A 70,536-nucleotide genomic window follows, 5' to 3' on the forward strand; every position below is an offset into this window, starting at 1 on the left:
TCTTAATCTGGCACAAAATGAGAACGTTTTTGAAGAGCATGGAACAATTAACCAGATTTGCCTACCTCAAATAAAGGTTATGCTTTTATTTTTTTTTTCAGCAATACTATCTTGTGTCACGTTCTTTTGAGGATATCATATCATGACGTACACGATGTCCATTCCTCTCAAAACGCCTGATGTTAGCGTTAATGATATGATTATGGTAGTTGTCCACCAAATTTCTCTATTGCAAACTTATTTATCTTTGTAATTAACATGTAACTTGTGGGGAGTTATTTTGAGACGACCTACTTTCTCCTTTTAGCATTTTTTGATGACTCTTGCCTAAACCAATGTTTTTGAGATACAATTCACACAGTGGACCAACCACTTTAACAGACTCGTTTTCGTGTACTCGCAAGGTTGTGCACCCACGCTCTCCAACCCTGAAGCATCCTGGCGGGATGCGTCTCCCTCCTCTCTGCACGTCCCCCGCCGCCCCCCACTTCACCCCCGCAGCAGGGCCCCCGCCCCGCAGCCGGACGCCTTTCCCTCCCTCCGTGCCCCCGACCCGCGAAGCCCGCCCCTGGGTCCTCCGCCTTCCTCGGACTTGGCGGCTGCATACATCCCCAGACGAATGTTGTCCTTGGGTCTGGCTTCTCTCATTTAGCACGAAGTTTTCAAGGTTCCTGCACACGATAGCTTTAATCAGTACTTCACTCTCGTCATTCGCCTAAAGGGATCATTACCTGGTTCTCCACAAACGACGACGCTCTAACACACGTCGCGTCTATACTCGCCAGGCAACACTACTCTCCCCGCCCCGCGTCAGGAGGAGCGCCAAGAAAACCGCGCCGGCGGACAGCACTCTAATGGACAGGGTTCCCTCGCCCTCCGGTCCCTGCCAGCCTCGGATCAGAAGGCCTCCAAAGGTCGCCTCCCCGGGACGGACACCGCCGGGCCTCACCAGCACCTCAAGCGCCCGGGGCCGCCGGCCACCGCGCAGGCTCCGCCCCTCCGAGGCCCCGCCCCCGCGTCCCAAGGCGGAAGTGACGCATCGGAAGCGCCCCTGGTCCCCTTGCAGTGGGGGGAAGGAATCAAACCCCCAAGATGGCGGCGGCGTCGGAGGAGCGGATGGCTGAGGAAGGAGGCGGCGGCCACAGCGACGGCGGCCCCTCTTCGGCCATCGGCTCTGCCCAGCGACTTCCCCCCCCGCCCCCGCCCCCGGCCCCGCAGCCGGGCTCCCAGGCGCCCCCAGCCCCGGCGCTGGCTCCCGACCAGCTGCCTCAAAACAACACGCTGGTGGCGCTGCCCATCGTAGCCATCGAGAACATCCTCAGCTTTATGTCCTACGACGAAATTAGCCAGCTCCGCCTGGTGAGGCCCCCGCGGGACCCCCGCCGCCCCCTCCGCCGGCCGAGGTCTGGGGAGGGGCGGAGAGGGGAGCGCGTCCCCCGGGGGGGGGAGCCGCAGCCGGCTCCAGGACGCGGAGTCCCGGTGCCGGGCGGCGGGGTCGTCCCCCCTTCCTGCCGCGGGGCTAGGGTCTCGCTGCCCCGGCCCGGAAGCGGGGCGGCGGCGGGAGTTGGGCGTCCCAGCGCAGCCCGGCCTGAGCGCCGGCCCCAAGGCTCCGGCCGCCGCCTTTTGTGCACCAGCGTCCAGCCCCTGGCCGGGCCCAGCCAGGTTTGGTCGGTCCGCAGGAATCACGCACTGTGTCTCCCCCCGCCTTCTCCCCCAACCCCCGACCCAGGTTTCCCGGTTGGAGAAGATGAAGTAGGGTCGGGGAGGCCTCCCCAAACCCGGTGGGGCTCCGAGGGGCGTGAACGCCATTTGGTGGCCCCAGCTCCCCAGGTGACCAGTAAAGTAGAGCCCACCGAGAGCGCGTCCGGCTCGGCCTCGCCCCGACACTTCCCACCCTCGGGGAGCACCTCGCCCCTGGACAGGGTTGGTTTCTCTTGCAGTTCATTTTCTAACTAGTGACTTAACGCCCACCCGCCAGCTTCAAATCACAGTAGTTCAGTGATTTACAGAAAGGAGGCATTTACCTCGCTCCACAGCGTGGACTGAAGGTTTGATGAATGTCTTAGTTCAGTAAGATCTTTTGCTTCCTGTCGGGGGATTTATCTTTAAGTGGGAAGGAAATTGAAGGAAGTGGACATTTTGAAGTGATTGCAAGCCGACTGTGTGTAGGGGCTAATCTGTGTTTGGAATTGTTTATAAGAGGACAAAGACATATTTCTGAATGTAGTGTGGACAGCATTTTCTCGTTCATGTGCCACATTTTAGGTTTACACCTCCGGTTTAAATTTGATTCTAATTACGTTTGGAAAGGAGATCATACTTTTTAAAGAAAGTTTATTAATTTGATTCAAACTGATGACCAGGTTTTTTTTCCTAGTCAGCCCAGCAGGTCTACCACGCCAGCCTGCAGAATGGAAGATTCCTCAGTTGAAAAGTCATATTTCAAAATTGATTGTCCCTGAATTCCCCAAACATGTCATCGTAGAATTCCGTATAGAATCTTAAATATTCCTTCCGATTTTTTAAAGGATGGTGTTTGATCAAGATTCATGCTGTACATAGTTGGGCATAACATTTGATTGAATTGAGCCTCTCAGCCAGACAGTGGCTTTGTAAAGCTTGGAATAGTCACAGTTTTGGTTTGTAAATGTAGGGGAAAACTGGTTTTTTGTTCATCAGTCGTGTACTTTTTTTAAAAATTAAAAACATTTTTTGAGGGGGAAAACTAGCTTCTTAGGACATCCCACAGTTTATTAATAAATGACATCTCTTTCAAGTGAAATATTCAGTTGCATTCTTAATTTTAAAGCAGTCCTCTATTCTAGCTTTTTAAGGGTACAGATTTGTAGTTTCAAACAAAGATTTTTCATAAGGAGCTCCTTACCATCCCCTGCACCACCACCCTCTTCCCCCCCTGCCCCCCAAAAGATTCTGCCGTCAATTTTATGTCTCAAAGATGGGTCTTTTCCCTCTGGTTTAGTAATGTTTCTTATTCTTTTGTTTACTTAAGGTTAATAGATAATTCTTAGATTAAGTGGTTAATCTTTTGTGGGCATCTGGAAGTGTCTTTGGTTTCAGATTGATTGGCTCTGTGTTGTAAGGTACAATTCAATTCAGGTAGCATTATAAAAGAAGATGTTCTTTCTTGCCACTAGATGTCAGCATTAATTTAATTGTGGTCTTTTAATGAAATTGGCAGGGTAGAAACAGTGCCTGGTAGGTGCTTTACTTATACCTAATGGGCTATTTGCCAAAAAATCAAGGAACTTTAGTATGTATGCTGCTATCTGGAGTACACATTACATAGGTCCTTTCATTTTAAGTATTTTTTTTTAGTGGAATTAAGGCTGGATATGCTTTGACGAGAATGATATTAATTAAGAAAAGAATTAGTTTCCATAAAGCTAAATGTCAACTACTCAGTGGTTGATGAACTAGTTTATGTATTGTTTGGATGTTTGGATTTTTTTCTTTCTTCCCACTTTACTTGCCTTATTAGGACCTCAGTTGTAACTGTGGTTAGCACCTAAATTAGAGGACAGGCACACAAGCCATGTACTCATTACTCTGTATTTTCTTTAAAAGATTTTCTCTCGGTTGAAACTGCTAAAATAACATTTTTCAGTTCTTTGTGCAGTTTAGTTGATGATAGTCTTTGCTTCCTGTTGCCATGAATAATTGAAATTCGACTCTCCAGTCCAGTTCTTACCAAGGGATTGTCCAAATGCCTATTGAATTGTTGGTTTGTTTGTTCGTTTTTCCTGCCATTGACTATTGCTCCAAAAATGTACCCAGAGCCTAGAGATACTGGTTACACAGAAATAGCTCTTTAAATATTTAACTCTTCCAATGTATTTAAAATTATTTGGTGGAACACAGCTTTTGAAGTGACAAAACTTGTACTTTGAGTTGTTTTTTCAGTAAGTGAGACAAATTTGTGCTGATGCAGCGTTAGACTGTCACCTAGGCCCTCTTGATGGGGTGAGAATTTTTGAAACAAGTGGCAAAGGTTAAGAAGTGAGGTCCTACCCCCAGTTCGGGAGTGTATCTAAGCCAAGTTTGAGCCTTTGATTTAGACTTGTGAGCATAGTGTTCTCACTCACTGAAAAATGAGTATGGAAGGCTTTTTTAAAAGCTGTTTCAGAGGGATCCTATCAAATTTTTTCCTCTATGATTTGAGTGGGGAGCTCCTATAAATTTAATGGAATCCTGTTAGTGGTTCAGGACATAAATATGACTGAAGGTTAAATTCAGAAGTCTTGCTCATTATCTGGAATGAAGTTTTCTGGTAGGTAACAAAATACATACATACTTTCATCCCGAGCTATTTCTCTAGAGCACTCTAGCTAGTTAAATCTGTTACCCGTTTATAGTTCCTTTTTCATCTTTTGTTCAAATAGGTTAGAAAATTTTATAGAGAAGGTTGATTGGTAGGAAATATGAAGGAAAATGAGAAACCATTACTCTTTTTTTTTTTTTTAATAGGCAAGCGCTTTTCCTTATTATCTCTTGCTCTATGCCAGTAGTTCTCAAATTTTTTTTTACCTCGGGACATCTTTATACTCTTAAAAGTTATTGAGGACCCTAAGAGCTTACCTTAGAAAATTCTAGAAGACACAGGAAGAGACAGTACATACTTAGCGGTCAGAAAAATAATGTTATGTGTCATGTGGCCACTGGAAGAGTCCACTGTATATTATGGAAGAAAGAGTAAAAATGGCAAATAATGTCTTAGTATTATGAAAATACTTTGGCCTTGGGCGCCTGGGTGGCTCAGTTGGTTAAGCGACTGCCTTCAGCTCAGGTCATGATCCCAGGGTCCTGGGATCGAGTCCCACATCGGGCTCCCTGCTCGGCGGGAAGCCTGCTTCTCCCTCTCCCACTCCCCCTGCTTGTGTTCCCTCTCTCGCTGTGTCTCTTTCTGTCAAATAAATAAATAAAATCTTTAAAAAAAAAAAAAAAAAGAAAGAAAATAGTTTGGCCTCACAGACTCTCAAAAGGATCTTGGGAATCCCAGGGGTCCCTAGACCACACTTGGCAAACCATGGCTCTTTGTGGCGGTGTTATGGAGAATATATTCTATGCATTGATGATTTGTGGTTTTTCCCCACCATCTCATCATTGGGTTATTTTTATTAACAGGTACTTAAGTACAGGTTGGAGATTATAATATTTAGGGGACAATTCATTTTTCCTGCAGATTCTAGTCCTAAAGTGAAGGGTTCAACCAGTAACCCTGCCCAGAGTGTCATGAAGACGGAATGGACACACCTTCCTTGAGCACACTTAGAAAGCACCAGAATAACAAATGCAAAGATAAGAAATACAAGACTGTTGAGGTTAATCGGGAGCACTTAATCAGAGGCTTCCTCAAGATAGTGAGTTTTTTATCCAGTTTATCCTTAGTAAAGGTGAGAGAACATTCCCAGCAGAAAAGAAATGACGTACAATGTAGTGAAGTGACTGGAGCAGGGTGACTAATTAGAGCTATGAGGTGATTGTCTGAAGTGTCAGATGTCCTAGATTAGTGCTCAGACTCCCCCCTTTTCCCACCTTTTTTTATTTCTCAGACTGGCCAGATTTAAGAAACTGTTTTGAGAACCTGCGGGGTTGACACCTTTTGCTGGGGGCAGCAAGTAAGAATGTTGAGAAACAACTTCCACCTCTTAACATCATCATCATTTCCTAACAGACCAGAGGCACCTGAACAACCTGGTCAGCAGAGCAGGGAAGATTCAGACGGTATGGGAGAAGGTCCTAGCTTCCAAGGATGGCCTATGTGTAGGATCCAGTCTCGCGATGTTTAGGAACCAAAGATAACCCTTGATCGAGGTTTCTCCCGACCACCTACTTCTAGCGTCTTGGACTTAAGCTCAATTGAAACAGGCATCATCAAGCTGTTGAGTTTCCCAAACATGCTAGGCCTCTCACAGCAGGTGCTGCTTCTGCCTGCAGCCTCTCCTTCATCCCCCCTCCTAGAGAGTATCTGTACCTTCAGAATACACCTTAAGTGTCAGTACCTCAGTACAGCCTCTGTGCCTCTTTTCTGAACCTCACTGGGTAGTACTTCTGAGTTCCCAATGCAACATGGTTGTACTTACAGATTCTATTGGAATTGTCTTTGGAGGGGCCGGTTGGGCACTGAATTTAGGCTCCTCGTACCCTTTCATCAGGAATCCCAATGGCCTTCTGTAGTCTGTGATTCAATATGAGTACTCAGTGTTTGTTGAATTAATGAAGTAGTTCTTAAAAACACTGCACTAGGGACACCTGGGTGGCTCAGTCGTTAAGCGTCTGCCTTCGGCTCAGGTCATGATCCCAGGATCCTGGGATCGAGCCCCGCATCGGGCTCCCTGTTCCGCGGGAAGCCTGCTTCTCCCTCTCCCACTCCCCCTGCTTGTGTTCCCTCTCTCGCTGTCTCTCTCTCTGTCAAATAAATAAATAAAATCTTTAAAAAACAAAACAAAAACTGCGCTACTCCAAGTAAAGGATAGAAAATAAATGTCATTGTGAAATAAATGTTTTCTGGATACACTATGGTAGTGCTAGAAAATGCGCTGCTTCATATTTACCTCCAACAGAGGAGAGGAGAATTTTTTAAATTTAAGACCATTTTAAGAAGCTTGGGTGACTAGAAAAATCTTCATAATAAGGATGAAAATTGATAAGGTGATGTGGCTCGTATGTGATTACTAAGAGTCGCCATTTGTATTAGTGTGTCAGGCTGCATTGTAAGCAACACTCCGTTCCTATATTAATGAGGAGAATGATGGTACAGATCATCAAAACCAGAATAATCAGAAAAGCTGTTCTATTTGGCTTCTAGGCGGTATTATAGAAATCCTGGGAACAGGCTTTTCTTCCTAATTGTTTTGCTCAGGCTAATATTTAAATACATTTTTAGGGGCGCCTGGGTGGCTGAGTCAGTTAAGCGTCTGCCTTCAGCTCAAGTCATGATCTCGGGGTCCTGGGATCAAGCCCTGCATTGGGCTCGCCACTTAGTGGCAAGTCTGCTTCTCCCTCACCTCTGTGATCTCTCTTACTCTCGCTCTCAAATAAATAAAAATCTTTAAAAATAAAATAAATTTATATTTTCTTTCCAAGTGAACATCTAGGGGGGATACCCAGAGAATTTAAGATTTGTTGTAATTTTTTTTTAAATTTTGTGTTTAAATTCAATTTAGCTAACATACACTGTATTATTAGTTTCAGGGGTAGAATTTAGTGATTCATCAGTTTACATATAACACTCAGTGCTCATTACATCAAGTGCCCTCCTTAATGCCCATCACCCGGTTACCCCATCCCCCCACCCAACTCCCCTCCAGCAACCCTGTTTGTTTCCTGTAGTCCAGAGTCTTAAAATTTGTTATAATTCTACCTGCAGATAATTAACTCTGTGTCTCTCTGTATATGGTATTACGTATTAGACAATCCACACCGTGTAGACAGAATTTTTTAAGTGATTCTATCACCCATCATTAACTTTTTGCCACATCTGCTCTATCTCTTTCACTTGTGTGCTCATTCTTTCCCTCTCTAAATGTGTGTGTTATATGTCCGCCACACAGATTATTTCACACACAGATTATTTCATTAAGCCATTTGAAAGTAAAATGCAAATACAATGACATTTTATCCTTTATGTAATCACAGTATTATCACTTCCCAGGGATTTAACATTACATTTTATATTCTAACTTCTCAGTTATCTGCAAAATGTCTTTATAGCTTTTTTTTGGTGGGGGATAAGGCTTTTGAATCTAGTAAAACATTGTCTCTTTAATCCAGAACATTCTCCCTACTTTTTTCATTCTTTAATGCAGTTGGCTTTTTGAAGAATCAGGGCAGATGGCTTATAAAATGTTCTACAATGCAGATTTGTCTCAATTGTTTTCTCATGATTGACTTCTGGTTTTTGAACTTTGAAAGAATTCTAGAAAGATTTTGGTCTAGCGCCATTTTTCTAAACTTTAGCAGTGTGGTGAGAACACCCACTAATGTCCTTAAGATCTCGTATTGCCTCAAGAAGTCCTACTTGAGACTCAGCCAGCAGTGTCTGTAGCAGTGGGTATTAGTCAAGACTGTGGCCAGTTGAGAATAGTTAGGATAAGTGTTTCACTCTGTAGAGCTGCAGATCACTAAATCTAAAAAGATACTAATTAGAAGCCTAAATTCTTAATTTCACTTTTGCCACTAAATAGTTTGATTGACTTTGTACAAATTACATAATTTCTTAAGGCCTCCATGTTCTCTCTCTGTAAAAAGAAAGAAAGGTTCCGGTGTCTTAAGTTCCTTCCAGTTTGGGGGTTATTGATAAGCAGCCTAATCGTTAATAATAACTTCCGGATTAATTGGAGAAAAGCATCAAGTATTCATTTGAGAACTTTAGAGCACTAAATAAGTACATGAAAAATCTGGTTCCATTACAGTATTTCCTCAATTCTAAGATATAATTTCATGTTTTAACATTTTTGAAATCAGAATGTATCTTGATCAACTTATATGTGTATTATTCTAGCAGTGCTTTTTTTTCCCCAGAAGAGCTTTTATTGAATTAAACAAAATCAAAGAAGTCCACCCTTTTATATTTCACAGCATCTAAGCCATCTGAAAAAGAAATGGTGCCAGTTATAATTGTAAGACCATTCTGATGTCAAATGTTAAAATATGAAAAAAATGTGCATCTTAGAATCAACTGAGATTTGATACTAAGATTAGGTGTCACAGGAAAATTGCAGGTTTCACAAATTTATGGCATATGTGTCTTGCGTTGTTAAGAAGGACCATAGGGGCACAAGAAATCAAAAAAGATTTCTAAGTAAAGCAAAGAGAAGAATTTTCATTACTACTTATGTTAGAAAGCGATGGAAAAGGATAAACATGGCATTTTAACTCTTCAAGTAATTAACAAAGAAAACCACATGTCCTAACTAGAGAGGCAGTAACAGAGGACCTAAACTAAATGTCTCTGCTGCAGACCGACATATTCCATAAGCTCCCTGGTATGTTGGTAAGTGTCTATTTTTGCTGATCTCTGAATGCAATGGTAGTTTTTGACATAGTCATCACCATTGTATATTAGACTCCAGAATTTTATTTTACTGTCGTGGGTGAATGACCAAATTGCTAGGATTTTTGTTGTATTTTAATAACCAGGAAACTAAAATTTCTTCCCGTCAGCTTTGGGAAATTCTTAAAATACCCATAGATATAAAGCTACATTGTATTTTTTTTTTAAAGATTTTATTTATTTATTTGACAGAAGGAGAGACAGCGAGAGAGGGAACACAAGCAAGGGGAGTGAGAGAGGGAGAAGCAGGCTTTCCTCTGAGGAGGGAGCCCGATTCGGGGCTCGATCCCAGGACCCTGGGGTCATGACCTGAGCCGAAGGCAGATGCTTAACAACTGAGCCATCCAGGCATCCCTAAAGCTACATTTTAAATGAGATAATTTTGCATTGCAAGTTAGCATACATCATCAGCAGCTATCATTAAACTGCCTACTGTAGGGAAAATTAGGGTACAGTTGACCTTTGTTTTCTGTTTTGTTTGTTTTTTAAAGATTTTATTTATTTGTCAGAGCGAGAGAAAGCACAAGCAGGGGGAGCAGCAGAGGGAGAAGCAGGCTCCTTGAGGGAGCCTGACACGAGACTCGATCCCAGGACCCCGGGATCATGATCTGAGCCGAAGGCAGATGCTTAACTGACTGAATCACCTAGGCGTCCCAACAGTTGACCTTTGAACAATGCAGGGGTTAGGAGCGCCAACCCCTATGCATTTGAAAATCCACATACAACTTCTGACTCCCTAAAAACTCAACTACTAACACTCTACTATTGACCAGAGCATTATCAATAATGTAAATAGTTGACTAACATATTTTGTATATTCTATATGTTAAAAAAGCTGTGTTCTTAAAATAAAGGGAAGCTGGAGAAAAGAGAATCATAAGAAGAGAAGATACGTTTACAGAATTGGACTGTGTTTATAAAAAAAAAAATCCACGTTATAAGTGGACCAGTGCAGTTCAAATTTGTGCTGTTCAGGGGTCAACTACTTCTGTTTTCAAGGGTCACTTTGCTTCTTTCTGAATTCTAAACAAAGGTATGTGATCTATTGTATCTTTGTTTTTGTGCTATTGGTCAATGCTTACTAGACATCCAGGAAAGAAAGAATACCAAATTAAATGCTGCTCTTTTCTACGATATTGATTAATGCTTAAAATATTTTTGACTTCAGCTTTTGTGGTGCTAGTCTCATTTGTCTGCCTTTGTGACCTTCTGTTTTCTCTTTTTACCAGCTTTTAATGATAATGTCAGTTGAGACTCTGTAAGCTTTTATTTTCTTATGTTATACTTGTTCATTTGGGGGTTCATCTACATTGATTTCAGCTATCCCCATGTGAAATTTCTGGAACCAGATCTTTAGTCCTAATATAGTTTCTTACAGAAAATAACCAACTATCCCCATATGAGATCTTTCAAAAAATGGGTGGTCTTTTTAAAGTCATTTCTCATTACCATCTGATTTCCCTGCTCAAAATGTGGGAGATTTTATTCCGCTCAGATTTGCCTGCACATCTGATCTACCCTCAGAAGTAGGTTGCTTGGCAATGGTTTACTCACTCCAGACTCTGCCTTTGCTTGGGCCACACCTCTAACTTAGCAGTCCTTGTCCTCTTTGCGAAGCTAACTCAAATCTTGTATAATGTGAAGTCTTCCTTGGCTGACCTTATCTGCTTATTTATTTACCTGCTGATCACCCACACTAGTACTGGTCAGTACTCAGACACTGAGCCGAGTTTCTGGATTATTAGAAGATGTCTGCGTCCTAGTAGTTAGTAGATTCAGTGCGGCAAAATGCTGGTATAATAATAAAATAATTTAAACAGTACCCAGGAAACTATTACGATAACATTTGACCTTAATTTTTTCTCTGTAAATTTATTGCTGCTAAAAAATTATTTCCATTATTTCATCTCAGAAATTGTCAAAGAGGTTGCAGAGTCCACAACGATGTGTTCCCTACCAGACTGTGTTAGAAGGTGCTTCACCTCAGATAGTTCTGGCAACAACAACAAAAAATGTTTTTATAGCCCTCAATTTTTATCCCCCAGCGGTGCTGCTTTCAAGTCTTTGGGCTGATACTATTTTGATATTATCTGTTGACTTTCTACTGTGAAAGATGAGAATTGAGCCTGCTGTATTCCCCCTCATCACACATACAGATGCTCTCCTCCTTCCCGCAATAACATAAAGTGGTTTTCTTTTTCCCTCACATAAAGTTTCAGTACCGTATCGTGACAATGTATTTATTTAGGAACGGGGCACTGGTTCTTCAAGTTTAGTCTAGGCCTCCCAGAGTGGTTCCCAAGACCCTTTCAGGGAGTCTGTAAGATCTAAAGTACTTCCATTATAGTTCTAAGTTGTTATTTCTGCGTTTAACAAGTGGACAGTGGAGCTTTCCGGGAGCCCTGTGACATGTGATGATGTCAGCACACCGACAGCTCGTGAAATGTGTGCTTGTGTATTATGTTTTCTAGAACTTTCTAAGGTAATACTTCAGTAGATTGAATGCAGAAGCAGATATGGCTATCCATTTCTGTTCTATAAAACTACATATCAAAGAGATTTGCAAAAATGTAACTCTTAAGTATTTTTAGAAGAGTTATTTTTCCTTTAAAAGTTATTTATGTTGGGGCACCTGGCTGGCTCAGGCAGAGGAGTGTGCAACTCTAACTCTTGATTTTGGGGTCGTGGGTTCGAACCCCATGATGGGTGTAGTGATTACTATAAAGCATAAATAAACTTTACGAATTATTGATGTTGATATGTATTGGTTTTGTTATTGTTATTTTTTAACAGACATTGAGCATATGTTGACAACTGGTTTAGTTTAGTTAGAAATAGATCCCACCAAATTCTAAAATATCATTTATTAGGAATTACTCTTAGTTTCATTACTTAAAATTTGTTATGTTTTTATTTATTTTCAACTGGAAAAGAAGTGTTTTCCTTAATATCTTTCATTTGGCATGCTATGATTTAGGAAGTACATAGTATTTAATACTAGAGTATTACAGCCTTCGTTAGCTTCAATCCAGCTTGCCAGAATTTTTGTGTATTCTCAGGAGAAAGCAGACATATCAAGAGTTTCATCAACATTTCAGTTTCAGCAAGTATCTGTCAAGCATTTGTGCTGGGTTGCTATGAGAGATAGAAGCATATGACAGCCCCCACCTAATCGCCTTGGCCTTGATCTAGATTTTTCTCAATGTCTTGCACTTTCAACATCCACACCTGTACAGTGAGAACTAACATTCAAGTTGATTCCTCTGAGTCACTGCAAAATTCTCAGGGATCAAAGAACAAAAGTATTTTGTGCACTGGGTTTCATTAAGATAAAAAAAGACGCTGGCATGTCTCAGAAATAGAGCACCTATGGAACAAAGTGTTCCAGTTAGTACTAAGTTAAACCATTTATTTAACATAATTTTTACAGAGCACTTTAGGGTTTATCAGAGTGATTTTAGTGTGTATTGTTTCATTTAATCCTAATGATATCCCTATGAGTTAGATACTATCCACATTTTACAGAAGGCTGACTCAGTCTTTCAGGTGGCTGACTTGCTCAAGAATGTGTACAAGTTAGGTACAAATTCAGGTGTTCTGACTTATGATTCTGTGCTCTTACTGTATAAAAACCTTAAAGATTCAAAATAGTCGAGATTCTGCTACATATGTTAAAATATTTTATATTATAGAGGATATGATAGTATCTAGTATAGAGTAACTCTCTGTAGTTAACCCTGACTAGTAGAAATAAATAAGAATTCTCATTCTGGTTATAGATCATATAAACTTTATGAGAGGTTGGGCTTAAGTTTGAATGCACATTTTGAGCTAACGGAGAATTTTCTTTATTCAAACCGTTAAAATCCTTTTGAATATGTTGTTTTACTGATCTTCAGGACTACATTTTCTGACCACAGTAGTGGGGATACATTCAGAACATTCAGCCAATACCTAAAATAAAGGTAAAGTATTCCTTGCCTACACATAGTATTAATTTCTTAAGGTAATGCTACAAGAGTTATAAAGCATGAGGGGTTCACCTCATATATATATATATACACATATACTGTATGTACAGATTTAGAGAGACAGCAGACTGGGGAACGGTACTGACACAGAACTTCCCTCTAACAGGAATCTAAGTTAACTGTCTTGTTATTTATTTGGGTTTTACCTATTAAAATTCGTCCTTCTCCTTTTTCCCTGTAGGTTTGTAAAAGAATGGACTTGGTCTGCCAGAGAATGTTGAATCAGGGATTTCTAAAAGTGGAGAGATACCACAATCTATGTCAGAAACAAGTTAAAGCACAACTTCCAAGGTATGTTGTGGCTAGTGGTGGCAGTAATTTACAAATGGGAATTTTCTTTGTTTCTTGGTTGTTGTTGTTGTTGTTTTTAAGTAATGGCTATAGCCAACATGGGGCACCCCTGTTGTTTTGAGTTTTGTTTTTTGATTTGGGTAAGTTTACATATTAAATGGTTTCCAACTTTTTAGAGGGAAGGGTACCCAGATCACAATAAGTGATTTTGACTATGGTTCACCCATTCTCACCATTTCTATTCAGCATTATACTGGAGTTTCTAGCCAGGGCAGTTAGGCAAGAAAATGAAATAAAAGGCTTCCAGATTGGAAAGGAAGAATTTGTGTTCTCTCTTCATAAATGACAAGATCTCATATATATGTGGTCATATACACAAGGAGTCCTCTAATTGTTAGAGCTCATAAATAAGCTCCATAGGGCTACAGGATGCAAGATCAATATACAAAAAGGAGTTGTGTAATTGTATATACTAGCAATAAATGATCCAAAAGCAGGTTAAGACAATTCCAGGATGCAGGGATGGGCAGGGTGGGTAAAGGGGAGTGGGAGATGCAGGCTTACAGGGATAGAATGAAAAAGTCATGGGGATGAAAAGTACAGCATAGGGAATATAGTCCATGGTAGTATAATCACATTGTGTGGTGACAGATGGCAGCTACACTTGGGGTGAGCATGGCATAAGCTAGAGATGGTGACTACGTTGCACACCTGAAACTAATATAGCATTGTGCATCAACTAGACTCCAGAAAGGGGGGGCAGGGGCCTAGCTGGCTCGGCCACAAGAACATGTGATTCTTGATCTCGGGGTCGTGAGTTCAAGCTCCATGTTAGGCATAGAGCTTACTTAGAAAAAAAAAGATCATCCCATTTATAGTACCATCAAGAAGAGTAAGATACTTAGTAGTGACGATAACAGAAGAAGACTTGTCTGCTGAAAACTACAAAACACTGGTAAAAGAAATTTAAGGAGACTTCAGTGGAAAGACATTTCATGGTCATGGATTGAAAGACTTTCTGCTCTGAAGGCGGCAGTTCTCCCCAGGTTGATGTGCACATTCAGTGCAATCCCTGTCAAAATCCTAGCTGTGGTTTTTGTGGAAAACAACAGGCCCATCCTACGATGCCTGTGGAAATACAAGACTCAGAATAATCAAAAGTCTTGAAAAAGAGCAACAAAGTTGGTAGAGAACTACCACTTTCCAATATAAAAACTTACTGCAAGGCTGCTGTAATCAAACCAGCGTGGTGCAGACATAAAGACAGACGTGTAGACCGATGGAATAGAACGGAGAGTGTGGACAAGAAATCCTTACATGTTTAGTCAGTTGATTTTCAACCAGGATGCCAAGACAACTCACTGGGGAAGGAATGATGCTTTCCACAAATGATTCCGGGATAGCCGGGTATCTGTATGCAAAAGAATGAAGTTGGGCTCCTTCCTCATTCCATCTACAAAAATTAACTCAAAGTAGACTATATAGATCAAAGGTGAACGTCAGCGCTATACTGTAAACCCTCACGTAGAAACAGTACTGACCTCCATGAACTTGGATTAGGCAGTGGTTTCTTGGCTATGACACCAAAAGCACACGAGTAACAAAAGAAAAGAGTAGGCAGACTGGACTTCATCGGAATGTGAACTTCTGTGCCGCCAAGACGGCAAAGGACAACACACACAAGGGGAGAAAACAGTTACAGCTCGAATATCTGGTGAGGGACCTGCGTCCAGATTGTGTGAGGAACTGTTAGAACTCAACAATAAAAAGACACACAACCAGGTTGAAGGGTGGGCAAAGACATTTCTCCAAAGAAGAGAAACTGAAGGCCAGCATATACAGGATGCTCAACATCCATGATCCCCGGGGCATTGCAGATCAAAACACTGAGATAGCACTGAACACCCACTAGGATGGCCAAAGTAAAGAAGTCGTCTTGGGAAGGATGTGGGCAAATCGGAACCATCATAAATTACTGGTGGGATTGTAAAGTGGTTCTGCCACTTTAGAAAACACTTTGTTCCTCAAAAGGCTAAACATAGAATTACCAAATGATCCAGCAATTTCACTCCTAGGTGTATAGCAAAAGAAATGGAAATACAGCCACACAAAAAACTTGTACATGAGTGTTCTGTGCAGCATTATTCATGATAGCCAGAAAGTGGAAACAGCCCAAAAGTCATCACCTGATGATCGGATCATCAGAATACTGCTATGTCTATATGACAGAATGTCAATGGGCAGTAGAATGGAATCCTTGACACACGCTCCAACATGGATGAGCCTTGAGAGCTGTGCTCTGTGAAAGAAGACGGACACGAAATGCCACATACCATACGACTCCAGTTACTTGCCGTGTCCAGAAGGGGCAGATCCCTAGAAACAGAAAGTACGCTAGTGGTCGCCAAGTGCTGGGGAATTGGAGTGAATGATAATAGTTAACGGACTTTCATTGCATGGTCGTGAAAATGTTTAGAAATTAAATGGTGGTAGTGGGTGCACAGCTCCATATGTACTAAAAACCATGAAGTTATTTATACACATTAAAAGTGAATGTGAATTATTTCTCAATAAAACTTTAAAAGTTTAAATGAGCTAGGGGTGCCCGGGTGGCTCAGTTTCAGTTAAGCCACTGACTCTTGGTTTCGGCTCAGGTCATGATCTCAGGGTCATGAGATCCAGTCACACGTCGAGCTCCCTGCTCAGTGCAGAGTCTGCTTGAGATCGTCTCTACCTCTCTCTGCCCCCCTCTCTCTCTTTCTCTCTCTAAAATAAATAAATCTTTTTAAAAAAATTTTGTTAAGTAAAACTTTGAGCTGATTTTATGGGTAAAAACATACAGTCCCTTGTCCACATGTCCTTGTGTAATTCTTTCATTTCTCTTTTCTTTTTGATTCATATGGCCATTAGGCTTGATACAGCCAAAAAACAAGAAAAAACTGATTTTTTTTTTCCCCACAATAATTGATTAGTTAGTACTAGTCCTTGGCAGGGATTTCTGGACATAGCGATTCATTGATGGTTACAGTTAAATTATGACCCAATTGTAGGTATCAAATTAACAGGTAAATGTTAAACTGTTAGAAATCCCATTAAGGCATTTTCACTGCTTACCATTTAGTTCACAGTATTTCCTTCATGCTTGCTTTTTTTCTTATTCTAGGAGGGAGTCAGAAAGAAGAAACCACTCGTTAGCTCGTCACGCGGACATCCTTGCTGCTGTGGAAACAAGGCTCTCACTGTTAAACATGACTTTCATGAAATATGTGGATTCCAATCTCTGTTGCTTCATCCCAGGAAAGGTAAAATAGAACTGCTTACCCAAAACAGCTGGATTGTGCTGCTTAAACTTAAATTATTATAAAGCGATTGTTTAAATGTCAGAATCGTACCCGCCTCTGTGGAATGAGTTCCTGTGAATGGATTTGTTTAGCTCCTGTACAGTAACTGATATAAATCCATATCATACTTGATCTTCATGTTTAAAAGTCTCATTATGAAACACACAGTAGAAGCTCTGCTGTTCTATAGAAAAGCTTGTTAGGAATTCATCCTCACCTCCAGTGAACAAACTATTTCCATAAATAGGAAGAAATAACAGAGTTCCTGCTGAAAAACACATTTGTGGGCTTTTACTCTTTGTTTAAGGTCGACAGCAAACGAGATGGGTACTGTCCCTGCCTTCAAGATTGTTCTCATTTGGGGGAGGTGGAGTGGGAGGGACAAGCTGGTTTTTGTTTTGTGTGAGAAGCGTTTCATAAAGACAAATACTTCCAGATTCAGCAAGAATTGACAGTTACTGGGTAGCAGCACAGGAACAGTGCTGTTGAACACAGAAGTCTGTCCTGGCGTATTGACTGTCCCCAAGTTCACAAAGGCGCCGGCACTCCACATGCTACTCAGGATCCTACCTCAGTGCATGTGGTATCTTGCTTCTTGAATTGAGAGTAAATTCAGATGAAATCTGTATCATATTTAGAAGAGGCAGAGATGGATTGAAAGGTCCTTCTGCTGCTTAGTCGATACTAGCAAGATTCCCTTAACATGGTCAGGACTAATCAGTTCTAGAAAAACCAGAATGTTCTCTTTTTGTTATTTCTGTAGATACTTAACACTGGCAATATTTTGTATATACTTCCTCTGTTTTCAGTTTTCTGTGACGTTTATGGGGAGGGGGATCCTGTTTCTTATTTTATTTGAAATATTCTTTAGTATATCTCACTTTCCTCCTATTAGCTACAGATTCTTCTGTGGGGTACTTAACTTTAAAAGGCAGTTCTGATTCTTACTCCAGATTGCATCCAAATCTAATGTACAGGCCTCATCTCTTGTGTTCCTGGGAAGTTCATGGAACTAGTGTAGGTTGTCCCCTACAGCCTCATGGTTTTTGTCGCATATCTCATTGTTAGGAATGTGGATACGTAAGAAACATCTTACAGTTTTCATAACCTCAAAAACACTTCAGCCAGTCGTTACGAACCAGAGTGGAGTAATGTGTGCTCAGTCCACACGGCCCGCAGAGCCTGAGATGCTTACTACCTGGCCTTTACAGAGGGGCTGGTCTTTCTAGGTGATCAGGATCGCATGATTGGAATGCTGGTCTTGACTGTCTGAACAAATCAGTTGAGTCTTGCTGTTTTTTTGCAAGTTTCTGTTGACTTTTCACGTTAATTTTAGGACCAAAATATCAAAACCGAGGTACCATGGAGAAGTCTTAAGTTGTCGAGGCGCAGCAGCCCCCCCCCCCCCGCCGCCACCGGGGCACCAGCTCAGGACAGCTCCTCAGTGCAGCCCTTCCTGTGTTCTCAGCAGCAGAGCCATCGGGAAGGAACTTCGTGCCCAGCCTCACCTGTAACGCACACCTGTACCCATCCCTCTCCCTCGTCACTGCTCTCTTCTTAGATGCGTGAAATACTTCTTCTGATCCTCAGAGCACGTTCACATTCACAGACTCCTTTCCTTTCCACACAGCTGTGGAAGGTCTAGTCCTGTTCCCTTGGTAAGAAAACTGAGGCTCAGCCAGCAGGTGGGTTTGACAGGAGTTTTACACCAGCCTGCTGATTTTTCCTTAATAGTACCCGTGTCTTCACAAAAACTCACCCGAAGTGTTCTTCTGTAAACCTAAAACACAACCCCACAAAAAAAAAAAAAAAAAAGATTTTTGTTTTTATTATCACACTTAATTCATCTTAGATTACTTTGTTTCTTAAAAGTGCCATCTTTATAGCTTATATTTTGCCTAAAACAACAAACACTGTATACTCAGAATATTACTTTTTTTCTTTCTTTCTTTTTTTGTTTTTTTTAATTAAGTAATCTCTGAGCCCAACTCATGACCCCAAGATCAAGAGTCGCCCGCTCTGGGGCGCCTGGCTCAGTTGGTTAAGCGTCTGCCTTCGGCTCAGGTCATGCTCTCAGAGTCCTGGGATCTAGTCCCGCATTGGGCTCCCTGCCCAGTGGGGAGTCTGCTTCTCCCTCTCCCAGTCCCCCTGCTTGTGCTGTCTCTCTCTGACAAATAAATAAGATCTTTAAAAAATAATACTATAATTCTTTCTCAGTGTAACATATAATCTTGATCTGGTATATAATTTCTATATTAGGTTATTCTTGTGTTGTCCCAGTTCCTGCTTCTGGATTTTACTTAAAAGTTCAGGAACTGGGGCGCCTGGGTGGCTCAGTTGGTTAAGCAACTGCCTTCGGCTCAGGTCATGATCCTGGAGTCCCGGGATCGAGTCCCGCATCGGGCTCCCTGCTCGGCAGGGGGTCTGCTTCTCCCTCTGACCCTCTTCCCTCTCGTGCTCTCTGTCTCTCATTCTCTCTCTCAAATAAATAAATAAAATCTTAAAAAAAAAAAAAAAAAGTTCAGGAACTTTCAGGACGCCTGGGTGGCTCAGTTGGTTGGGTGTCTGCCTTCGGCTCAGGTCGTGATCTCAGGGTCCTGGGATCGAGCCCCGCATCGGGCTGCCTGCACAGCGGGAGGCCTGCTTCTCCCTCTCCCACTCCCCCTGGTTGTGTTCCCCCTCTCGCTGTGTCTTTCTCTGTCAAATAAATAAACTCTTTTAAAAAAAAAATTCAGGAATTTTCATACTTCAAAGAAGAACTCATTTTTATAGTTTTGGTAGAATTCATGTCTATAGTAAACATTTCATTCACAGATTACTCTTTCACAGGCTGCTTAAGTGAACCTGGGTAATATCAACATTATAGTTTAAATTAGAAGGCCTGATATATCAGAATTTTGGAATTTTAAACTAATACTTGGGAAAAAAGCATTTTTAAAATTATTCCCTGGGGCGTGTGGGTGGCTTAGTCGCTTAAGCATTCGACTCTTGGTTTTTGCTCAGGTCGTGATCTCAGGGTTGTGTGATCGAGCCCCGCGTCGGGCTCCACGCTCAGCACGGAGCCTGCTTGAGATTCTCTCTCCCTCTTCTCCTCCCCACTCTAAAAATAAAAATAAAATTATTCTCTGAAAGAGTAGTCAAATTTACTCCTAGAATCAAGTGATAGGTTAAATATGGCAGATTAAATACATATTACCTCGATTTCCTCCCAAAGCTTGCTCTTATAGTAAAGAAGCTAATTTTAAAAAGAAAAAAAAAACGGAGACCCCAAGAGTGAAGTCAGGAGAGCAACAGCAACAAATTTCTGGAAGCTGGAAAGTACACGGGCCAGTGGTGGCTGGTTTAGCAATCTGAGGACGTTAAAGCCTGGACGGGCCGCAGGGAAGCTGGGAAGCAGCGTCCTCTGCACAGCCGGCTCCAGAAGGCTTCAAGCACCGCCGAGAGTGGGGCTAACACGGCAGGGTGGGGCACGGCTCTGCATTTAAACCTACAGGTCCCCTCCAACTCCAGACGGCTGGGTCATTGCCCTCCTGCTGAGTGAAAAACTAGGTCTTACTCACCGAAGGGGTTAAAATGGGGTCTCTGGACACAGAAACCATACGATCACAAGGACATTAAAAGAAAATATGTCTGAAGAATTCAGACTTGTCGGCAGTTTGCCACTGTCAGTCCTGGAAAGGGATCAGCAAACTTTTTCTGTAAAGGGCCAGGTAGTATGCATTTCTGGCTCTGCAGGCCACGTGGTCTCTCTCAGCTCCTCGGCTCTGAGAAACAGCCGTGGGCAGCATGTGGGGAACACACATATGTGCGCGTGTTCCAGTAAAACTTTATTGACAGAAACAGCTACAGGTCCAGCAGGGCCCCAGTGGCAACCCTTGACCACTATATTGATATTCCGTCCATCTTCTGTTAGAACTAAAAGGCTGTAGGTGCCCGGTTCACTCTGGACATTTTTTAAGTCATCTGACAGAAGTCACACTTTTTACAGTAAATTCAGGGTCCGTGTTAGCAGTTCACGCATACTGAAGCACACGTAAACAGAGGCCAGCTGACTGTTCTGGGAAATATGATGAAGAAAGACACGGTGAGCCCCTTTTCTTAATTAAGGCATTACCAGTGGGCCCTGATAATGCTTCTGTGCTTATTGAAACCCAGTGATTCCCAAAAGTCAGGATTTTCAGTGTAAGTGATTATGCAAGGTCACGAGGCTAGATTTCCCTGAGCAAACTGAAAATCTGAGAATTAGGTTTTGTTGGTTGGTTTTTAATGTTTTGGCCAGGGAGGCAGCAGGAAGAATGGCGGGATGGCATTTTGTAATCTCTTCTCCTTTTTGGGTAACTTCTTGTCTTGATGCAGTTTCACATTTGCACAAAAATTGCAAGAATAGTACAAGGATCTCCCATATGTCTTTCATCCAGATCCCACAGTTATTTACCTTTTGTCCCGCTTGCTTTTATTCTTCTGTAAGTATGTGTTTTATTTTTTTCTGAACCATTTCAAAATAGTGGAGATACTGTGAACCTTTATTCTTAAATATTCTGATGTATTTCCTGAGAAAGGGCATTCTCTGAGCCACAGCGCAGTTACCAAATCAGGAAATGTAACTTTGGTATGATGGCCTCTCTCACTGACAGCCCACATCAGATTTCACCACTGATCGGTGATACTCGTCCTAGCTGCTCTTTTTCTCAGTCCAGACCCCAGGCCACGGTCACGCTAGACTCTGTAACCTCCTTAATGTGGAATACTTCCTGGGCTTCCTTTGTGTAGCTTGATCTTCACTTTTGAAGAACATGGGTCCCTTATTTTGAGAAATATCCTTTCGAGAATGTTTCCAAAATGTTGTGTTTTTTGTTTCTTTTAAAATTGATTTTCCCGCATCGGGCTCCCTGCTCCGCGGGGAGCCTGCTTCTCCCTCTGCCCCATCTCTCTCTCTGTCTCTCATGAATAGATAAAAAATAAATAAATAAAATCTTTAAAATTGATTTTAATATGAAGACGTTCTTAGAAATCAGTATTATTTGGGAACATTTCTTCTTTTTAGTGTGCTTGCCCCAAAGTAAATATATACGGTCCATGAACCTTTAAAATGAAAGAAGAATAATCAATCTGTTCTTGCTGCTGCCCCCTTTCGCGGTGTCCCCACCCTGCCCCCCTTGTCTCCCCCCTACTTTCCTGGGACACCCCCCCCCGCCCCCACCCCTCTTGCCCTCTTCAGTCGTGTCCATGGTATGTCATGTATTACGACACTGCCGGTTTTAACACGAGGTGCGAGCATGAGAGATGCACCGTATGTGGTCGGTAGCATACTTTGTAAAATACTATCTTAGCACCTCAGGCTCAGGAGGGATTCGGCATGCAGCATATTTGAAAGCTGTAGAAACAGCCATTGAGAGTTTGAGTGACCATGGGCGCCCGGCTGGCTCAGTCAGTGGAGCGAGCGATCTCTGGGCCCTGGGTTTGAGGCCCACGTTGGGTATAGACATTATTAAAAAGAATAAATAAAACTTAAAAAAAAATAAAAAAGATTGCAGGAATGATCTGCTGAGAAGCAGAAAATCACAAGCTATTAAAAAAAAAAAAGTTTAAGTGACCAGCCTAAGGCCTGTGATCTTTCCAGTAGACCTCAAGACTCATCATGCCCTTACATTCTTGCTGCTAAAGTAATTTTCAGAAAGTAATTAAGCCCACTTGGAGGGTGAAATATTTTGAAAATTGGGTCAACACCATGCTTTCCTAACGTGTCATTGCCACCCCGAGTCACTCTGAATGGTAGAAGCAGTGTGGGTCGTCTCTCCTTCATCTTGTCCTTCGAGTATAACTTCGGGACGAGGAAAGAGAATGGTTTTAATTTTATTGAAAACATGGATTATCCCACTTGACTAACATAATCTCTCTATAGTAAAATTTAGAAATGTCACCTTTCTAATGGAAGACCTGAGCAAATGGAGAGAGAGACCTTTCACACCATTACCTCAAAGACCAAAAACAGTAAAGATAAAAATATGGTACAAGTTAGTTTACAGGTGCAATTTATCAGTTGGTTCTAGGGATTAGAGCTGAGGCCCAAAATGCCTAAGGAAGGTCCGGCTACCATTCCAGCAAGAGGATTAGGACCCAGGATGGTCAGAACTTTGTTTCTTCCCCATGTACGTCATGCCTGTGCTTCCCCATTGCGATTACCCTTAAAGTAAAAAGGGGTCTCTCGCTACCCTTTGGTGATAGTGGGAGGGGAGATCCAAGGAGACCTCATCCCAATCCATAGCAGGTTTAAGAGAAACAAAAGCTCCGAGGCCAGAGTGCCTGGTCCCAGAGCAGGAAGTCAGGCTGGGTCCCTGGGGCTTTGGGAAACCGTCAGGCTGGAGTGAAGTGGGTTTGGGTCAGTTTCTGTAGCGGCTTCTACCTCCTTTTTCTATCACCCATTTACATGTGTCGCCCTGTGGTTTCCCTCAGAGCAAAAGCTGTGTTTTATTCATCCTGAGTCCTTAGCCCTAGCACCTGATACAGAAAATTTTAATAAATGTGCGTGTGAGGCCCAGAAGGACTATAACAAGCCCAGAGCCGTGCGGGACAGACGGTATTGTCACCAGGGGCCAGCACCTCAGTCCCGTCACCCCGGAGGTCTTTACCAGGATCGCACAAGAAGTGGTGAGTCATTTTCTTTTAAAAACACAATGGAAAGTGCTAATGAGAACTCCTTGTTTCAGGTGATTGATGAGATTTATCGTGTGTTGAGATACGTCAATTCTACCAGAGCACCTCAACGAGCTCATGAAGTACTTCAAGAGTTAAGGGATATCTCCTCCATGGCAATGGAGTACTTTGACGAGAAGATCGTGCCCATTCTGAAGAGGAAGTTACCAGGATCAGATGTGTCCGGAAGACTCATGGGCTCTCCTCCAGGTACTCTTGTTGGTGTGTTCAGTGTAAAGTAACATTCAGACACAGTTCCCTAACTTGCTCCCTGCCCCCACACTTAATCATACATCGAGCCCTTTTCTGTGTCTGTAAATAGTATCTGCAACATGATTTTTAAGGACACATTGATCACAAACCGTAACTTGTGTCACTAATCCGCTGCTGTTAGGCACATTTGCAGTATTTAAATTACACTGAAGAACAATCCCGTGGCTGTATCTTTGTACATATCCGTAACTATTGACATACAATAAATATATTAGAATTTCTGGGTAAAAAGCCACAAATATGTATGTAGGGTTTTTTTGTTTGTTTGTTTGTTTTTTGATGTTTCTGACTAGTTAATATCCATTTTGCTAAAACAGAATTATAATATACCAGATAAAACCCAAAAAATTCTTCATGGAATATTCACTTAATTATTTCAGCCCCTAGAGGGCCTGGCTGCTGCTTGGAAAAGACAGGGTACGTAAGGCTGTTTTGAACCCTATCACTGCTTCTGTGGTAGCTCTTTTGCAAAAGTATATCCGATCCGAGGGGCACCTGGGTGGCTCAGTCAGTTGGGTGTCTGCATTTCAGCGTGGGTCATGGTCCCAGTGTCCTGGGATTGAGCCCCGCATCAGCGTCCTTGTTCTGCGGGGGAGCCCGCTTCTCCCTCTCCTCCCCACTTGTACTCTCTCACTGTCTCTCCTCTCTCTCTCTCAAATGAATAAATAAAATCTTAAAAAAAAAAAAAAAAGTACATCCAATCTGAGAGATTTGTGCCCAGATTGGTCAAAATATCTTCAACCTTTGCAAATACCTTACATCAGGAAAACCTTTTTTAGTAAGACATTTTGTTCTGTTTGGATGAGTTAGCTCCCTGGGCGTGCTCAGTGGGGTGACCGAGTGGCTGTCTGTAATCGAATCATAAAGCCTATGGCATCTCAGCATTCATACATCAGTAATTTATTGAGCACCTATTATGCGCACAGCACTGTACTGTGTCCTGTGGAGACTAAAAGTAAGTGTAGTACGTGGTGTCCACCCTCAAGGATCTTACTGTGTCAAAAGGTAAGACATACCCAGGCTCAAAGTTAAATTATCGTTGGCAAGAGAAATATTTTAAAGAAGGGTCCATTGAAATGCCAAATGAGTAGCAGAGACAGGACCTTAAGGAAGATAGAACCATTGTTGACTGGTCTAAGAGTTCACAAGAGGTAAGAATTGATCCAAGCCTTGATGTGTTAGTGGAAACGAGATAAAGGTAAGCAGAGAGAGAAGGAACAATGCGTCAGTCCAAGAAAATATTTATATGTATGTACAAGGAGAAAATTGTTACGACGGGTTTAGGGTAGGAATGGATCCATCCAGTCCTTTTAGGAAACCTTTAAGAGATAACATTTTTTAGGGTGCCTGGGTGGCTCAGTCGTTAAGTATCTGCCTTCAGCTCGGGTCATGGTCCCAGGGTCCTGGGATCGAGCCCCGCATCGGGCTCCCTGCTCCGCGGGAAGCCTACTTCTCCCTCTCCCACTCCCCCTGCTTGTGTTCCCTCTCTTGCTGTGTCTCTCCCTGTCAAATAAATAAAATCTTAAAAAAAAAAAAAAAAAGTATTTTAAAAAGGAGAGAGAACATTTTTTAAAAAGGACGTTATTGGTTTATGATAGTGATTTGTATGCCAGTGTTACCTTGTAGTATTCCTAAAACAGAATGATTCCAAAGCCGTCTTTCTGCATCACCTCAGAACTTCTTCATGATCATCATGTGTGATGTAACCCACTTTTTGATGGTATCCATGTTTGGCTAACGTGGAAGCTCTTGTATAGAGCTAAGTGTAGAGAAAATTTAAAAACATGATAGACCTGTGCTTCTAACTCGAATGTTTACATTTGCTCGTGTGAAAGAAGATAGAAAATAGTTCTATTCTAGTTTTACTGCTTGTGTTTTCTTAGTAGGTCTTAAAAATGTTCTCTAATGTTTTAGAACCGGTTGATGCTGCTAAATGTCCTTCTCCATTTCCTGGTGATCCACCCATTGGCACATGAGCCCAAGCATCGGAATTCAGACTCATTTACTGTTAAGACAGGGGTGTCTGATTAATCCATTCAACCAAGTAGATTGCCAAGAGAAAATTATCGGAAGTGATTTTAGAAGGATATTCAGTTTCAAAAGAAGTTTAAGGAAGTATTACTGGTAGTGAGACATTTTAAGTGATTAATGACCATTTAAAACCATTTCTCCGCAGTTCCGGGACCTTCTGCAGCCCTCACAACAATGCAGCTCTTCTCTAAGCAAAACCCTTCACGACAAGAGGTTACCAAACTCCAGCAGCAGGTTAAGACAAACGGTGCCGGTGTGACTGTTCTCAGGCGTGAAATTTCCGAGCTTCGCACCAAAGTGCAGGAACAGCAGAAGCAGCTTCAAGACCAGGACCAGAAACTGCTAGAGCAGACCCAGATCATAGGCGAGCAGAACGCGCGGTTAGCGGAGCTGGAGCGCAAACTGCGGGAAGTCATGGAGAGCGCGGTGGGAAACTCCTCAGGGGCTGGGCAGAACGAAGAGTCTCCTCGGAAACGGAAAAAGGCAGCTGAAGCCATAGACTCCCTTAGGAAATCTAAGCGTCTCCGGAATAGAAAGTAAAGGGGGGGAGGGTCCTGGCTCCAGAGGAAGACGTGGCTTTAGCAGCTGAAGCAGTTACGCACCTCAGGACGCCCCGGAGGCTTCTGGTCTTGCAGAAAGAACACAACTTCAGCTTGAACTCTTCACAGTTGGGACAGTCTTCTCCCGCTTCTCCTGGTTGAACTGATGCACAGAACCTTTTTACTTTGCAATAGATTTGTACTAACCAGACCTGTCCTATCATGTTTTGAGGAGTTAACTTTTTTCTGTGCAGATAATGTTTAAAGTAAGTTTATTTGTTCTTGCATATATGCACATTACAGAAAGATCTGAAACAAACCAGTCTGGACAGACTAGGAGTTAAGTTGAATACAGAAAATGTCCTGTTTCACTTGAAAGAAAAGACCTACTTTTTAAATGGACAGTATCTTGTTTTAAAAAAAAAAAAAGAAAAAGTTGACTTTTTGTTATAAGTGACCTTTGTCTGGAATGTCTGAAAAGTAGTAAATGCTTTTTGGTATCGAAGTAATGGGTAACTAAAACGGACTTCCATAGTGTTGACTGTAGGAGGGGCCTCTACAGTATTGACTATATATTTTTATAAACTACTGGCAAGGGACTTATCCAGTTGTTCTACACATGTTTTCAGTTCTCTTCTGGGGCCACGCCCTGCATTTGCATGGATGCATGCACGCATCGCCTAGTCAGCTCACGTAAAAAGCTCTTGCACTGGTATTGACCTTGAACCTCTCTACTTCTCCACTTTCTAGAGCAGCGTTAGTTTATTTGAGCACCTAGCATCTTCCACCACCACAACAGCTTGCCTCCAGGGAGGGATTAGTCCTTTTGTCCTCCGGTTTTAGGGGAGCGAGGGAGCATTAAAGCCCATCGCTTTCTCTGTTCTCTGTAGGGTTCAGGTACAGTAGCCAAGGCAGAACCCCGAACTCCAAGGCTCTGTCAGTGTCGGACCTCTGGGGACTGGTAGTGGCCCTTACTCACCACCGTGTGTGTTCATGGATCAGTGTGATCACCACAGGTGTGAGCAGGGGACCCAGCTTATGGGATGCAGTTTTGCCATTGAAAGAAAGCTCATTGAAGAAAAATCCTACTATGAAAAAGCATTTTGATCATTTCATTTCTGGGGGATGACCTGAGGGAAGCTTTTAAATATTAATTTCAAGCTTTCCTTATCCTACAACTTTAAACAAAAGCTTTAATTTCGTTTGCACTCCTGTTTTGAGCGTGTAACTGGAAAAGCATGTCTTGCACTGTTCACACTTCTAAGCGGTCACTTTAACAACCTCCAGATTGTGTGCAGTGGTTTCTTTCCCCACTTGTATATTTTTGAGACCTTCAACTATTACTGTCCCCGTTTTATGTTAATGTACTAAATTATGTAGTTATTATTTGACTGATAAGTTCTTTTATCAACTGTCAACAACTGTTGCCTTGGGCTTCAGTTCTTTAAAATAGGTTTAGGTGTAATATAGAAAATTATCCCTGTCCAGGTGGGAGTTTGACACCTGCATAAAACCTAAGGTTTTGGTAAGTACCTTAGTTGAATAAAAGCACAAGGTTACCGCCCTTTTTACCCGTCCACCATGACACGGTTATCCATCCTTTAACCTCACCAAACAAAACTTTTTCTTACCCATTTTTAAGATTGTCCTTCCATAATACTGTCCTTAGATTTTGATCAATTCTCTGTCTGACTTGGAAACTCCATTTACAATGTAGTATGTTTTCAATGAAAAAAAAGACAACAACCAAAAAAACTACCATATAACATCCAAGTGTTTCATGGTTTGTTGGGAAGGTAATTTGAAAATAAACAATTTCCAAAAAACATTTGTCAGCCAAGGTCATCCATAAAAGTCCCCGTCTGGAACTTGTTTTCTTGGCAGGTGTCATTTTTGTAATCCTAGGATTTAGCCATATTGTCCTAACTCTGGAGCAGGCCTACTGGAATACTCATGGCCGTGAATAGTCTGCCTTCCCGGTAATGGGAAGACTCTATTTAGAGTAACCAGGTAACATGTTTACAGGTTTACAAAGTAGGATCCTTACGCATCAAAGGGATACAACCTCAGATGATGAGCAGTTGTTCATGAATTATTTAAAGTTCCTGGGTTTCTTTTTAAACTACACCTAGACACCCTAAATGTATGTAGAATCTTCCATTAGTTAGCATGAGTATTTGGCTTTCGTAGGAAGCATCCACACTATCAGAAGGTAGATTTTCTGTTTCAAAATCCACACTTATACAGGATTCGCTCGTAACTGTCCAGAAGGCCCATGAGTTGCACTTGTTAATGCACGAATGTTCCGTAAGAGTAGGAGAAGAAAGCACTACAGTTCAGTCGTCTGTTTAAGTCTTAAATCTGACCTAAGACATCTTGCTAAAAAACACGTTAGGCTATGGCCTTGACCGATTTGATAGCTGTTACACTTGCTTTGGGATAGCATAGTGGCATTTAGGGTTCGGCAGATCACAAATTATTTGCATCCGCTAAAACCGACATGCCACGGGAAGGTTGCAGACTAGCCTCCCAAACGGGAACCATCTTGCCGGGGGTTAGACACCAGCGGCTTCAGTGTCATGTCCTGGAACGAGATGCCATGAGTTCCTCGGGTCCTCTTCCCTTGGCTGTCTCTCAGAGGAGGCTTCTCTGTGTTAGCGGGTCACTCCCACTTGTGACTCGATTATGGCGCAGCGCCCGCGACACAAACCCGAGGGGAAGAGGCGTCAGGAACGAGGAGGACTTGCCCCCACCTCACCCACCCAGGGCCCCCCGCGTCTCTCCCACATGGACTCGGCTTGGTTTTCACGTAATCGAAATACGGATTCTTTAGGACGTGAGGTTACAGAACCTGCTGCTTTTCAAGCTCCTTTGTCGCGGTGCAGAGCCTGGAGGTGACGAGGCAGACGCAGACGGAGCGTAATGCATCAGACTGTTTTAAAAACTGTCGGGCTGCCATCTGGTCTAAAGCCACCGGTTTTAGAAGCAGCTTTGTTTTTGTTTTTGTTTTTTGGTAAGACGTGTTTTTTGGAATACTGAACTTTACAGGGGCTTGCCTTAATCTCTATTTAGTAGTTTCAAGGTGTATGCGCTATTATTCTACTTGTTAAAATGTTGAAATATTCTATGTAGCCCCGAAGGTGGGTAAAACAGTATGAGTCATGCCTAAATAAATAAGCTAAAGGTGTCGCTATAGCTGGATTTTTTTTTTTTTTTTTTAGAAAAGATGGACATATGAACAGAGGCTATGTGTAAGAAGCAAAAACCATGGCACCTTGAGATTGCACTATTTTATGCATTGTTTTCTATGCCATTTCATAGCCTGCACTTTAATCTCCAAAGAAACAATGTATGATGTCCCAGTTCCTGATCAATAGTAAACTGTTTCCTAAGACAGGGCACTTAATTCTGTTTTACTGAAAGAGTTTCTTGGAGGTGGATCCCTTTTCTGAGTTCTCTATTTCCTTAGCCATAATATTTTCTAGGATCTAGGAACTCCTGATCTTGTATGTTTCCAACAGTATAGAATTTTAATTTAATGTAACATAAAATCTCATCCTTGGTGATCAGCACATTCTTACATGCCGCCCTAGCAGTGAGTACCCATCTGTTAACAGAGCCCTCTCGAAATATCATGTAAGTACGATCTGAAGCCAGGAATAGAGGCATTCTTGAAAGTAAACGTCCCGTACGATGCAGGCTCTTGGAACCGGCTATTTCTAATAGAGAACACATAAGGTCCGATCTGATAATGCCGTCCAGTTTCTTGAGACCTGAGTCCCTTTAACTAGTCCACGAAAGGTTACGAAGTTAAAACTCCTCGGAAATAACAAGCTTCTGTAGCCCGCTGAGGTCAATTCTTTTCAAAAAATACTAAAGCAATCTAAAAAATGAAACTAGCACTCGGTTGATTGCTGCCCACCATTTTCTTTTTAGCAGCAGTACTTTGTGTTCGTGGTAAGTATAGGCTTAAGTAATGTTGGCCTTTTCCAGCTTCCGAAGAATGTTTGTTAAATTCCTAAAATTCAAAAGTTAAATCCAGATTTAATTTGTGTCTGAAGAGAACCATGGGATTTAGAAGCATATTGGAAATCTATGAGGTCCATTGCCAAAGTATACTGGTCCATATTCAAAGCTATACCAAAAGTTTAGAAGTGTTTTTAAAATTCCTTTATGTGGTACCATGTCTGTTTACTTATGCTCATGAGCACCAATAAATTACTAGTTTGCCTTCTGGAATTTTAATTGTTATAACCTAATTCAATTATTGGAAGTGAAAAGCACCTCCCGCTCACACAACAGGGTACGTGAATAAATGTGTTGGAACCAGTGCTACTTGTTTTCTTTGTGTTTCCTGCACAAAAGATGGCAGAGCTCCGCTTCTAACAAACGCTGTGTTGCTAGCTACCACCACCGGAAGCCTCGTGCTGTGTGTGTTTTCCATCTGTTCTTCTAGTCTTCCCAGCCGCCTGGTGAAGCACGTGCGCCCTATCTAGGGAACTTAAACACCGGTTGAGCAGCATATCTACAGTATGAGACACCAAGTGCCCAAGTGGGATTTGAACACAGACCTGTCTGCCCCCAAAGCTCACGTGCTTCCCACTATGCTGTACTACATTCTGAACCAGCTGGGAGCTTTGAGACTCTAGATTACATTAATTCTAAGTTCAATAATAAATATACATATAGATGAACATTCCATAGATCTACTAGGAGCAGTCAATGACAAAATTGCTAACGTTGAGTAACATACAGAACTTAATAGCACAAAAAGGCAGTGCTTGGAGAAGGCAACTTTTGTCCTGAAGTTTTTTGGCAATGGAGTCACCCTAAGCGTGCAGGTAAAACATTTTTCAGGCTTCTAGGACCTGTAATCCTATATGAGGCAGTCCTAACTGTAGACAGGGTCCAAGGCCACTAATACAAATCCAGAGTTGCCTTCCTATAATATATGTTGCCAATCAATTCAAAAGAGTGATCACCACTGGTTCTTTTGCCCTGTCAGGACGAATACCAGTTCACTTTTCAAAATTCCCTCCAGCTCTAAAATAAATGTTCCGAATTTCAATGAAATGAAAACATACAAATCAATCTCACAAATTGGACTTCATGAAAATTTAAAAGTTCTGTGCATCAGAAGACACTATCAGAGTTAAAAGACAACCCACAAAATGGGAGTAATTATTTGCAAATCATGTATCTGATAAGTGGTTAATATCCACAACGTTTAGAGAACTTCTAAATCTCAGCCGTGAAAAAGAAAGAACCCGATTTAAAACTGTGTGAGGACTTAGACATTTCTCCAAATCAAATGGCCAAAAAAAGATGCTTATCACCACCCATCAGGGAAATGCAAATCAAAGCTACAATGAGATACCACCTCCTGTCCACTATGATGGCTACCATATTTAAAAAACAAAACAAAAAACTAGAAAGTAACAGTATTGGCGAGGATGTAGAGATACTGGAACTATCCTACTCTGTTGGCAGGCAGGTAAAATGGTACAACTACTGTGTAAAACGGTGTGGTGAGTCCTCAAAAAATTAAAAATCGGAGCTTCTGGATATGGGGAGCGTCACGTGCCTGGAGAGGACACAAAGTTCCAAGCCCCTCTCCCCTACCTCACCTTGTGCATCAATTCCATCTGGCTGTTGATTCCGATCCTTCATCATATCCTTTAACAACACTAAGAAATCATAGAATTACTACATGATCCTGCAGTTCCAATTCTGGGTATATAAAAGAACTAGAAAGCAGGGTCTTGAAGAGATATGTGTACACCATGTTCACAGAAGCTATTCACAATGGCTAAAATGTAGAAACAACCCAAGCATCCACTGACAGATGAGTGCAGAAGCAAAACTTGGGGTGTGTGTACCATGGAAGATACTCAGCCTTCAAAAGAAAGGAGACTGACACCTGCTACAACATGGATGAACCTCGAGGGCGTCCTACTCAGTGAAATAAGCCAGTCACATAAAGACAAGTACTGAGGGGCGCCTGGGTGGCTCAGTTGGTTAAGCGACTGCCTTCGGCTCAGGTCATGATCCTGGAGTCCCTGGATCGAGTCCCGCATCGGTCTCCCTGCTCGGCAGGGAGCCTGCTTCTCCCTCTGACCCTCCCCCCTCTCATGTGCTCTCTCTCTCTCTCATTCTCTCTGTCTCAAATAAATAAATAAAATCTTAAAAAAAAAAAAAAAAGACAAGTACTGAGATTCCACTTACATAACATACTTGGATCAGTCACAGTCACAGGCACAGAAAGTAAAATGATGGCTGCCAGGGACTGGGGAGAGGGGTGACGGGCAGAGTTTCAGTTTTGCAAGAGGGAAACGGTCCAGAAAGTGGCTGGTGGTGATGTTTGACAACTACAGATTTCCCTCTAAGTACTGATTTGCTGTGTCCCACCACTTTTCGTGTACTGTGTCTTCATTCCCATTCATCTCAAAGTATTTTCTGATTTTCCTTTTGACTTTGTCTTTGACTCATTGGTTATTTAGGACTGTGTTGGTTAATTCCCATATATACATGAGTTTCCCAAGTTTCTTTCCATTTTTTACTTCATTTCTCATTCCACTGTAGTCAGGAAACATACCTTGTGTCATTGCAATCCTTTTCACTTTTCAAAGCTTGGTTTCTGACCTAGAATGGGGACTATCTGAGAGGGTGTTCAGAGAAGAATAGGTCTTCTGCTGCTTTTATGTAGAGTGTCTCATACTGTAGATATGCTGCTCAACCGGTGTTTAAGTTCCCTAGATAGGGCGCACGTGCTTCACCAGGCAGCTGGGAAGACTGGAAGAACAGATGGAAAACACACACAGCACGAGGCTTCCGGTGGTGGTAGCTAGCAACACAGCGTTTGTTAGAAGCGGAGCTCCGCCATCTTTTGTGCAGGAAACACAAAGAAAACAAGTAGCACTGGTTCCAACACATTTATTCACGTACCCTGTTGTGTGAGCGGGAGGTGCTTTTCACTTCCAATAATTGAATTAGGTTATAACAATTAAAATTGTAGATTTTTGTAGTGTATTCTATAAATAGTTTTTAGGTCTAGGGGGTTCACAGTGTTTCCAAGTCTTCCATTCCCATGTGGATCACATCTAGTTGTTCTCTTGTTCTCTCCATTATTGGGAGTGGGGTATTCAAGTCTCCAGCTATGACGGTTGAAATGTCTACTTGTCCCCGCAGTTCAGTTTTGCTATCATTATAAAACGACCTCCATTATCGCTATGTTTAAAGCCTATTGTGTCTGATACTTGCAAAACCATTCCAGCTTTCTTATCGTTGCTGTTTGCATGACATATCTTGTCCCATTATTTTATTTTCAAGTTATCTGCATCTCTGAATCTGAAGGGTCTCTCCTGTAGTCACTATATACAATCCCCAACTTTACGATGGTTCATCTAACAATTTTTTGACGTTACAATGGTGCAAATGTGATATGCATTCAGTAGGAACCATACTTTGAATTTTTATTTTCTCCTGTGTGAGACAACACTGTCTTGCGATGCTGGGCAAGTCACAGCCTCCTGTCAGCCATGTGATCACGGGGGTAAACAACTGATACCCTTCCAACCATTCTGCTTTTCACTTTCAGTACAGTATAGTCAATAAACTATGTGACATATTCAACACTTTATTATAAAATAGGCCTTGTGTTAGGTAGTTCTGCCCAACTATAGTGTTCTGAGTGCATTTAAAGGACACACGGGGGATGCCTGGGTGGCTCAGTCGGTTAAGCGTCTGCCTTCGGCTCAGGTCATGGTCCCAGGGTCCTGGGATCGAGCCCCTCAGCCCGCTTCTTCCTCTGCCTGCTGCTTCCCCTGCTATGCTTTCTCTCTCTCTCTGACAAATAAATAAATTTTAAAGGACTCACAAAGCTATGATGGTCTATAGGTTAGGTGTGTTCAATGTAATTTTTTAAGATTATTTTTTTAAGTAATCTTTACACACAATATGGGGCCTGAACCTATAACCCTGAGATCAAGAGTTGCATGCTCTGCCAACTGAGCCAGCCAGATGCCCCTAAATATATTTTGATTTATGGTTCATATTTTTAACTTACCAGGGTTTATCAGGAATAACCCCGTCAGAAGTCAAGGAAGATCTGTATTTGGAGCTTATATTTTTATCTAGCCTGTCAATCTCTGCCTTTTGACTGGATTCCTTAATCCATTCACATTTAATGTTATTGTTGATATAGCTGGATTTATCTTTGCTATTTTACTTTTTGTTTCTTATATGTCTCATGTCTTTTCCCTCTCTATTCCTCCTTACTGATTTCTTTTGTATTTAGTGAATATTTTCTTGTGTAAAATTTTAATTCCTTTAATGACTTTTTTCACTACATGTTTTTGTTATGTTCATAGTGCTTGCTCTAGGGGTTTACTATATACATCTTAACTTATCAGGATAGTTCAAGATTATTCTAACCTAATTTCAGTGACATATAGAAATGTTACTCCTATAAATGTTACTTCCGTTTCCTTTCCCTCCACTTTGTGCTATTATCATTAAACATATTACATCTGTGTATGGCACAAGTCCCAAATACACTGTTATAATTGTTACTTTATATAATCTTGTGCTTCAGAAAGAAACTGAGAGGAGAGGGACTATATATGGAGTTTGTTATACTCACCTTATTTACCATTTTCATTTCTCTTCATTTGTTCCTGTGGATTTGAGTTACCATCTGGTGTCATTTCCTTGATCCAAGGCAGCTTTGCTCCTATCACCTGGGCTGTTATTGTTATTTATATTTGTATACACTATCAGGCCAGCAATACAATTATATACATACTGCTTTCTACAATTGCTTTTTAAATCAGTTAAGAAAGTAGAAGAAATAGGTGTTTATGCTAGCTTTTATAAGTACTTACCTTTATTAGTGCTCTTTACCTTTTCATGTGGACCCGAGTTATCTTCTGTGGTCACTTGCTCTCAGCATGAAGAACCTCCTCTAGTATTTCTTATCAAATGGCTCTTTGAGCAACACATTCTCTTGGTTTATGTTTATTTGGAAATGTTACCTTCATATTTGAAAGGTAGTTTTGCACGGGGCGCCTGGGTGGCTCAGATGGTTAAGCGTCTGCCTTCAGCTCAGGTCGTGATCTCCAGGTCCTGGGATTGAGCCTCATGTTGGGCTCCCAGCTCAGCGGAGAGTCTGCTTCTCCCTCTGCCTCTCTCCCTGCTTGTGCTCTCTCTGTCTCTCTCTCAAATGAATAAATAAAACCTTAAAAAAAAAAAAAAAAGATAGTTTTGCTGGATATAAGATTCTTAGTTGCCAGCGTGTTTCCCCCCAACACTTTGTCTATGCCATTCCACTGCCTTCTGATCTCCACTGCTTCTGAAGAGGAGTCAGCTGTTGATGCTGTGGGGTCTCCTTGTATGCGATGAGTCATTTTTCTCTTGCTCTTTCAAGATTTTCTCCTTGTGTTTCAGCATTTTACAATGATGTGTCTGGGAGTTGATCTCTTGTTTTGTCCATTGAGTCCATAAGCTCGGAGTCCATTGAGCTTCTTGGATGTATAGAATAATGTTTTTCAGCAAAGGTGGGTTGTTCTCAACTATTTTTTTCTTTGAAAAATTTGCCTACATTCCCATTACATGTATACGGGGGATGAACTTAATGGGTGTCTCACACTTCTCTGAAGTCTCTGTTGTTCCTGTGTGTATGTGTGTGGTAGAATATACGTAAGATAGTTTACCATTTTAACCATCTTGAAGTGTACAATTAAGTGGCATTAAGTATATTCACAATGTGGTACAACCATCATCACCACTATCCAGTTCCAGAACTTTTTCATCATCCCAAACAGAAACTCTGTACCCATCAAACAATAGCTCCCCATTCCCCACTTCCTCCAGCCTCTGCTAATGTCTGTTATTTTTTATTTGTCTATGTCTGGCCAACTTTTATACTTTAACCCTAGCAGCTTCCTTTTTATCAGGCTTTCATGGGTGAGGGGCATTCTTTGGCTTAAAAATATAAGTTGAAGAAAATTACTGCCTGGGGAGAAAGAAAAAATATAAGCCAGGTGGGGATGGGAATGGTGGTAAATTTCATTTGAAAGGATTTTTTTTTTTAATACAGAGAGAGAGAACATGTGTCATGAGTAGGGAGAAGGAGAGAGAATCCCAAGCAGGCTCCACACTCCGCATGGAGCCTGAAGCAGGGCTCAATCTCACAACCCTGAGATCATGACCCTCGCTGAAATCAAGAGTCAGACGCCTAACTTACTTAGCCACCCAGGTGCTCCCATTTGAAAGGATTTTTTGAGTAGCTCTGTGGTCAGAATTGTCCAAATTAGAAGCTGACATTCAGAACCTGATAGGAAAAAGAAGACATACAGAATGGCCAATAGACACATGAAAAGATGCTCAATATCACTAACCATCAAAGAAATGCAAGTCAAACCCACAATGAAATATCACCTTACACCTATCATAATGGTGATTATTACAAAGCTGTATTGTTTTACTCTGATAACTTTTGCAAAAGTGTTCCTGCAAAATGCTTCATGTTCAAAGAGATTCATGGAAAGGACTTTAAAAGTACAAGTTTTCTGATAACTTTAAAATCATAAAACGTTTAAACTGAGTACAAATTTCCAGAACGAATAGAAAAACTGGATTCCAGCAGAACAAGTACAAAGTATATGGGACTGAATGAACTCACAAGGATGAATATGATTTTTTATGACTTTTTGTTTGAAATACTGCTGGTTCCTTAATGTTTTGTTTTTCCGGACCTAAGGAAATGCCTTCTCTTAAACTATCTATGACTTACAGCAATTTGGTACAGTATAGCTTTGTAAACAAAGATGAAATATTTACCTTTTCTCCGGACCTATTCCTTCCAGAATTCAGAAACTCTTGAGTATTCTTTTCATGCCAATATGGGTAGTTATTTGCATAACTTCAATAAGAATCTGTTTTCTTTGTAACAGGACACAACTGGAAACCCTGGCCATATTGCCAAGGGTTTAATTGGAATGTCATATTTGAGAGAGACCTGCATAGACTCAGATGTAACCACACAGCCTTCAGGAACTGCTTGGATAAATTGGTCTGGAATCTTCCTCACGGGTTCTTGGAAGCCTTACCAGGTAAGTAAGGAAGGTCACTTCCTGGTTGGTCCAGGAACCTCAGCTTATTTGGGGGGATCTCAAGAAGGGAGGAATTCACCCCAACTGTAAGTATCACAGGTAACATCTGATGACAATCCTTGGCTTGGCTTCCTGGCTTTAGAGACTTTTAAAGTTCAATCTGAAATTCCTAATGAAAAGTTTCAGGGATGCCTGGGTGGCTCAGTCGTTAAGCATCTGCCTTCGGCTCAGGTCATGATCCCGGCGTCCTGGGATCGAGCCCCACATTGGGCTCCCTGCTCAGCGGGAAGCCTGCTTCTCCCTCTCCCACTCCCCCTGCTTGTGTTCCCTCTCTCGCTGTCTCTCTGTGTCAGATAAATAAAATCTTAAAAACAAACAAAAAATATTTTATTTATTCATCTGACAGAGAGAGAGCACAGGCGGGGGGCAGCAGAGGGAGAGGGAGAAGCAGGCTCCCCGCTGAGCAGGGAGCCCGATGCGGGACTCGATCCCAGGACCCTGGGACCATGACCTGAGTTGAAGGCAGACGCTTCACTGACTGAGCCCCCTGGGTGCCCCGCCAGTGCCGTAAATTTTGATCACATCCTCAGGTAGGCTGAAGGTCGGATCAAAAGTGGGAGAATTGTTAAGAGACAAGGCCATGGACGGAATCAGCTGTGCCGAGTCCCAAGTCAGCAAACCCAGACCTAACACCCAACCCAACTGCAGGTTCAGCCTCTACTAGTCTGCACCAGTGGGGGGACTGCCGGATGCGGGAAGGGGATGTTCAAACCCAGGTCGCCACCAGTGAGGGGACCCCTGACTGCGGGAAGGGATCATTCAGCCCTGGGTCCCCACCAGTGAGGGGACCCCTGATGTGGGGAAGTATCCTTTAGCCCTGGGTCCCCACCAGCAGGGTGATTGCCTGACATGAGGAGGAGACCTTCAGCCCCAGGTCCCCACCAGTGAGGAGACCCCTGACGCGGGGAGGGGATCATTTAGCCCTGGGTCCCCACCAGTGAGGCGATCTCCTGCCGGGAGGAGGGATCCTTCAGCCCCGGGTCCCCACCAGTGAGGGGACCCCTGATGCGAGGAGGGGACCTTCAGCCCCGGGTCCCCACCGGTGAGAGGACCCCTGACGCAGGGAGGGGATCATTCAGCCCTGGGTCCCCACCAGGAAGGGGACCGTCAGTCCCAGGTCCCCAACAGCAGGGGGACTGCCTAACACGGGGAGGGGACCTTCAGCCCTGGGTCCCCACCAGTGAGGGAACCCCTGACGGGGGAAGGATCCTTCAGCCCCGGGTCCCCACCAACAGGGGGAACTACCTGACCCAGGAAGGGGACCTGGCCAGAGCCCCCCTACTGTCCCTCAGGCTCTGAGGCTGAAGTTTGTGCCGCTCTGAGCTCCGAGCTCCTCTGTCTGATAGGTGGGATGCTGGAAGAAATTGTGTTTTTGTGTTTTTTTGTGTGTTTTTTTGGCAAAATAATAAATTACGTGAGATTGGCAGATAGTTGTTGCTGATACATCTCTCAATGTTGGTGGAAATTTTCAAAATAAAAAAAGTTTTTAAAGATTTTTATTTATTTGAGAGAGAGAGCACATGAGTGGGGGTGAGGGAGGGCCATAGAGAGAGGCAGAGGGAGAAGCAGACTCCCCGCCGAGCAGGAAGCCCAATGCCAGGAGGCCGGACGTGGGGATCCATCCCAGGATCCCGGGATCCTGACCTGAGCTGAAGGCAGACCTTAACCGACTGAGCCACCCAGGCTAAAAAAATAATTTTATACACCACGCAATCACTGGGGTCCTTGAGGATCTCCAAACATATTTTGAGCTAGTTGGCTTTCAGCTGCGAGACCTGGTCCTAGCCTTAAAGCTGCCAGACGTTAAGTTTGCCACCTAAGGTGGCTGGAATTTTCCCAGCCATAAGGATTCCACTTCAGAGATGAGAGGCATTCTCTAACGGGACTGATAAAGCCCCTGAAGCAGAAAGGAGAGGAGACAAGGGCAGAGGGGACTGGGGCTGAGCAGAGGGCCTCTGAGAGGAGGACCAAGAGCCCCTCAAGGACCAGCATCCCGCCGTGCTCACCAACAGGGGGAGGGAGGACTGCCCTGTAACAGCAGCACGCAACTCTGAAGGAAGGACTCTCTTCTAGTAGTTTACAGAACCCAAAGAGGGGGCCCAGCAGGACCCTCGAGGGGATCCTGGAGTACCCAGGATGCCAGGGAGGTCATGTCCTTGGTTAATGAGAAGTCCTGGCCAATGGTCCCAGGTCCCACAAGGCACTGGGCAGGTTGTTTTGCAAGGACAGCCCTCGACTAAGACAGCCGGGCCCGCACGAACACACTGGAGTTGGTCACACGGGCTCCATAGTGACCAGCCCATAACTGTGTGTCCTGGCCCCGGTGTTCAAAAGACACAAAGCGCAGGCCCATCCTGATGTTGGAGAACACGTGGGTCACCTGAATGCAGACGTGAAATCGTCCAGGACGTTCTGCCTGGCATCTGGAAGCTGGACAAGGAGCCTGTACTCACAGCCACAGTCGTCTCGGGATCCCCACCATTCAGACACACGAATCTCAATCCTGCCGCTATCTAGCAGCTCTGGCCACAGACCCTCCTCCCCCAGGTCCATGACCTGCTTTTTGTGACACCACCTGTAGGAAGACACGAAGCAGGTCTGCGAGGGGGCCCCAAGCACCGGTGACATGTTCACCCCCACCACCCGGCCGTCCCCACCGTGCTGCACCGTCCACTTCTGGAAGCCTTCCTGGCCGCAGGGGTTGCGTCCGATCGGGCGGCGCTCGCAGAAGCGGCCCAGGAGGCCGGGCCTGCCGTCGCGGGCGGGGGGCAGGCAACTGCGGACGCGCGGCAGCACGGCGCCCTGCTCCAGGGCCAGGACGCGCAGCCACAAGGCCCGGCTGTCCACCAGGGCGCGCCAGCCCGGCACACCCGGCGGCAGCACGCCAGCAGCGCGCGCGGGGGCACGTGGCTCAGCACCACCAGGAGCAGCTCCGGGGGCAGCTGGCTCAGCCCTGCGCCTCCTCGGGTTCGGGCTCCGGCGCGCGCACGGGGGCGCGCCGGCGTCGGGAGGCCCAGGCGCCCACTGCCCACCCCAAGACCAGGTGCGGGAGCGACTCGGACCAGGGCCCGGGATCCTCGCCCGCGGCTCTCGCCTAACAGTAGCTTTCTCTTTATAGTTTTAGCCGGGGCCAGAGGGGCGGGGCCAGCCCGACCAGACCGTGGGGCAAACCAATGGGCCGGAGGGGCGGGGGCCGGCGGGGCGGGACCGTGGGGGCGGGACCAATGGGCCAGCGGGGCGGGGCGGGGCCGTGGGGCGGGACCAATGGGCCGGCGGGCAGGGCCGGGACCGGTGGGGGGTGGGGGGGAAGAGACCGTGGGGCGTGACCAATGGGCCGGCGGGGCGGGGCGGGGCGGGGCGGGGCCGCGGGACTCCGCCCTGGCCTCCGTCTTCACCGGGAGCTGCCGCCGCCACCACCTCGGAGGAGCCGGGCCGGAAGCGAGAGCCGGAGCGGGTCCGCCAGCGGCCGCCATGGGGAACCGCGTCGCGCGAGAAGACTTCGAGTGGGTCTACACGGACCAGCCGCACGCCAGCCGGCGCCAGGAGATCCTGGGTGAGGCCGAGCCCGCGCCCCGTTATGTGCGCGCGGCCTCCCGCCGCCGGGGCGCGCTCTCCGCGTCGGCCTGGCTCCCCGGCGCCCGCGGCCCGTTAAGAGCCGAGGCTCCCGGCGGGCGGGGGACCCCGGGGGGGCGGGGGTCCCGGCGGGGGCGTCCCGGGGGGTTCCCGGTAGGGAGGGGGCTCTTGGGGGCGCGGGGGTCCTGGCGGGGGCGGCCCGGAGGGTTCCCGGCGCGCCCGGGCAAATCCTGCGGCTCGGAGACCCTCCGGCGCGGGCCTCGGGAGCGTGGGCGCCGGCGGGTGCGGGGCAGGGCGTGGTCTTGGGCCTTTGGGCGAGCGGGCCTGGCCCGGGGCGGGGGCGAGGGGCTGCGAGCTCGGGGCGCCGGGAGGCCGGACCCGCGCCTGGGCCCCATCCCTCCCGCTCGGCGGCCGCGAGGACCGGCGCACGGAAGATCGGCCGAGCTCCTCGACTGCCCATTCTGGGCCCCTCGCCCCAGGCTCGCTAGGCCTGGGCCGGCCCTGCAGGTGCCGAGCGCGCTCGGCTGCCGGGAGCTGCGCCCAGGCCGCTCCTGACGCCGGGGCCGGCACTGTGCTGGGTGGGTTACAGACACGACCCCGCTGGGCGCTCGCAGAAGCTAGTCGGTGGTATCCCCACTTTAGCGACGACGTAAAGAATGAGCAGCGTTACAGGGGTTCCGATCGGGGCAGATGCTCTCCACCTCTTGGAAAAAATCAGGGAACCAATGGGTACTAAGTCCAATAGGAGGAATGATTTCTCGCAAAGTCCTTACCTAGCTTTTCTTCTCAACATCCATTTGCCCAGTGAGCAGAGACAGCCAGCCCCTGATTTTTGCTGGGGTGTCTAAAGTTAGAAATTTAATGCTTTTACAAACAGGAGTTAGTAGGTCCAATTAAAATGGATTTAAAAGAATGGAAGCAGTAAATTGGTAGCCTGAATCTTTACAGTTGCTATTCAAGATAGCCTTTTAAGAGATTTGGTTATTGGATGTGTGCTTTTTTATTTTTAATTAAAACATATTTTGCAAATCACTTACACAGGAGAGACAGCATATGATACATTTGATCCATGCCTTAGACAATCAACATGCCCCATAAGAACAATTTGGTGTCCACCTTGTAAAAACCCAATGCCTCAATACTGGAACTTAGCCATGGATTTAATATTCAGATAATCAAGGAAGTGAAAAGGTGCTTATTGATGCTTATCTTGACAATGAGCCTTTTCCCACATACTTAACATCACTGAACCATTTCACTGGGAAAGTAAAAGGATGACACATTCCTCAATGAAAATATAGTCCCTTTCCCTGCAGGTGCAAATCCTGCTCAGTGTCCCATTTCTGGAGTGGAGATGCAATAACCTCAGGAAAGATGCGAATACTTAAATGATAAGGAGATATTTCTGGAATTTGTTGGGTTTTGGGGGGAGAGACAGACATGAGGGAACATGGATCTGTTTTTTAACAGCTGACATCTGTATGCTAAATGTATATTTGGAGTTACATTACAGTTCATTTGAAAGGTGTTTACTCGAGGGGCACCTGGGTGGCTCAGTCGGTTGAGCATCTGACTCTTGATTTCAGCTCAGGTTCACGATCTTGAGACTGAGCCCCCTGTTGGGTTCCAGGCTGGCATGGAGCCTGCTTAAGATTCTCTGTCTCCCTCTCCCTCTGCCCCACCTCCTCCTCCCTCTCTAAGAAAAAAATAAATAAAAAAATATAAGAAAAATACGTAAATAAATGACCTCCTTAATGAAGGCTAGGAACGAGACCATTAGTGGGTCAAATAATAGTGCACAAGAAGTGCTCCTTTTAATGCCGTACATCCACAGAGAAACATGTTTAACAGCTTCATTAAGATACAATTCACAGGGCGCCTGGGTGGCTCAGTTGGTTGGGCGACTGCCTTCTGCTCAGGTCATGATCCTGGAGTCCCTGGATCGAGTCCCACATCTGGCTCCCTGCTCAGCAGGGAGTCTGTTTCTCCCTCTGACCCTCCCCCTTCTCATGTGCTCTAGCTCTCTCATTCTCTCTCTCAAATAAATAAATAAAATCTTAAAAAAAAAAAGATACAATTCACAAACTATAAAATTCATCCATTTAAAGTGTACAATTCAGTGTTCTTTAGCGTGTTCACACAGTTGTGTACCTATCAATACAATCTAAGTTTTAGAACAATTTTGTCACCCCAGAAAGAAACCCCATACTCAAAAGCAGTCCCTGTGTTCCTCAGTCACACTCCTCAGCCCTAGGCAACCACTGATTTACTTTCTGTCTCTGTAGATTTACCTATTCTAGACAATTTTTTTTAAAGATTTTATTTGTGCGCAAGAGAGAGAGCATGAGCAGGGAGAGGGGCAGAGGCAGAGGGAGAAGCAGACTCCCCGCTGGGCAGGGAGCCCGACATGGGACTGGATCCCAGGACCCTGTGATCATGACCCGAGCTGAAGGCAGACGCTTAACCAACTGAGCCACCCAGGTGCCCCTATTCTGGACATTTCTTACAAATGAAATTATACAATCCTTGGTCTTTTGTGACTGTCTTCTTTCCCTTAATGTTTTTATGGTTCATCTATGTTGTAGTAGGTCAGTATTTTATTCCTTTTATCGGCCAAGTAATAGTCCATTGTATTGCTATTCTGCATTTCATTTATTCATTCTTCAGTTGCTAGACTGTGGGGTTGTTTTCACCTTATGACTATTATGAATAATGCTGCTATGAACCCTCACATGGAAGTTATTAGATGGATGTGTTTTCATTCCTCTTGGATAGCTGCCGAGGAGTGGAATTGCTGGGTCATTGGTAGCTCTGTGTTTAGCATTTTGAGGAAAAGCCAGATTCTTCCAAACCAGCTGCACTATTTTACATTGTCAACAGCAACGTCTGTGGGTTCCGGTTTCTTCATATCCTGGTTACTGCCTGTCTTTGTCATTGTAACCATTCTAGCATGTGTGAAGGGGCATTTCATTTTGGTTTCAGTTTGGGTTTTCCTAATGACTGATAATGTCGAGCATCTCTCATGTGCTCATCGGCCATTTGACACTTATGATTTGGGGATAGTATCTAAGAAGCCACGAAGGTTATGGAGATTTACTTCTGTTTTTTTTTTTAAAGATTTTATTTATTTGACAGAGAGAGATACAGCGAGAGAGGGAACACAAGCAGGGGGAGTGGGAGAGGGAGAAGCAGGCTTCCTGCTGAGCGGGGAGCCCGATGCAGGGCTCGATCCCAGGACCCTGGGATCATGACCTGAGCCGAAGGCAGATGCTTAACGACTGAGCCACCCAGGCGCCCCTAATTCTGTTTTCTTATAAGAGTGTTAATAGTTTTCTTGTACTGAGGTCTGTGATCTGTTTGAGTTACTTTTTGTGTACAGTGTGAGGAAGGGGTCCATCTTTTGCATGTTAATAACCAGCACCATTTGTTGCAAAAACTCTTCTTTCCCTGAAATATCAGTACCCTTGTAGTATTGATTTTTATGTACTAAAATAAGCTTTGCAGACATTTGGTACAGAATTACTTGGAGCAACTTGATTTGTCTGAGAGAATGAGGCATGTGAGTTTCATCATTTTAGAATACTATAAAACATGTATTGCCTTTTATCCTTTGTCAGATGTGTCAATTTAACCAAGTTTTAAATAAGGTAAAGATGCCAGAGCTCTGTCTAAACAGAAATACACAGAATTATTACTTCCTGAATGAATTCTTCAAGGAATTATTTCTTATCCACCAGTTTTGTTGTTGGGGAATCACTCCCCAAACGCTCATATTTTAATGAATGACTTGATAGGAAAATTAGTTTTAGACAAATTCACTTCTAGGCCTGTAGGGTTACCTTTTTTTTGTCTATTGCCTACAAAATTATTAACATTTGATAAAATGAACTAAACCAACGAAGATTAATTGTTAGGGAGCGGAGAGAAAAAATGGGGAGTCTCATGTCGTATATATAAAACCAGACTTCAGTAGCCTGCCTTGCAGTGTAAGCTTTGGTTGAATTCCTCCTTTCAAATGTAGAGAAAAGAGGGTGAAGCTGCTCTTTTCCCTTCTTTATCTTTTCAAAAACATTCTGAGTGACTTAACTCAAGAAGAAGGTCTTTGCTCCTCATGCTGTCCTGTATTAAACCTAGTCAGCAACATATACAACCAAAGACACTCATCACACCTCGGCCTCCCTCTTGGGGGGGTGGGGTGGGGAGAGTAAGATCCAGAGAAGAGTTTGCATTTGCCCTTAGAGGACACTTGCCTGAAATGCAGAGTTTTTGCTATTGGCCTTTTTCGTCATACTTGGATATTTGCATGTAGATTCAACAGCGCAAATAAGAATCTAACAAATTAGCACCGTGCAGTTCTCACACATTATCCTGATTTCCTGATGGCTGTCAGAAGGCCACATGGGCAAAAATCTTAGCTATCTGAATGTCTAAAAATAGGGAAGTGGGTAGAAGTTACAACTGGCAACTAGAAGTGATTCAGTCATTATAAAGGAAATTATAAAATCTAAGTATGTGTCCTCTATAACATACATATCGTATGTGTCTAAGTACATTGCATATACATCATACATAAGTATCTACATATACTGTACCTTCTGTCAGACACTAGAATATAGAATAGATTTATCAGACTGTGATTGCGACTTTGCAAAACTTACCAATTTTATATACAAACAACTGTTAGGAGTAAAAAGGGAATTAGGTAACATGAAATCTTTACTCATTTGTGATTTTCTTTCTGTTCGTGTAGAGAGTCTAGATTTTGAGGCTGATTTTTCCTGCACAAATTTGTTGTGACATGGTATTCAGTAATTTTACTATTGGAATATACTCCTCCCCGTAGTGGATAAAGTCTCTAATGGAGGGCATATCACGATTGGGAAAAAGAAAAAAATAATGTGTTAATTTAATGGGTGTTGATTTAATTATAATTGCAGAACTGTGTGTGCTCTTCTCAGTTCCTGGTTTGTTTGTTTTTCTTTACAGCAAAGTATCCAGAGATAAAGTCCTTGATGAAACCTGATCCCAACTTGATCTGGATTATAACCATGATGGTTCTCACTCAACTGGTTGCGTTCTACTTAGTGAAGGACCTAGACTGGAAGTGGGTCATATTTTGGGCGTATGCCTTCGGCAGCTGCATTAACCACTCTGTGACTCTGGCTATTCATGAGGTCTCCCACAATAGCGCCTTTGGCCACTACAGAGCTATGTGGAATCGCTGGTTTGGAATATTCGCTAATCTTCCCATTGGCGTTCCCTATTCAGTTTCCTTTAAGAGGTATCACATGGACCATCATCGCTACCTTGGGGGTGATGGCATCGATGTGGATATTCCCACCGATTTTGAAGGCTGGTTTTTCTGTACCACTTTCAGAAAGTTTATATGGGTTGTCCTTCAGCCTCTCTTTTATGCTTTTCGACCTCTGTTCATCAACCCTAAACCAATTTCTTACCTGGAAATTATTAATACTGTGATCCAGGTCACTTTTGACATTATAATTTACTATGTTTTGGGAATTAAATCTTTGGTCTACATGTTGGCAGCATCCTTACTTGGGCTAGGCTTGCACCCGATTTCTGGACATTTTATAGCCGAACATTATATGTTCCTCAAGGGACATGAAACCTACTCATATTACGGGCCTCTGAATCTGCTCACCTTCAACGTGGGTTACCATAACGAGCACCATGACTTCCCCAACATTCCCGGAAAAAGCCTTCCACTGGTAAGTAAAGAGATTGGACACGTACTCTAATTTCTGATGGTTATATGACCAAAATCAGTCTCAACTTGCCCATTTTAAAAGGAATCTAGTGGGGGCGCCTGGGTGGCTCAGTCTGTTAAGCGTCTGCCTTCGGCTCAGGTCATGATCCCGGGGCCCTGGGATTGAGCCCCACCCCTCCCTCCTCAGGCTCCCTGCTCAGCGAGGAGCCTGCTTCTCCCTCTCTCTCAAATAAATAAATAAAACCTTAAAAAATAATAAAACAAAAGGGATCTAGTGTATTTTGCCCATCTAAGCTGCTCGTCAAAGCAAAGGACAAGTGTGCGTCCTGAGTGTGCCCTCCTCAGAGTCCTCGGCATTCACTCTCTGAGTCCCGAAGCCTAGCGGTGGTTCTTAGGGGTCCAGAGTGCTGGAGAATCTGCCGACTTATAAACAAGTCAGAGATTGAGAAAGGAGTTCTCGTGTGAAGTGAGCACAGGTTCACGTCGCTTTCATCGCTGTTGAGTTGATGGGCTTAGCTAAGATTTATGTGCTGTCTTGTTTGGAAATGCAGACGTCCCTCATAATTGGCCTGCACAGTGAATGGACAGTTTCCAGGGTGGCAAACTTTCTTCAGGCAGGGCCTGCCTGTTCCCCACGCAGCAGATTTGAGTATAGTGTTTGTGGAGGATGTGAAAGAGCACAGTTTGACCCCCATCCTTCCATCCTCTGCAAAGGCCCACCTTCGTAACTTCTCTTATTTTTCAGGTTAATTCTTTTATTAGACTTCCCTTCCTCAAAATGGGTGGCTTTTACAGTTTATTACCAAAAAATGTTTCCATAATTCGAAAAAGGGGAATATGTATGAAAGATAATACTAGTTTTTCCTAATTTTTTAAGCTATGACATAAGGGAGCTAACAATTTTTTTTAAGATTTTATTTATTTGACAGCATGAGCACGAGTCAGGGGGAGGGGCAGAGGGAGAAGCAGACTCCCCGCTGAGCAGGGAGCCTGAAGGGGGACTTTATTCCTGGACTCCAGGATCATGACCTGAGCCGAAGGCAGATGCTTAACCATCTTGAGCCACCCAGGTGCTCCGTAGGGAGCTAACTATTGCCAAATATTTTATGCCATCATATCTACCCAATCAAATTTTATGGATTTCCTCCTAAGTTTTTAACTATTGACTGATTACAATACAAAAACACACAGCATGAGAACTAAGTGTGACCTCTGATTATTGACTGGATTCCCACTCGAGGAAAGAAACATCTAGAGAGGACATTGGGTCAGTGGGGAAGCTTTAAACTGAGTAGTGCATCCTCGAGAATATTGTGTTAATGTTAACTTTCTTGGGTGTGAAAACAGTATGATGGTTTTGTAGCACAATGTCTTTATTTGTAGGAGGTAGGTGTTGAATAGCAGGGTAGAACGTTAGGGGTGAGTTGTCACATGCCTGCAACTTACTCTCAAAAGGCTCAGCAGAAAAAAAGCATACTATGTGGTGTATGTCTGTGCAGAGACAGAAAGTGACTCATGGTGGTAGTTGGTGGGCCTGGGTAAAGAGCATAGAGGCGTCTCTGTTCTGCTCTTTCAACTTTTCTGTAGGTGTCACGTTTTTCAAAATAAAATGTTTGGGGAAAAACCTTGCAACTGGAGCCAAGTTTGAAAGCAGGTGTAATGGGCCCGGTGTTGCTCCGCCCATGCACACACCTGACGACAGAGGAGGCCTTGTGCGCCTCTTCCCTAAAGAAGTGAATTTCCAGGGGCGCCTGGGTGGCTCAGTTGGTTAAGCGACTGCCTTCGGCTCAGGTCATGATCCTGGAGTCCCGGGATCGAGTCCTGCATCGGGCTCCCTGCTCAGCGGGGAGTCTGCTTCTCCCTCTGACCCTCCCCCCTCTCATGTGCTCTCTCTCATTCTCTCTCTCAAATAAATAAATAAAATCTTAAAAAAAAAAAAGTGAATTTCCACTTATTTTTTAAAGAGGATACAAAGCTGGCTGCCCTTTGAACAAAATCATTTTTCAACATCAGCCACACAGTGGGTCCTTGGAACAACACAGGAGCTGGGGTGCCAACTCCCCACAGGGTTGAAAATCCACATGTGACTTTTGACGCCCCCAAAATGTAACTACTAGCCCGCTGTTGATTGGAAGCTGAACCGAAGACGTAAGCAGTATTTTGTATGTTATACGTGTCCTATACGGTGTTCCTGCAGCAAGGTAAGCTCGAGAAAAGAAAATGTTAAGAAAATCCTAAGAGAAGACACATTTACAGGACTGCACTGTGTTTAGCGAAAACATGTCCGCGTATGCGTGGACCCACGTGGTTCAGACTGTGTTGTTCAAGGGTCAACTGTACCTTAACTTATGGGTTTCTTTTTTTTAAATTGTTTTTAAAAGATTTTATTTAAGTATTTGAGAGAGAGAGCACGGGCGGGGGGAGGGGCAGAGGGAGAAGGAGAAGCAGACTCCCTGCAGAGCAGAGAGCCTGACGTGGGACTCGAGCCTGGGACCCTGAGATCATGAGTTGAGCCGAAGGCAGACGCCCAACTGACTGAGTCACCCAGCCACCCCCATCTTCCGGGGTTTCTTGAACAGCCCCCAAACTGAGAATTTGCTCGCTTCAGACATCACTTGCCATAAGGCCCATGGTGAGCAGCGTCTGTTCCGTTCCTGCCTGCTTCCTGCTGTCTTCACTGCTGAGCTGCACTGACAGGTGTCCTCAGAGCTCTGGTCTTCCCTTACCGGCTCTTCCTGTCAGGTGTGCATCAGGGAGCATTCTGTCCTGTGTGCTCAGCAAATCCCTGGTATTTACTGGATCATATTGCAGGAGTTACAGTGCGTGGCGTTAATGGGTGTGTGTGACAAGGCTTCTTACAACAGCCTTATTAAGATGTAACTTACATGTATAGCTCAGCTATTTAAAAGGCACCATTAAGGGGCGCCTGGGTGGCTCAGTCGTTGGGCGTCTGCCTTCGGCTCGGGTCATGATCCTGGGGTCCTGGGATCGAGCCCCACATCGGGCTCCCTGCTCCACGGGAAGCCTGCTTCTCCCTCTCCCACTCCCCCTGCTTGTGTTCCCTCTCTCGCTGTGTCTCTCTCTGTCAAATAAATAAAAGGCACCATTCATGGGGTGGCTCAGTTGGTTAAGCATCTGCCTTTGGCTCAGGTCATGATCTCGGGGTCCTGGGATCGAGCCCTGCATCAGGCTCCCTGCTCAGAAGGGAGCCTGCTGCTCCCTCTGCCTCTCTCGCTCTCTGAAACAAACAAATAAATAAAATGTTTTTTAAAAATAATAGAATAAAATGCACCATTCAGAGCTTGATGGGAGAGAGTCTGTGATCCTAGAGGGTCGAGTATATGTCACTGTTGAAATGCTTGGTGCCGGGATCCCTCGGGATCCCAGCGTTTGGGGCAAGAGGAGGGCGGAGGGTGGTTTCTCTTCTCGGTGTTTGTGCCCGCGTCGGTCTGTGATGCCCAGTCCCACTCTGCCAGCACTCATTCTTGCTGCACATTTGGCCTTGCAGGTGAGGAAGATCGCTGCCGAGTACTACGACAACCTCCCCCACTACAACTCGTGGATAAAAGTACTGTATGATTTTGTGACAGACGACACCATAAGTCCCTACTCGAGAGTGAAGCGGCATCCAAAAGGCAAGGTGGTACTGGAGTGAAGGTCCTCATGGCTAAAGGAATTCCTCTGTGGAGCTTCACAAGGGCTGGAAAGTGGGCTTTCTGCGTTATTAATCGAAGCCCGGAGAAGGTCCCGAGCATGAGCCCCGCGGTCCCTGGAGTTTCCCTGGCCTCCCACGGTCAGCCTGTCTAGCCCGCATTCAGCTTTGCTCACACGGAGCGTGTGCGTCACATCATCATTGTTGAGGATGGTTCCCCTGACGTCTGACATTTTGTAAGCATATCATAAAAAAGCTTTAAAAAAGCTATTTCTAGTACATTATTTTCACTATAAAGTTGTACTTTATTAAAACAGCTAATAAAATGAGCTATTAATCACAGTAGTATTTATCACATTTTCATACTTTACTGTCTTTATCTAATACGGTACTAGGGTGAGTTTACTTTAAAATGTCCCCCCGCCAAAAGATCTGGAAATATCTTTCCCTGTAAGCTGAATTTTTTATTTTTACTATTGTACGTGAAACTGAGATGACACACTCCTGAATCCTGCAGAGACTCTATTAAATAAAAGACTTCTGTGTTCAATCACGTCCAACACTGAACTTCCTTTTTCAGACGCAGCGACTTCCCAATTAGAAGCAGCTCCCCAGGGGGAGCGCCATGTCATTTGATGGCAGCAGAACGGGGGTGTGGTCTGATGGGGTACAGCTGGCTCCATGGGGCCAGGACCCTGGGGCTGAACTGTGTCACTGGGGTAGACTGAGCGTGACGTGGTGAAGTATTCTATTTCTTCATTTTTATTTTTCTTTTTTTTTTTTTCTATTAGAGGCAGAGGGAAAGAGAGAATGCCAAGCGGGCTCCACACCCAGTGGGGAGCCCAACTAGGGGCTGGATCTCATGACCCTGAGGTCATGACCTGAGCCAAAATCAAGGGTTGGACACCTTAACCGACTGAGCCACCCGGACGCCCCATGGTGAAGTATTTTAAAAATAATATGTGGTATCAAAAAATCAAGTAGTCTATAATTTGTACACAACACCAATCCTCAAGCACCCCCCTTCCTTTTTTTTGAGAGAGCACAAGCGGGGGTGGGCAGAGGGAGAAGCAGGCTCCCCGCTGAGCAGGGAGCCCAATGTGGGGCTCGATCCCAGGACCCTGGGACCACGACCTGAGCCGAAGGCAGATGCTTAACCATCTGAGCCACCCAGGTGCCCCACCCTCAAGCACCCTTATGAGATGTTACAAAGTCCGATTTCTATAATCACCAGCTGGACTGCATCCTCCTTCTCAGAAGGAGAGGCAAACCTGCTCTGCACACCTCGTTTCATCCCCAAAGTACTTTGCTTTCCCTTCCTGATCCTCTTGCCTGGGAAAATTCCTAGAATCAGAACTATTGCTTAAAGAACCATTGTGTGAATGGTTTAGGGTGATAACAGAGGCAACGTTACAATTCAAATACACGTGCTCAGTGAAACAGCGTCTGTGAAACACCCATGGATGTGATGCATTAAGTCGACTGTTCTCTGGCAAGCGAGCCTCCCACTCTCCTTGTTTGCAGAATTTGGGCTGCCGGCTTCACGCGCCACACAGATGCCGACAACTCCCGACTCCCCATCTGGCTCGGCCTTCCCTGGGCCCCGTTACTGCGGGGGCCATGGTGAACACAGTCCTCCTTCCCCAGACCTGCTGTCGGCAGTCACATTACCAGTTCTCCCTCAGGCGGCAGGTTTCCTGACCAGTCCAGCACCTGGCCGCCAATTCAGCCCATTGTTTCTGTCCCCGGCAGGGTGTTTTCCAAAGACAGACCTAGGACTCTGGGGGCAGTAGGAAGGCTGGGCCCCAGCACTTCTACAGCACCAGGGCTGCGCGTGAGAAATCCTTCTGTGGCTTTGCACAACTCCCCTCTGCCTACATCTTTTCTCCTGGTCTGCTTGGCTCATCCTCGGGGCTCACGCCAGCCCTCTGCAGCCCGTCCCCACCCCCGGCAGGCCAGGCACCACTCTTTTGGACTCTCCAAATGGTTCCGTGGCCCCACATACTGTTCAGAAATTTGCAGTCCGTTTCCCCATGAGGCGGTCACTCCTGAAGGGCAGGAAAGATCTTCACTTGTGTCTGCCAGACCTCGCAGGGTCAGCAAGCCCGGAATACACGGAGAGCCACGTGCACAACAAAGCAAAGCTGGAGGGCAGGCGGCTAACCTCGGACGGTGGTGGTTTGCCGAGAATCCTGCTGAGCCTGCGCGAGCTTACCCTCCACCCTCTAGACTCAGACAGCACTGTTCCTATGCTCCTCGTGGACAGGAGAAGACAGGCTCAGCGAGGCGGAGTCACGTGGCCCAAGGCCAGCTGAGTGAGCTGTAGGGGTCGCAGCGGCAGGCCCCGGGACTCCAGAGCCCGGCACGGATGGGCGTGGGAAAGAACGTGTTCCCTCTGCTGCCTGCACGACCTCCTTCTATGAGCCCGCGCGGTTCAGGCCGAATCTCGGAGCTTTGACTTCCAACAATCTAAGTCATTTTTTGTTTTGTTTTTAGAATTTGGCTTTTTATAGAACATGTTACAAGAGAGGTTTAGTCAAAGGGATCAAAGTCCACGCCTCCTGATTCTTCCTTCTGTGCGCCCAGGTCCTCTGCGGGGGTGGGGTGGGGGGGTGGGCAGGGCCGCCGGCAACCCCGCGCGGTAGGTGAGGCTCCCAATGTTGACGCTGGCCGGCGCCTTTGCCAACAAGCCCGGCCAGAAAGGGTCAGTGTTTGCACCAGCTGCTTTAATGCTCTTACCTACGTGACCGTGCCCAGCACCTCACCACGCTGTGCAGTACCAGGACCCAGCAGATGCCGGCTGGCGCGGAGCTGGCTGCCGGGGTCTCAGCACCCGGGGAAGTGAGGGCCTCAGGAGGACCCAGCACCTGAGCAGCATCTAAAGGGCCCTTCTAAACTCTACTATGGAACATCAACCCTTAAATTCGTTGCAAAAATGCACGTACTTGTTCACTCTACAGCCACCCTGCCAAGCCCTGCATTAGGCAGTGAGGATGCGGACGGCACGGGGCCCCAGAGGAAAGCGCCGATGCTCCAACACCAGGACTGCGTGTGGAATCCGAAATCAGCGCCTAAGACAGGGGCGTCCCATGTGGCTGAGGGGAAGGGGCACAGCAGGCAGCGACGCCCCACCCGCCCTGCAGGTCGCCCTGTGCCCTGTGCTGGGCTGGCCAGGGAGGGACCCCCGCGCGCTGGCTTGGGAAGAAACCAGGCCGAGAGACATGCTCCCTCCGCTCCTCCACCCGCCCAGCTGGCTCGGAGGCTCCGTGTTTGGACAAGAAAATGTGCTGTCTTGCTGGGAACGTCTTCCAGGAGCCAGGCTTAGTCATGTGCGATGAAGCAAGGACGAGCAGCAGGCCCTGCAAACACCATGCTCGGAAACCCGAGGACATTAAACATGAAGACCCTCTCGGAGGCCGGGGGGCGGGGGGGCGGGGAGGCGGGGGGGTGGGGGGGCAGGGAGAGGGCAGCGTGCCCTGCGGGGCCGAGCTGCGGACGAGGAGGGCGGCAGTGTCCGGGGGCCACCCCGATGGGGAGAAGGGGCAGGATGTGCAAGTCAGGTCAGGCCGGCGTGCTTCGCTGGCAAGTTAATGACATGGTTGAGGGAAGAGATTGGGCGCAGCGTCTGAGACAAGGCGGGCTCCGTGGCTGCCAAGTCGGCTCTGGAGTGGCCGACGACCCAGCGGAGGGAAGCTTCCAGACGCCCACAGGTAAAAGCACCTGTGCCGTTGGGCGGTGGCCGTGACCACAGGCTGGCGTGATTTGGCGCCCAAGACCCAGAGCAAGAGGTCGGGCCCCGGCCTGAGCGGCTGTCCGTCACGGGGCCCCTTCCTGGATCTGGGGCACACACCTGGCCTTTTCTCCCCAGGGCAGGACCTGCACAAACACAAACAGCATGTTCACAGCCCATATCCATGTGTCGGAAACCCTCTGTGGAAAAGGCCTAGAAGAACTGCGTGGCCCTCGGTGCTGGGTTCTAAATCCCCATGGGTCGGTAGTTGGCTAATCCAGGGAGGGCTCTGCGATCTCCCTCTGACGGCGGCTGTAATAGGCCAGCAGGAAGGGCTGAAGGAGACCCAGGGGAACGAACCTTTTGTCACAGAGGGAACAGGACAGTCCTGCATCAGGTTAGTGGCTCAGGTCCCACATTTCCCTCCCAGGTAGTAGCGGAGAGATTCTGGCACAAGGGGGTTTCTCCCTTCCCAGCCTGACAGGCGCTATGTGCTTCCACCTGAGGGTCCTGGAGCCCGGGATGGGCCCAAGCAAAACCCAAACCTCCCCAGTCCTGTGGGTCCAGGTGTGCTGGGAGGTCTCACGCATTCCACCCACCCTTCTGTTGATGGAGCAGAGACGCAGGACCACGCACTAGGAAGATCTCTGCCCTCGTTGTCCTTCTAGCTCGATGTAGAGTACGTGATCTTTTTTTTTTTTAAAGATTTTATTTATTTATTTGAGAGAGAGAGAATGAGAGACAGAGAGCATGAGAGGGAGGAGGGTCAGAGGGAGAAGCAGACTCCCTGCCGAGCAGGGAGCCCGATGCGGGACTCGATCCAGGGACTCCAGGATCATGACCTGAGCCGAAGGCAGTCGCTTAACCAACTGAGCCACCCAGGCGCCCCTAGAGTATGTGATCTTATTCTCGGTTAAAGGAGGAGGATGAGAGCCAAAGTTCGGCACCCTGCATCAGGCCGGCCAGCGTGCCCTCCGAGGCTCTGACCAGCATGTTCCCAGCTCCAGCCCTCCCGCCCCTGCCCTGCCCGAAGAGCCTCTGGAACCCTGGGTCTGGCCGGGAGGGTGCTCTTTCACGCTGAGGACCAGGCTCTACCTGCTCGCCAGGCAGCCCACCTCCTACCAGGGAGTCAGCTCAGGCTTCCGGCTGCGCTTCTCAGGAAATCGGCGGTATGGCTCCAGACCCTGGCCGAGCTGGCTCTGTGCAAGCTTGCTGAGCACTGACGCGAGCAGGGCGTCGGACGACCTTCACTGCCTCAGAATTCCACGTCAGCAAGCCAGACTGCTTTTCAGAGTAGAGGACGCGGGGTGCACAGGAGCTGCTAATTCCCAGAGAATCCTGCCCAGGGTTGGTGGGGCTGACGGTGCTGAGGGGCTGCCGCAGGGGGGTCCAGGCACGGGCTGCTCCCCCCATGTGCTGTCAGCCCCCACACTGGTATCATCCTCTTTTGCAACCAAGGAAACAAATTCAAAGTCCGTGACATCCTTCTTGAGTTTGGAGCGCTCTCCCTAATTAGTCTGATACCTGCAGTTTTCAAGGACAGGATCCACTCCGGGGATCACAGGGCTCCAGGCAGGGTAGCAGTGTGGGCCGGGTTGAGGTGGCCCGTGAACTCCTCAAGCTTTCTCCAAAAACCACTCCCGTGGCCTGGAGCGCACATCTAACCAAAGGGTTTTAAGAGCAGGCTCCGAAGCACACAGTTTTCTGCAGAGACCGTCCCGAGGCCAATCTAGGAAAAGCCCAGCTCGCCAGCAAGAAAGGCGGGCGGACAGGCGGATGCTGTGAGCACCCCAGACACCCAGTCCCCTTGACCGGGTTTAGAAGCCTCAGCTGCAGACCCAGCTCCAGGGCTCAGGGCAGAGCTCCGGGGAGACCCCGGCTGGGTCACCGGTGTTTGGGGGCACCCGGAGGGCACCGTGTCACCTCTATACATCTCAGCAACGGGGCAGAAAGATAGGACTTGTGAGCCCGTGTGCCCGCGGCAGGTAACTAACTTCCTTGGGCGCTTCCCCATCCAGTCTACCTCCCGGGGCTGCTGGGATGGTGTGTGGGATCGTCGGGAAAGGCCCCGTTACCGCGTGGGTTTCGTCGTGGTGGCTCCTGCAGGCACTGGGAACACCAAGGTGCTGAAACTGGACGTCACAACTGTTCCAAATCATAGCAGTTAGGGTGTGCTGCCCAAACTCTTGTCGGAGCCTTTTTTTTTTTTTAGAATTTAAAATAACTGGGGTAAAAACACATAATATAAAGCTCACCCTCATACCCATTTCTAAGTATGCAGTTCAGTGGTGTTACGAACATTCGTGTTGCTGTTCAGCCAACCCCCAAAACAGGTTCGCCCTACAAAACGGAGCATGAACACCCTGAGCAGCTCCCCATCTGCCCCCTCCCGCCAGCCCGGCGCCCCCACTCCACTTTCTCCACTCTCTAAAACCAGCACAGCTCCTCACGGCCCATCAGTACCCCCAACAGACGCTCCGTGGGAGGCCCAGTTTCGGCGGGGGTAGCCGGGCACTGGTCAGGGTCGGCGGGGAGACACAGCTGCCCCAGCGCAGGGCCGGGTGGTTCCCAGCAGCTGACTCATACTGCAGCTGGGGAGATGCGGGGGATGGTCTCCTGGGGACAGGCCGCCAGCGCTCTGGGGCCTGAGCTGTGCGTCCATGACTGGCCACCTCTCAGACATCTCAGGGCTGGATCCTGGTAATTCACAGGTTTTCCAAGTACCCAATTTGAATAGACACTTGTGCTCGACTGGAAAGGCCCCGAGATTGGGTTTTCCAGCGGTGTCTGGCCAGAACGTGTGCAAGTGTGGACATGCCGTCGGCCGCGGGCCAGGATGGGTGGTGACATGGGAGGAGCGGCCTCTCACCGTGCCCTCGGCTCCACACCACTCCTATGCGTGCGGGCGAGCGCACACACACACACACACACACGCACGCGTGCACGCACAGGACCTTGAGGCCCTGTGGGGGCGTGTTCCGGCCACAGCGGCTGCCTTCTGCCCTGCATACACTCAGGACCGCGAGGCTGCAGGGCCTCCCAATCCCACTGCCCGGAGCCTGGATCTCTGCTAGGCCCCTTCCTTCCCCGCCCTCGGGGCTCACAGGACGCCTCTCCTCACCCACTGCCTGCTGTGGGGTTTCTCCTGAAGCTGACCTGAGGCAAGAATGTGGATACACACAGTGTGTGTGGAGGTTGGACCCTGGGGGATGGAGAACGGCATCAGGAAAGGACAGAGGTGGCCTGGGAGCCTGGGTGGACGTGTCTCGGCAGCCCTGCTGTGCGGAGTGCACCTTGGAGCAATTCGCGTAGCCCTACATTTGTTCTGTGTCTTCTTCTGGGTCCACATTTACAAGAACAGAGTTTTTAAAGGTTCCCGTGCAGGGTGAGGGAGCAAGGTGTGCGTTCGTTGACTCCGGTCCGTCCCTGGTTAATGGAGTCTCCTGGAGACACTGCCCATCTGCTGCAGGTGGGGGGACAGAGGAGACACTGAGGCAGACCCGGGAAGGTCCCTGTGCGATGGGGACCTGGGCCCCCAGACTGGGTGGGAGGCCGGGCACCGAAGGCCAGCAATGTCCCCTATGTTTTCATGGGGCCACATGTGTCCTTCTAGCAGAGCGCCCCACAAGCTCAGGTCTGCTTTATCTTCCTCATGCACACGTCCCTCTCTGAGGCCATCGTACTCATACCTGCCCGCGCAGTTACAGCCCCTCGCGCCCCCCACACTCCTACTGAAGCACAGCGAGCTCACCCGCTCACGCCTTTGCTCCCTCACCTTTGGTGACACCAGGCTGCCAAGGGGCTTGGGGATGCAGGGGGCGTGGTGTGAGGTGGACAGTCCCAAAATGGGGTCCTGAGAAGCTGGTTGGCAGTTCTCACCCCTTCTTTTTTTTTTTTTTTTAAGATTTTATTTGTTTATTTGACAGAGACACAGCAAGAGAGGGAACACAAGCAGAGGGAGTTGGGGAGGGAGAAGCAGGCTTCCCGCCGAGCAGGGAGCCCGATGCGGGGCTCGATCCCAGGACCCTGGGATCACGACCTGAGTCGAAGGCAGACGCTTGACGACTGAGCCCCCCAGACACCCCAGTTCTCACCCCTTCTTGATGAAGAGGGTTGGTCCACGAAATCGTTCAGGGTCAGGGACCGAACGTGTGTGTCCCCAGTGTTCAGGGTTGGAGCCCTTGCCCCATCGTGATGGTATCGGGGCCCCGAGGTTGGACCTGTGCCCGAATTAGAGGGGAGCTGCCAGAGCATAGAGAGGAGGCCGTGGGCCCCGCGGCGACGGGGTGGCCGCCTCCAGCCTCAACATGAAGCCTGCCCTGCTGGCACCTTGGTCCCGGATTCCCAGTGACCAGCACGGTGACCGGTAGCCTCTGTCGTTCAAGCCGTCCAGTGTGTGTCTCTCTGCCATGGCCGGAGCGGACAGAGACAGACCACACAGGGCAGCGCACGCAGGAACGTCCTGGGTGTTTTCACCGACGGCAAAGGAGAGGATTTAAAAAACAAAACAGGGGCGCCTGGGGGGCTCAGTCATTGGGCGTCTGCCTTCGGCTCAGGTCATGATCCCAGGGTCCTGGGATCAAGCCCTCCATCGGGCTCCCTGCTCCGCAGGAACCCTGTTTCTCCCTCTCCCACTCCCCCTGCTTGTGTTCCCTCTCTCGCTGTGCCTCTGTCAAATAAATAAATAAAATCTTTTTAAAAAGTTAAAAAATTCTTTAAAAAAAAAAACAGACAAGAGAAACTCCATGGAACTCGAGTGACTGGCCCGGTGAACTCTGCTGGCCTCACGTGGTGTCGGGGGTCAAGCTCCAAGAAGGGGATGTCCCAACAATCGGAACGGCCTGTAGAGCTGTGGGTGACCTTCCTGTGGGTGTCACTGCAGGCAGGCGCCTCTGGGTAAGGGATGAGGCAGAGGGATCTGTCCCCTGAGGCCCCTCCACTTCCTGGACCGAGACTGCCTTCACAGGGATGTGACGCTAACCTCTGATCAGGGACAAGACCACACAACCCATCTGACCAGGGGAAAACTTGGAGACAAACGTTTGAAAAACGTTAACAGTGGCCGTCTTTGAGAACAGGATTATGGGTGGTTCGAATACCCTTTTGCCACCTTCCCGTCAACTAGGAATTCCTGTAGCCACAGAAAAATAAACGGCATGGAGTCGTCCGCGTGGGTATGACAGACGCTCTCCTGCTCCCGAGCTGGTCACTCGACGGGGCCCTGCACTTCCGAGGACTCTCTGGGCCTCTCTCCTTTGATGAGTCACCGCTCTCTCTGCCTTATTTAAACCCTAGGCCTTCGAACTTCCCATAACTGTGCTTTGTTTCCTTGAAGAAAGGGATTTTCAGCGGGTGAGACTTGCCCGGCTGCCCCTCTGGCTGTGGCCAGCTCCTTGCTGAGCAAGGACAAGTGACACCTCCTGCCCAGGAGTCCCGGGAGAACTGAATGGGTTAAAACTCAGCCCCGAGGCCGTCGGAGTGACAAGTGCAGAGGCCTCTGGGGGCGTGGGTGGGGCAGACGCACAAATTTAGGCCCAAGGACCCCTCCGACCCGAGCCCTGGAGGCCCCGCGGCAGGCTGGGACTTGGGGTTTACTCAGAGCAGCACCACCAGAGACCGGCCCGAGCCCGGCTCACGGCTGCCAGTCAATAGATATTTGTTGAACAAATGAGTGAAACCTCTCCTCCCAGTTAGGTTTCTGCCCTTCAGTTTGTAATTCCAGGGGACAGTGGCCTCCCGTCCAGAATCAGGAGGACTCCCCGCAGCGAACTTGGCTGATTTTCATTTGCCGCAGGAACCTGTGACAGGCCCCGCAGGTGGAAACCAATTGGAAATCCTTCGCGGTTGGAGACCTGCCGTGATTCCCAAAGCGTCTCCTTCCTTTGAGATTTGTGACCGGCCAGGCGGAGGCCAAAGGGCTCCTGCTCGAGCTGCCCGCCCCAGCCTGCTGAGCTCCTCTGACCTGAAACCGAGGCCCCGTGAGGGCCCATGGCTGCAGAGCGAGAGGCCATGTGGGCTCCACAAACACCGACGAGGCTGCAGGGGAAGGAAAAGCAGAAAAGCGAGGAGACAAAGGCTTTGTTCACTCGATCTGGAACAACTCCGGCCAAGATCTCATGGTGCGAAGCAGGCAGGCCCGCGTGTGTCCGTGCCACGATCCCCTGAGGGCGAGCGCACCTGCCCAGTGAGGCAGGGCCGGCTGGGGCCTAGCTCTGCCAACCCTGCTGTTGGTCCCTTCTGGGCTTGGGCGCGCCCCCCCCACACAACGGAAAGTTGGCTCTGTGATTTAGAGCCTGATCATCACTCTCCCTCAGCCCACTCGGCCGAGCTGTTTTTCCCAAAAGCAACCCCTGAACCTCTGTTTTCGTTGTGAAATAGGTCATAAATACAGGAAAGCACGGAAAATGTATACATGCAGCTTAGAGAATCGTCACAGAAACGGAGCGGGGGTGGGAGGGCACGGGGGACGCCAGTCAAGGGTACAAAGTCTGCGTCACACCATGAGAATGACGATGGGTTGTGCAGTGCCCGTGCTTAGTAACTATACTGTGCCGTCTGCTTACAGATTCAGAAGGACAGTACGTCTCATATCAAGTGTTCTTATCACAAAGAAGGAAATTAATGAAGAGGGCGGGAGGTGATGACATATTGGTGGCACTGGCTGTCGCAACGGTTTCGCGGGCGGGTACTGATCTCCAAGCTCATCGAGTCCTACACAGTATGTACAGCTTTCAGGGGCATCTACGCCTCAACAAGAACGAAGCAGAACACGCACCACAGAAGACCCCCGGGCCGCCCTCCCCAGGAGGGACCATTATCCCGGCTCCTGTGGATCTTTCTTTTCTTGAAGTTCTTCATGAGAAAGGTTTATTGAGATTTTTGAGGAAAGCAGAAATCAAAATCATTTTGAGGATGGAGGAACACAGTATCTTCTAAATCACTGCAAATGTTCCTTATTTATTCATTCAGGGAATTTCTTCAAACTACTGAGAGAGTGAGAAGCGAGCAGGCAGAGAGAGAGAGAGAATCTCAAGCGGACTCCATGCTCAGTGCAGAGCCCGACGTGGGGCTTGATCTCACAACCTTGAGATCATGACCTGAGCCAAAATCAAGAGTCTGACGCCACCCAGGTGCCCCAAAATCTTTTAGTTAGAAAACGTTTTTAAAATCGTAGCTGACATACAATGTTACGTTCATTTCAGGCGCAGAACACAGATTCGACGATTCTATACATTCCGCAATGCTCACCCTCGGCCATGGCACGATGCCTTTACAATATTACGGAGCGTATTCCCCATGCTGAGTGACGCATCCCCGCGGCTTACTGATAACTGGAAGTGTGTGCTCTTGATCCCCTGCACCCAACCATCAGTTTCTTCTCTGCATTTAGGAGTCTGTCTCTGTTTTTTAAGATTCCCCATTCGAGTGAAATCATGCGGCGGTTGCCTTTGCCTGACTCACTGCACTTGGTCTTACCTATCCGCAAAAAACCTATAGTTCTGTTTCGAAAAGCTGAGCAGGTCCAAACCTCATTTTGTAGGGCCCTGATGCCCCATCGGATGCCAGTGCCCACAGGCAGCCAGAGCGGAGCCCGGCTTCAGCCCCCTTGGGGTTCCCCGGGGCCCCTGGAGGTACGTGGCGTGGCACCGTGTGAACTCTGTGCTACCTGTCTGGCCGTGAGATGCTCAGGAGGGAGTGGGCTGCTGGCCTTTCTGCCTCCAGACTCGCACTGGCTGCCAGAGGCTGAAGTCTGTGTGCTCAGGGGCTTGGGAAGCGAGGTGCTCGCTGCTCCAGGGGATGGACAGAAGAGGACAGAGAAGTGGGCCAGGCACACGGTGGCCGTTCCGTCTTCATGTTCAAAACACTGCAGGAGGCGGTTGGTTGCTCTGTGGTCATGACCTGTGACGACCTGTGTTCTGAGCCCCTGCTGCAGGCTGGCCGGGCTGCCTCCCCGAGGGCCCCCATCCTCCCTCCCGGGCCGGGCCCTGTGTCCCCCATCTCCATTCCTTGGTTTTCTCCTTCATTTTGGTAGAGCACATCCTGATTAGTTTCCTGAAGGGTGAGAGCATAGAAGTAGACAACACTGCTTGAGGGTGGTCACCTGGGGCTGCCCCAGACCCACCACCCCTCCCCGGGGGCTCCCACAAGAGGGCCTGCCACTGGGCCCGGGGTCGCAGAAGACTAGGAGGGTCAAGTCCGTGCCCGGAAGAACTCAGGTTAGCGCTGGCCTGCTCATGGAAAACCTGCAGCAAGAGGTGAATGGCAACCCCAGGCCCTCTGCACGGCACTGATGGGGCTGGGCGGGGGGAGGGGGCTGCATCCAGAGTCTTACCGCCTGGAACCAGGACACGAGGCCTGGGTGCCCGGTGCCCTCCACAGGGCATGTGGCCTTAGAGGGTGTGTGAGCTGTTTCTGGGCGCTGAGGAGGCCGGGTAGGGAGTCCCCAGCCCTGCTCCCCACCCAGCGCTGCCCCTCTCCCCCCAGGCCCCGGCCGAGGGACGTAGCACTCAGGCCAGCTCTGTGACCTGGAGGAGAGGCATTGGAGAGCATCACCTCCCCATCTCAAGGCTGGCGAGCCTCTGCGGTCGCAGGAAAACACGCTGGCCATGTGTTTCCACCCTGGGCACTAGCGTGTGTCCTGCGCAATCCCTTCCCAGGGCTCCCCACCCTTAAACTGCGAGGGTGGGGCTCTAGGGGTCCTCGGGGAGGGGGGCATCAGGATTGCCTGGGAGAGTGCGTGAGCGGGGTTCCCCGCGCCCTGCCCGGGGACTCTCATCCAACTCATCAGCGGAGGCGGCCCAGGTGGTATGTTTTTGAAAAGCCCTGGGTGATTATTGTGTAACCCAGAGTTGAGCAACACTGACGGATGATTCAAAGGCCTTTTGTGGTATCACAACCCAGAAAACTGCAGGTAATATTTTCCAAGACGAAATCCACAGGGCGGTGGCGCCGGATGCGCTTAGACCCCCGGGGGCGGCCTCGTGGGGACACAGCCATGTCCTCCAGAGCCTGGAAGACACAAGCCGGCTTCTGAGCTGCTGTGGAGGGGAGGCGCCTTCTTCCCTGTCCCTGCAGTTAGCACTCGCCCGACACCTCCGATCTCACTGCAGAGGCTGAACAGCAGAGTTCCTGCTTCTTCCCTCCTCCCTCTCCATTTAAAAATCACTTAACACACATACAGATTAAATGACACATTGTCTCCCATTCGCTTCCCAGTAATCCAGGGTGGGGAACCGCGGGGGTGGACAGGTGGAGGGAGGCTGGCCGCGAGCTGATGGGCGGAGAGGCCAGGTGCAGGACACTCAGGGAGCCTTTCTGTTTGGACTGGGTGACCCACAAAAACAGCAGCTTGTACATGGTTATCCAAGTGCTGTTCTTTTATATAAATATTTGACAGTTTCTACTATAAGCAGGTCAATCACATATTCAACTATATCCTCACGGTTCCCGTGTTCACCTTTGTGGTTCCATGTTGCCCTAAGAGCTCCGCCGACAATGAGCTCCTCAGAAAGACCCGACAGCCATTTAAACACTTGACTGTTCTGCACGACCTCAGAGCTTACTGAGTGGCTACTGCCTGAGGCTCCGGATACTAGCTGCTTGAATTCAAAGACATGTTATACATTACTTTTTAATTTTTTTAAAAGATTTATTTGAGAGAGAGAGAGGGGATGAGTGGGGGGGCTCAGAGGAAAGGGGAGAAGCAGACTCTGCACTGAGCAGGGAGCCCGACATGGAGCTCCACCCCTGAACTCCAGGATCACAACCTGAGCCGAAGGCAGATTCTTAACGGAACGAACCACCCAGGCGCCCCTGTTATCGATTATTTTAAAAAGAATATTGTTACAAGTCACACTAGTTCATGAAGGCAGAACATCTTATAGCCCCCAGGAGACATGGCACAGAACTCCACTTCTGACAAAGGCACTAAGATGTAGGACGACACAGGCTTTTGAGTTAAGCCCGTCTTCAGTTTGAATCCCCAGATGCCACTTGTTAGCTGTGTGACCAAGGGCAAGTTGCTGGACCTCTCTGAGCTCGTTTTCTCAAACATAAAAGAAGATACTATTCCTCAGTTTTGATGTATTAGTGAGATAATGTGTATAGTTCACCTTCCTCATCATCCCCATATCCCACGCCACCGGGCAGAGCTGTGACATTTTGTGTCAAAGCACAGATGCTCCAAACCTGTGCCCTGCGAGGTGTACGATGGAAGTGGAAGCAAATAATTTCATTTTTTTTTATTTTACTTATTTTTTTTTTTTAAAGATTTTATTTATTTATTTGAGACAGAGAATGAGAGACAGAGAGCATGAGAGGGAGGAGGGTCAGAGGGAGAAGCAGACTCCCCACCGAGCAGGGAGCCCGATGTGGGACTCGATCCCAGGACTCCAGGATCATGACCTGACCCGAAGGCAGTCGCTTAACCAACTGAGCCACCCAGGCGCCCCCATTTTTATTTTTTTATTTAAGAGAGCAAGCGAGAGAGCACAAGCAGGGGGAGGGGCAGAGGGAGAGGGAGAAGCAGACTCCCCGCCGAGCAGGGAGACCGACATGGGACTCGATCCCAGGACCCTGGGGTCATGACCTGAGCCAAAGGCAGACGCTTACTGACTGAGCCACCCAGGTGCCCTAATTTCATTTTTAATAAGTGAATCTAAGCTGGACTACGAACTGAGTGTGGCAATTGAGGGCTGGAAAATCTGACTCTAAATTCTTCGTGAGCTGGGAAAAATCAAGGAGGCAACTGAAAACCAGCAGACATGAAACAGGTGCCCAAAAGTGCCTGTTGAGTTAATCTGCTGACCCCCTTTTCAGACTCGGCCTTTTACCTTGAAACACGAGTTCCCTACATGCCACAGCTGTTTCCTTCATTTGGTATCTGCACTTCTAAAGCCCCCGGTGACTGGGAAGCTCATTTCGCTTTCCACACTATTAATTCTGAGAAAGTTCAAGCCAGCAAAACTTCCTGGAGTCTCAAAAGAAGACCCACTGTCCACTGACCAGGCTCACTCACAGCCAGCTAGGGTAGGAGAGCAGATGCTCCTGTCTGTGCAAAACAAAGTAATTAGAATTTTGTTATAAAACATATATATATCATCTCTTTCTAAAGCCTTCTGTTTTACAGAATGCTCATGCAGGCCCAACTCTCACCAACAGTTTGTTCTGAGAGCCTTGAGCACACCCAAGGTTCTGCTCGGCCGGGGACAAGTGTTTGGGGAGCCCTTCTGAGCGGCAATAACTCAGCACCAGATGATGTGCCCCCAGAGTCCCGTGGGCTCCTCTTCGGAGCCACCGGGTCCCACTTGGGTAGACTTGGGTGGAAACATCAGATCTCCCCAATGTTAATGCTGCTTCCTTTTGGGAAGTCATTCAGCTATATAACTCAACAGTTACTTTGTTCTTATTCCGAGTCAAGTGCCACAGATGCACGGAGGGGTCGGGACGCTGCGTGGAGAAGGTGGGTGTCGCACTTGGAGCTGATCCGACATGGGCACCACCGGCCAGGTCAGCACGAAACTCAGCCCACGCACAAGCGGAGGGAGGGATTGGGCAAAGCTTCTGGGGCAGTGGTATTTCAGGCCCTGTGCTGGGTGGGACAGGACCCAGGAGGCATTCCAGGGGGCGGGGGCCTCCCCAGCCAAGGCTCAGAGAACAATGAGCTTCCCTGGAATTATAGTACATGTCAGTTGGGGTCAGGGGACAGGTGCTGAGGGTGGGCTGATGTCCCATCACCGGAGGTCCGTGTATAATTAGACTACTGAGTTTGAGCTGAGAAGTGACGCTGCAACCGAAACCAAGCAGAACCAATGTGAGGCTGACGGAGTTCCCGGAGAGACTTTGCTGGGGTTATGCTCCAGCTAGAGGGGAGATGCACAGAGGAAAGTGGCCTTGGGCCAAGGCCCTGGGGAGAGGTCAGGGGCAAAACAGTGACAGCTAAGCACGTGCAGGTGGGATTTATTAGCACCTGCACACCCAAAGGTCACGCTTCTTCATGCGTGGCATGTCTGTTCACATGTTCAATATTTAGCACAATAATGAGGGAAAAAGCAGGCGAGAGGTCAGCGCTGGGGTCCATGGTGGTGCAGACTGGTTGGGTCCGGTCCCTGCCGGCTGCGTCCTCCCGCGGCCCAGAGTCCTAGCCCTTTGCTCTTCCTCACGGGGGCTGGATCTTGCAGTCAGGGTTGAGGGACCCGGGTCCAGTCCCTGCTCTGTCTCAGCGTCACTGATGAGTATTTTGGGAGGGCGCCCCCGGTTTCAGTGCCTGCGAGACTGGAACGGGAGGCCCAGCGGTACACCGCGGTAGAAGAGGAAAGGTAATGGCAGCGCAAGGCAGCGCCCATGAGGACGAGGGAAGGGAAGCTTGCAGAAACAGGGTTAACAAAGGCCTGACTGCGTTCAGACTGAAGATGCCTTCAGGGTCTGAGCGGGGGAGACCAGGACGCAGGAGGAAGAGCAGGTGTTGGCGCAGAGGGAAGAGAAGCTGACGACCTCTGTTGGGATTTCTTCACTCTTGGACTTTCGCCATGTTTTTTTAAGTTTTATTTATTTAAGAGAGAGAGTGAGCGGGGGTGGAGAGACAGAGAGGGAGCAGCAGCTCCCGGCAGTGAGCCCAACACAGGGCTTGCTCTCCACCCAGGGATCATGACCTGAGCCGAAACCAGGAGTCAGACGCTCAGCCGGCAGAGCCGCCCAGGCGCCCCCATCGATTACTCTTCGAAGTAGCACAAATGTTTCCAGCGTGAGGTGGAGCGGGGAGTGGAAGGAAAAGGAGGCAAGCGCCCGTGTCTGCGGTGTCACATGGCGCCGCGAGCAGCACCTAGAAGGGGCGAGGACAGTGAACACGGACGCAGCCCTTGGGGACGCAGCGGGGGCTTGTCGAAGGCGCGCAGGTGCAGGAGAGGCCCCAGCGGACCAGGCCTGGGCAGCCTGAGAGTCGCCCACGCAAACACACGGTGCAGCTAGCTGTGCTGAACGATTCGCTCATGGTTCCCAGCACCTCCCTCCACGGAGGAGCCGCGTGCGCAGCCCGGAAGGACCACCCTCCCACGGGATCACAGGGACTGTGTCAGAGCAGGACAAATCCTGACGGCGCCACCGACAGGATGCAGCGAGAACATGGCACCCCTTCGTGAAACTCCTGCCGTGGCCGGGGTGGAACCACGAGGATGCCGCTAACAAACCGCCGAGGGCATTCTACATAGTAACTGGGCCGGAACCTTCCAGAGCATAAGTCAGGAGATGGGAACTGTCTGACCTCGAGGGAACTCAAGCAGAAGAGGAACAGACAGCTCACTCCTGGCCCTTCTGTCACGAAGGACAACTTGGGGCAGCTGGAGAGAGGGGCCTGGCAGGGGCTGGGGGCCCACGCGACGGCCATGCCTCGCGGCTGGTTTCCTGAGTGTGATGGCTGGCTATCGGGGGACCCTGGGGCGCGGGAGACATACATCACGGTATTTGGGGGTGACAGGGTCTCGGGCTGGCAACGCATGCTCAGATGGCTTAGGGGAAAAGTTCTTTTTACTGTGATCGCAACTCTTCCGAAGTACAGTCGAGACAGTTTCAAAATAAACATTTTATTTAAAAAAAGTTATCGGTTATTCTAATTGAGCAGTTAAACATCTTTCTTGTTCTTAAAAAGTGGGGAGGGTGTTACCGCACCCAGTTGGCCAGATGGGAAGAGTCTTTGGCTCTGACCGCCCATGTCACTCTGGGAATAACATGCGCACACGGGACCCCAACCGCAGCAGGTGGCAAGCGGGCAGCTCAGAGCGTGCAGGCTTCTCGGCCGGCTGGACGCACTGTCCTGCTCCAAGGCCAGCTGCTGCCGAGGTCACCGGCTGAGGGACCGCTGCAGAGCTTCATACATCACCTGGTCCTGAGAACAGGGGACAAGACAGACAGAGAGCTGATAAGTGTGATGGGGGCTGAACTGCGTCCCCCAAACGCACACGCTGACGTCCCACCCCCAGGACCGCGCAGTGACCGGAGGTCAGGTCTTCAGGGACGCAGTGAAGTTATAACGAAGCCCCCAGGACACAGGACCGCATGTCTGCAGGAAGACGGATGAAGAACAGACGGGCCCGGGGGGCCAGGTGAGGACACGGGTAAAGGACGCACGGCCTCGGGAGAAACCAGCCTGGCCCACCCCGCGATGAGGGACGGCCAGCCTCCCGTCCTTCCACATGGAGCTCCGCCTGCTCTGGCGAGTGCCCGGCCTGGTGTGCGGCATGTGAGCCCAACTCCCAGCTGCCCCACATCAATCCCCGTCTTTCTGTCACCGGCGTGGGGACCAGCATGACGGACTGTTTACAGAAGTTAGAATTAGGGTCAGTTCATGTACCCTATCACAATGTTTTAATTATTGAGGCTTTTAGAAAACAGATCGTGTTTTTAGCCGCCCCCACCCCCAGCTTGATGTTTCTGCAGTTTTCCTGCTGCTACAGGTTGCTTGGTTTACCACAGGAACTTTCGGTTCCCCTGTTTGGTCCCCAACACAAAATAAGCAAAAATCAAAAGAACAGAGTAGAGCCATTTAAAAGATTCCTAACAGCAACCAACTGCCTTAGCACTGAGGTGTCTGCTGACCAGCCTGGGGGTGCCAGAGAAAAGCCACGGTCCCCGACGCCTGGCGGCCGCGGAAACATTCACAAAAATGCAGCTTCGCTCCCAGAAGCGGCCACAGTGGGCCCCTCTGCATGTGTGAGGTCTGCCCAGTGTTCAGAGGGGCCTTTACGACCACTAGCTTTTACTCTGAGGACAATCCTGAGTCAGACAGAAGCAGAGCGGATGTTCTCTCTGTGACAAGTCAGAACCCTGACCAGAGGGCAGGGCGGATTTTCCGTTCACGGGGGAAACCCATTTCCTGGACTGCACTTAACGTTCACCTCCGGTTTGAAAGATGGATTTGAAAATTAAAAAAAAAAAAAAAACTATGTACTTGTTTCAGTGATTTTTCAAGTACCTGTCAAACAGTTTCAAAGGTGAACATAAAGTAGGAATTAGTGAAATGCTGAATTAACTCTGAAATAGGAAAAAAGGGTCCCTCTGTACATCAGTATCACTGCTGAATAATCTACTGTAAAGACATTTTAGGCATGCTTAGTTTATAACCAGGTTAGAGCAATTCCTTTTTTAGAGTAAAATAACTTTTTAAATTATAAAACAAGATTTATTGCAAAAAAATTAGAAAATACAGATCAGCGGAAAAAAAATCATTTCCAGAGATAACTATTATTACTATTTTGGTCTTCTGGAACTTTCAAATTACTATTTTTTTCAATATTAATTTTTTTTAATTTTTAAAAATTTTTATTTATTTTTAAGTAATCTCTACACCCAACGTGGGGCTTGAACTCACAGCCCCGAGATCAAGAGTCGCACGCTCCACCGACTGAGCTAGCCATGTGCCCCTTGATATTTAATGTTTCTGAACAGGTAAGACCTTCATATGGTGCAAAGTTCAAAGAGGATAAAGCTCGCACGCCCCCCCTCCCCACCCGGCAGCCGGTCTCTCCCCACAAGCAGCCATCACTAGTTTCATAAGTAATTGCTTCATTAGGGCCAGTTAGGGAGCCAAACGAGGAACGTGGAGCTTCACCTTGATGGGATGCCTTATTTTTAAAAGATCAAACTAATAATCAGCTTGGTCATCTGCTTTACTGAATATTTATTCAAAATTCATACTATGCCTATTTCCAAAAGAGAAGTTGTAGCTTCTTATTCGCTAAGTTTTTCAAAAATCAAGTATTTAAAGATTACGATCACCAAAAATATGAAGAAGAATATGCTGGTACTAAGTCTCACGAGGACATCTGTGCAGCCTTCCACGATGTGTGGCATGACAGGTGCAGATACGTTTTTAATTAAGATCAGTCACATGGCCTTTGCCGTGTAGTTGGTCCCGTTCAAGCAAAAGCTACATGTAAGCCTCTTCCTAACACCAACAGATCGAGTGACCAGGTTAACGCGTGTTCTATGTGTGGGAGCCCTGTCTCCGGCGGTTCTTCTATCTGGGAGTCCAGCACAGTGCCTGGCCACGCGTACAGCAGGTACTCGATGCACATGAAGAGTTGGATGGTAGGTAACCCATTAAAACACAGCTGGGGGCAGGGGGCTCTGACTGAAGTGTCCGTGGGGTGGAAACAATCCGGGAAATGAACCGTCTACTCCTGAGTGTGGAGAAGAGAATGGAAGGGGTGTGGGCAGCGGGTGTGATGAGCACAGAAGCAGGAGGGTTGCTCTGGGTGGTTTAATAGAGGAAGTTGAGAAAGAAATCCGACTGAGTGAGGTTTCCTTCCTGACGGTGGGAGAGAGCCACAGGAAGCAGAGTGAAAAGCCTGAGACGTGAGACAGTAAGTATCTGGGAGAAGAATCTCAAGGTCTCAACGTGGACAGCAGCGAAGCTGG

General features: G+C 47.3%; 3 protein-coding genes and 1 pseudogene across 10 annotated transcripts in view; 2 read left to right on the plus strand and 2 right to left on the minus strand.

The window, feature by feature from the left end:
• Nucleotides 1-1,092: 1,092 nt before the first annotated feature.
• Nucleotides 1,093-29,467, plus strand: FBXO28 (F-box protein 28). The gene is made up of 5 exons (XM_035008640.1): nucleotides 1,093-1,359; nucleotides 13,286-13,395; nucleotides 16,559-16,697; nucleotides 23,444-23,639; nucleotides 25,879-29,467. The coding sequence occupies exons 1-5, from the start codon at nucleotides 1,093-1,095 to the stop codon at nucleotides 26,271-26,273; spliced, it is 1,107 nt and encodes a 368-aa protein (XP_034864531.1). The 3' UTR covers nucleotides 26,274-29,467.
• A 9,967-nt stretch (nucleotides 29,468-39,434) lies between these two features.
• Nucleotides 39,435-40,916, minus strand: LOC118012872 (annotated as a pseudogene).
• DEGS1 (delta 4-desaturase, sphingolipid 1) lies at nucleotides 40,814-50,949 on the plus strand. Its single transcript, XM_035008641.1, has 3 exons — nucleotides 40,814-40,996; nucleotides 46,003-46,745; nucleotides 50,253-50,949. Exons 1-3 carry the CDS (start codon nucleotides 40,915-40,917, stop codon nucleotides 50,397-50,399), a joined length of 972 nt encoding a protein of 323 aa, XP_034864532.1. The 5' UTR covers nucleotides 40,814-40,914; the 3' UTR covers nucleotides 50,400-50,949.
• Nucleotides 50,950-67,687: 16,738 nt separating this feature from the next.
• NVL (nuclear VCP like) overlaps nucleotides 67,688-70,536 on the minus strand; it is a 96,652-nt gene continuing 93,803 nt past the window's right edge. For all 8 annotated transcript variants that reach the window (XR_004679894.1, XM_035008645.1, XM_035008643.1 and 5 more), the window contains one exon: nucleotides 67,688-68,005. Coding sequence is in view for 7 of the 8 variants with exons in the window: in XM_035008645.1 (XP_034864536.1) it covers nucleotides 67,961-68,005 (45 nt within the window). In the remaining variant the exon portion in view is untranslated. The remainder of the gene's footprint in view (nucleotides 68,006-70,536) is intronic.

The sequence above is a fragment of the Mirounga leonina genome, unplaced genomic scaffold, assembly GCF_011800145.1.
Source record: "Mirounga leonina isolate KUSES-001 unplaced genomic scaffold, KU_Mleo_1.0 Mir_152, whole genome shotgun sequence".
Lineage (NCBI taxonomy): Eukaryota > Metazoa > Chordata > Mammalia > Carnivora > Phocidae > Mirounga > Mirounga leonina.

What these genes read in the sequence shown, in the direction of transcription:
- FBXO28 (XM_035008640.1), top strand. Translation starts at nt 1,093, where the DNA reads ATGGCGGCGGCGTCGGAGGAGCGGATGGCTGAGGAAGGAGGCGGCGGC. An exon ending in GTTAAAGCACAACTTCCAAG is followed by an intron (nt 13,396 to 16,558) that starts GTATGTTGTGGC and finishes TTCTTATTCTAG; the next exon opens with GAGGGAGTCAGAAAGAAGAA. An exon ending in ACTCATGGGCTCTCCTCCAG is followed by an intron (nt 23,640 to 25,878) that starts GTACTCTTGTTG and finishes ATTTCTCCGCAG; the next exon opens with TTCCGGGACCTTCTGCAGCC.
- DEGS1 (XM_035008641.1), top strand. Translation starts at nt 40,915, where the DNA reads ATGGGGAACCGCGTCGCGCGAGAAGACTTCGAGTGGGTCTACACGGAC. An exon ending in CCGGCGCCAGGAGATCCTGG is followed by an intron (nt 40,997 to 46,002) that starts GTGAGGCCGAGC and finishes TTTTCTTTACAG; the next exon opens with CAAAGTATCCAGAGATAAAG. An exon ending in CCGGAAAAAGCCTTCCACTG is followed by an intron (nt 46,746 to 50,252) that starts GTAAGTAAAGAG and finishes TTGGCCTTGCAG; the next exon opens with GTGAGGAAGATCGCTGCCGA.